The sequence below is a fragment of the Tamandua tetradactyla genome, chromosome 8 (genome assembly GCF_023851605.1).
Source record: "Tamandua tetradactyla isolate mTamTet1 chromosome 8, mTamTet1.pri, whole genome shotgun sequence".
NCBI lineage: Eukaryota > Metazoa > Chordata > Mammalia > Pilosa > Myrmecophagidae > Tamandua > Tamandua tetradactyla.
Window position 1 is genome coordinate 77,899,107 of NC_135334.1, and position 62,257 is coordinate 77,961,363.

At 35.8% G+C, this 62,257-nt stretch overlaps 4 protein-coding genes across 4 annotated transcripts in view; all 4 read right to left on the bottom strand.

Annotated features, from left to right (window-relative positions):
• LOC143645186 (olfactory receptor 51B4-like) overlaps nucleotides 1-35 on the bottom strand; it is a 933-nt gene extending 898 nt beyond the window's left edge. Inside the window, exon 1 of the mRNA XM_077114756.1 lies at nucleotides 1-35. This exon is cut by the window's left edge and continues 898 nt beyond it. Within this exon, the coding sequence (XP_076970871.1) occupies nucleotides 1-35 (35 nt within the window).
• A 27,039-nt stretch (nucleotides 36-27,074) lies between these two features.
• Nucleotides 27,075-28,013, bottom strand: LOC143643558 (olfactory receptor 51B2-like). The gene has a single exon (XM_077112171.1). It carries the CDS (start codon nucleotides 28,011-28,013, stop codon nucleotides 27,075-27,077), a length of 939 nt encoding a protein of 312 aa, XP_076968286.1.
• Nucleotides 28,014-36,075: 8,062 nt separating this feature from the next.
• Nucleotides 36,076-37,008, bottom strand: LOC143643559 (olfactory receptor 51B2-like). Its single transcript, XM_077112172.1, has one exon. The coding sequence runs from the start codon at nucleotides 37,006-37,008 to the stop codon at nucleotides 36,076-36,078; it is 933 nt and encodes a 310-aa protein (XP_076968287.1).
• Nucleotides 37,009-49,822: 12,814 nt separating this feature from the next.
• LOC143645187 (olfactory receptor 51B5-like) lies at nucleotides 49,823-50,761 on the bottom strand. The gene has a single exon (XM_077114758.1). It carries the CDS (start codon nucleotides 50,759-50,761, stop codon nucleotides 49,823-49,825), a length of 939 nt encoding a protein of 312 aa, XP_076970873.1.
• Between the last annotated feature and the right edge of the window lie 11,496 nt (nucleotides 50,762-62,257).

The following is a 62,257-nucleotide window of genomic DNA, read 5'->3' on the forward strand; positions in this document are numbered from 1 at the left end:
AACAAGAAGGGAGCAGCACTGTTGTTGGACGGCATGGTAGGTTTTGCACATGGAGAAGATCAGGGGTTATGAGCTCCAAATATGCAATATTCTTTCTCTCATCTTCCTGTAGCATATCATTGGACCATTTTGCACCACAAAACTTAAAAAAAATTCTGTGGCTTGTAGCAGTTGTAATTAGTTATAAGCCTGTGGAATAAAAAAATAAGAATCACGGTAATAGCAACAATTTACTGTGGCACCCAATTTTCATTCTTTCAATCAAACATCTTATTTCTGTGCTTCTAGCTTTTGATTCTAGTACAATTATCACTCCTTTGGCTTCACTTTGCTCATTTATTCTCCCTCATAGTAACTTTCTCATATACAATATATAAAATATGACTCTTGCCATGTTTCTCTTCAATTTAGGCAGTTAGGATTTTAGCTCTTGAAATGAATTGAAAAATTGTCACACAGAATAATCACTAAGGAAAATGCTTAATTTATAGAGATCAAAAGGGGATGTTTGAGAAATATCTGTTATTAATATTGCCATCTTAATGGACTGTAAGTAATCAGGGAACTACTATGAATATCTACAGCAATCTGAACAAGTGGTCAGAGCTGGAAGCTAGTCTTATAAATGTTGATTACCCAGTGGGTTTGGGACTCAAAAATTTTCAGTGCTGCAAAAGATCTGAAACCTGTCATAGCAAATGCAAACTTTAAAACATAAAAAGAAACATGGGTTGGAAGCTCCTAAAGGAAACTTCCTAAGGAAAACAGACTCTTAGAATGGCAGTGTCTACAGAAACCAATTCCTATACAGGACCATAATTTGTTTTTAAAAGGCAGTTATCTAAAGGACAGATGTAATATCAGAAAATAGTTATTGAAACTTTACAGAGTCAGATCCAGGGAGACGATAAGGACTTAGAGGGAAAAAGGTGATGCTACATTGCTAGTGCAGACTAGCAATTGCAACTGTTAAACTTAATGAATCTAGAAAGTCCTTGCCCAGAAAAATAAAGAATGGAATTCTAAGGGGAATTTTATGATATGACTTATTCATGGTTACATCATTTTATATTCGGATTAGTTTTGCTTGCATATATCCAAGAAACATGGTAGCAAAATGATCACATTAATAATTAAAGAAAACTGCAATGGAAATAATAGCGTTTTTTTTCAAATTCAGTTGAATGTGTATGTGCCAAATATCTTTTAAAATATTATTTCCTATTATAAATATTACTACTGGATTCTCTGTAGAGGAAGTCAAAATGAATGTGGTGCTGTCAATCTTTGCTTCATATCCATTTCATAAAGATTAATGAGAACTATAATAACTTTCTGAGAATTTTAGCACATGTTAACATCTCTACTAATAAACAGTGTTTGGTGGGGGTGGGAGATGAATAGAGTGGAGGTGAATGTAAACTTCCACCAGTACAGAGGCCATAAACCATGACAAAGATGTCAGTCTCAGCACTATGGTAGCTTTTTTTCCAAATGTAATTTTATTGAGATATATTCATGTACCAAGAAATCCATCCAAAGTATACAATTAGTGGTTCACAGTATCATCACATGGTTATGCATTCATCACCATGATCAATCTTAGAATATCTTCATTACTCCAAAAATAAAAAGAAAAAGAAAAAAGAATGCCCCATACATCCCATTCCCCTTATACCCCCTCCCTTATTGACCCTTAGTATAGCATTTTACCCAGCTTAAAGACATATAATAAAGATAATTTAGCAGTATGGTATTTTCAAAGATAGAGATATAGGTCAGTGAAACAGAATAAAATATCCAGAAGCAGATCCATCAAACATGGGCAACTGACTTTTCTTTTTCACTATATAGTTATACAATCATGATCAAAGACCAGGGCTGCTGGATTACAGCTCAACAATTTCTGGCATTTCTTTCTAGCTATTCTAATACACTAGAAACTAAAAAGAAATATCTATATAATGAGTCAGTAGTCATCATAATCATTTGTTAAATCCAAATTTCTCCATCACAGCTCCTCCTTCTCATTTAAGCATTCTCTCAATCTTCAGGGATATCTGGGAAATGACCATTTTAACTTCCTTATGTTGGAAAGGAGTGTTGACCATATGGGATAGAGGTATAAAACTGGTTGATGTTCTTGGAGGGCCTGGAATCTCTGAGTTTCGGTGCTTATCTGGCATAGGAACAATCTGGAGGCCTTAAGTTTCTGAAAAAATCAACTTTCTAACTAAAACATTTATAGAGTCTTAGATAGTCTTAGATAGAGCCCAGAATATTCTTTAGGGTTTTCAGGAATGCCTTTGGTTGGGGCTTGGCACACTTCAGCAGTTTGCAAAGCAGATACTTTTTTGATGTGGGTACTGATAAAATTGACAACTGACTTGATCCACTGAACTATGACCTAGATGTTGCTTGGTTTGGTAACACTCACAAATCCATACATATCACTCATGCATATATATATAATTTTTACCTGTCTCATCCCCTCAACATTGTAACATTTCCTTACTGATAAGATATAAGGAAAGAGGAGATAGAGAAGGGATAAATGCCTGATATTTTGTAAGGGACAGGAGTTAGCCATCTACCTAGACCAGCTACTTAGACCCACTGTCAGTCAAAGAATAGATCAGAGAGAGGAAGCAGGAGAGGAACAGAACATACTTAAACTATATGATGTTGTAAAAGCCTGAACCATTGGTTTCAGATTTGGGGCTGAGCAAAGTTTTGTACAAAAGCTGTGTGGCAATCCCTTTGGAAAATGCCTATTCAAATTTATTAATATATTAAATTTTTATTGATCCAAGGTAGAAGAATGTCCTACTCATTTTCTGTAAAACATAGCAACAGTCACACTAGCATTTAACTGTGGCAAATTTAGTGGTTCCAAAATATGTCCACCCAAAATATGCTGGGGAAAATTGCTACCCGGTTTATGGGAGTCTGCTAATATGTGTTATATGACATCAGTAAGAGTGGTAACTTTGATGGAATTTCTCATCACCATTAGGCAAGCCTAGAAGCTTGCCCTAATACATGCAGAAATGATTAAACCTCACTATGTTTCCTTACTCCATTTTTGAGGATCTTCTTTGGACTGATTCCCCAAAAGTAGCTGGTTCTGTATTCTCAATGATCTCTGAGAATCACACAGATACATCATTCAGGGTTCCTTCAACTTGTCATGCTTATTAGAAGCCAGAAAACTATTCCAGAAACCATTTATAAATGATATAAGAAGTTGAAAAGATAACAGAACATTATGATCATGTTGTAAAAATTGAAATATATTCTCTTTAATTCTGAATAATCCACAAGCACACTGTAAAAGTCAGTGTCTCTTGATTTTATCTCATCCATTATCCAAGACCGGGTGCTCCTTTTGAAGAAATCAGTAAAAATCTATGAAAGATAGCTAACCATGGGAAATCATAGACTGGAGCTAGTGATCTGGAAGATCTCAATTTCCAAAGGATTGTTTAAATTTTACCTTAGGTTTTAGTTAATATGATAGAGTGGATGTGCAGACAAGTGACATGAATATAAGGAAAAGAAAAAAATCATTTTAGGATGGAGAGAAAGCGGATCTCAGAATAAATGTAAAATAATACATAATAATAGAGAGAAATAGAGCAGAATAGCAAAGGGAAACTGTAATTACAAAGAAAAACAGTAGAAAATAAATGCTATTGAAGTAAATAGTGCTGTCATTTAATAGTGAAATAATAGTGAATATGAAATAGCCAAGTAAGATAAAAATGGAAAATATCTATTGTTTTTAGTAACTGGTTGATCTTGACAATCTCATTAGATATGTGAAAGTAGATGTCCAATAGTTGTGAAATGAATAGTGAATAAATGATGAGATAGTTAAGATAGGGAGATAAGAAAATATACAATATACTATTTACATACTTTGGATAAGGAAACTGAGCCTTAGCAAGTTTAAGTCACTTGACCTGTGTCACACAGCTAATATGTAACATACAGAATTCAAACTGAGGTTCATCTGATCTAAAGCCCAAGCTCATTTTCTCAACCAGTATCTATTTAATATTAATGATGGGCCTCCTGCCAAAATTTGCTTTTTCACATATTATCACCCCTTATAAATTCTTTTCAAAAATAAAAAAGCCTGCTTTCTCAGCATTTACCCAACAAATGAATGAATAAATCAGATAGAAGAATTGCTCTTCAAACATCCCTGCAATATTTGAATCCCTTGCCTTTCTTACCTGCACTATAGCCTGCTCTTTGCGTTTCTTGAACATGGCTGTGAGGATTGGTTTGCTATTATATCTTCAACACCCATTCAGAGTCCTGAGTAAAGGTATATATGTTAAAGAAAAGCAACTCCCAACGGAGTTATTTAGCTCAATTCCATTTAGGCTATTTGGGAATTCCAATTCATCCCCTTTTCCTTTCCCAACTAGAAAAGATCTGGGCCACTGAAATTGGTCTCTATGGCCTCCACCCCTTCTCCAGATGGAGACTATCTGGAGAAAATCAGTGCCTTTAACATCTGATGAGGTGTGTCCTACATGAATAGTCTCCAAGTGTTCCATGGGTTATAGAATGGGGGAACAAACAGTTACTTTTTCTTCCTAAATTTGGGGAATAGTATTTTATTCCCCCCTTTTGAAGCTGTTCCGATATTATAGATTCTCATAAAACTATAGTATTTTAGGAATAAGGATCTTGAAGGGGTTTTCCAATTCAACTCATTATGAAAATCCTTGAGTCACTACCTAAAGATTTCACCCTGTTGATTGTATATAAGACTTCTGTTTATTGTTTTCATTGGTTGGAAACTCACTAATCTATGAGATAATCCAACTACTATCTGACAATTTTATTTTTGCTGTCTCTGTAAAAGGAAATTATTCTCTTGTTTTATTTTTTTATTGAGGTAAAATATTCATAAAATCATCTTAAATATTTTATGTTTATAATAAATGACATTAAGTACATTTACAATGTTGTGTAACTTTCACCACTACTTCCATAATCTATTTCCATTATCCCAAACAGACACATGCCTATTAAGCAACAACTCCCTATCTCTCCCTACAGAACAATATTGAATAGCAGTGGTGAAAACAGGTATCTTTTTCTTATTCCTGATCTTAGGGAAAGATTTCAGCCTTTCAGCATTGAATATGTTAGCTGTGGGTTTTTATATGTAGTTTCATCCCTCCTTTCTAGTGTTTTCAATGTTGTGTTCTCAATGTTGTTTTTCAAGAAAATATGTTAGATTTTGTCAAATGTATTTTATGCAACTATCTTCTTTCTACTTATGTGGTATATTATGTTTATTGATTTTTGTATATTGAACCACACTTACATACATTCCTGGAATAAATCCCATTTGGTAATGGTGTATATTTTTTTTAACGTAAGTTGGATTCAGTTTCCTAGTATTTTGTTAAAGATTTTTGTATCTATATTCATAAAAAAATTAGCCTGTAATATTTATTTCTTGTCAGGTCTTTATTAGGCTTTGGTATCAAAGCAATAATATATCAAGGTTCTCATATGATGAATTAAGAAGGATTCCCTCCTTTTTGGTTTTTTGGAAGAGTTTGAGAAGGAATGATGCTGACTCTTATTTAAACATTGATAGGATTCACCTTTGAAGCACCTGGTCTTGGACATTTCTTTAGTGCAAGGTTTTGTTTTATTGATTTAATCTTTGCACTTGTTACAGTTTGTTGAGGAATTCTATTTCTTCTTGAATCAGTTTAAGTAGTTTTTGTGTTTTTAAGTATTGTCCCATTTCATTTAGATAATCTCATTTGTTGTTATACAATTGTTCACAGCATTTGCTAAGCCTTTTTATTTCTGTAGTTACCATTTTCATATCTGATTATAGTTATTTGTGTCTTTTCTCATTTTCTCTTTGTCAGTCTAGCTAAAGGTTTGTCAATTTTATTGTTTTTTTTAATAACCAACTCTTAGTTTTGTTGAGCCTGTCAATTGTTTTTCTATTCTCTATTGCATTTACCTTTGCTCTCATCTTTATTATTTCCTTCATTCTGCTAACTTTGCCCTTCTTCTCGTTCTTCCAAGTATGAGGTTAGGTCTCCGATTTGAGATCCCTCTCTTTTAACATGGTGATCAGAGGTTCAAATTCATCTCTCAGCAATGCCTTTGCTGTATCCCATAAATTTTGACCTGTTGTGGTTTTGATAATCCATTGGTTGTTTGACAGTGAGCTGTTTATTTTCTACATATTTTTAAATTTTCAAATTTTCTTTCTGTTATTGATTTCTAGCCTCATCCCATTGTAGTTAGAGAAGTTCCTCTGTTTGGTTTCAATATTTTTAAATGTATTGAGACTTCTCTTGTGCTCTAATAAATGGTATATCCTAAAGAATGATCTACATGCACTTGAAAAGACTGTGTATTCTATGTTTTTGGGTGAAGGTTTTTATATATGTCTGTTAGATCTAGTTGGCTTATGTGTTGTTCAAAACCTCTCTTTTCTTGTTGATCATATCTCTGGATGTTCTACCCACTATTAAAAGTTGTGTATTGAAGTACCCAACTATTATTGTGACACTGTCTATTTTTCCCATCAGTTCTGTCAATTACTACTTCATATACTTTGGGTACTGTTGTTATGGAAATATGCTTATCATTGTTATATAATCTTGCTAAACTGACCCTTTAATCAATATATAATGGCCTTTTATAACTTACAACATTTTTTGTATAAAGTCTATTCTACCTGAAATTATTATATTCACCTCAACTCTTTTGGTTACAGTTTGCATGGAATAAGTTTTTCCAACATTTCACTTCAATTTTCTCATGTCTTTTTTTTTTTTTTTATCTAAGATAGGTATCTCATAAATATCATATAGTTGGGTCATGTTTCTTTATCCATTTTGTCAGTCTCTGCCCTCCTATTAGAGAGCTTAATCTACTTACATTTGAAGTAATTCTTAGTAAGCCAAAACTTAACTTCTGCTTTTTGCTAATTGTTTTCTTCTGTGTTATACCATTTTTTTTGTCCCTCATTTCCTCCATTACTCACTTATTTTTGTTGAGATGATTTTTTTAGATGATCTTTTGTAAAGAGACATTTTGAATTACTTCTCAATTCCTTTGTGTAGATTTTTTAGACATTTTCTTTGGGTTTATCCTAAATTATCATAAATACATTTAACATCCTAAATATATTATAATTTAGTTTGTATCAAGAGCAGATTGCACAAATCTGTTTCTCTATCCCTGTCCTTCCCTTTTATTTTGTTCTTGTTTTAAATCACATTTTCTTGTGTGCCCAGTAATAGAAGTTGATGAATTTCTATGCATTTGAATTTAATGTTATATAAGATGTAAAAGACAGCATTACATATGAATAACGCAATAATACTGACTTTTATATTTACCCATAAAGTTACCTATACCATAGGTCTTTATTTATTTATGCAACTTCAAGTTTCTTTCAACATGAAGCATTTCTTGTAATGCAGGTCTAACTTTTATTTACCAATTAAATAAATGAACTCATTTTTTAAAAGCATTTTTTAGAAATGTTATTCTGGGCTCACAGTTTTTTCTTTCTTTCAGCATTTTAAATATGTCATTGCCTTGCCTTCTGGCCTCCATGGTTTCTGGTGAAAAATTGAATATTAACCTTATTAAGGACCACTGTATGTGATGTGTTGCTCTCTTAGCATTTTCAATATTTTTTTTTTGTCTTTGGCATTTTTGCTGAAGTTTGATTGTAATGTGTCCCTGTGGAGATAACTTTGAGTACATACTGCTTGAAGTGTTTTCAGATACTTATATTTATGTATTTGTACTTTTCATCATATTGAGAAAATTCAGCCATTATTTTTCAAATATTTGTCTGCTTCTTTCTCTTGCTCTTCTCCATCTGGGACTTCTATGATGCATACTTGGTATGCTTGATGGTATCTAAGAAGTTCTTCAGGTTCTGTTCATTTTTTCATTCTAATACTTTCTGTACCTCAGACTGGACAATATTAATTGTCATATCTTCAAGTTAGCTGTTGTCTTCTGCCTGCTCCAATCTGACCTATAATGTATCTATTAATTTTTCATTTCAGTTCTTGTACTTTTCAGCTCCAAAATTTCCAGTTGTTTCTTCTTTACAAATTTTTATCTCATTAGTGGAATTCTCATTTTGTTCAGAAATTGTTTTCCTGATTTCCTTTAGTTTTGTCTTTTTCCATGTTTTCTTTTATTTCATTGATATTTAAGAGTATTCGTTAATACTTAGAGTAAGTGGACTTATCTTGGGATCATTTTCATTACATTTCTTTTTTCCAATGACTTGGCTAAACTTTCTTCTCTCTTTTTATGTTTGTAAATTCTTGCTGAGAACTGGACATGTTGAGTACTATGCTTTCTTCACTCTGGAAATCTTGTGCTCCCACACCACAGTTGGCCAAACCAAGAAAAAGGGAGGATGGGGTGGGAAGGAAGAAAGAAAGAAAAATACAAACAAAACACCCTTTCATACACATTAGTTGTACTGCCTTTCTAAGTATCTTGGTAGATGCTAGTGAGAAGCTAGAGGCTTCTGCTATTGAGACTGAAACCCAAGCTAGCATGTGTACTGGTCCCTCAGCACAAGAGAGATCATGAACCACAAAAAAAGAGAATGAAAGAAAATCAGCCCCCCTCCCTCCCAAAAAAGTACATTGACTTTTTATGTCCCATTGGATTCTGGTGGAAGGATGGAAGCTAGCATACATGCTTGTCATTCAAGGATCCCCAGACCAACCTCAATTTCTAAACCAAACTTTTGGAGGATGAAATTTTCTCTGCCTGTCTTAGCACCAGCTACCTAGTTCCAGAATCTGGGTTATGTTTCCACAGCCACAGCATAGACTGATGATTGGGGGATAGTTGATAGTTTATTCTCATCTTTACTTACAAAAAAAATGAACCATCAGCTGTTTGTCCCTTTCATTCAGCACTCCTGTAGTTGTTCTAAATGTACAATTTGATTCCAATCTAGTCCATTCCAATCTCTTTTTCCGGCTTATTTATTTTTCAGGTGAATGGAGTGACCTGTAAAACATCTTATTTCACTATTTTTATTCTACACTGTCTTATGTTTATATTGAGATCTAAATCTCCTTTCTTGAAATACCTAACCCTTATTTCTAGATCTGGTATACAGAATCAAACTGATCAGATCTAAGTAATTACATTTATATAGTGTGTTTATGTGAATAAAGATATCAACATTGATTCTAAAATTTATTTCTTCACACCTATGCCTCCATTTGTTTTTCAATTGTGTATCACACAATCATTCCCAGCCCTTATTAATTTCCTAGGACTCTATTTCTAATTGTACATATTAACTTTCTCAGAAAGTCCTATTCTGGAAATCTCCTCCACTGGCCTTCTATTTAAACTAAGTTTGTGTAAGTCCATGAATTCTTATCCAAAAGCTATATCTCAAGCCACATTCAAATTCAGAGCTTTTCAATTTTTAAAAAAGTAATAAAATGCATGTACTTATAATTTATGATGCCCTTATCTAGTAGCACCCTGTAATATTCATTCTAAATGATGCATTTTGAATAGTTTTTTGGATTTCAGGATTGTAAGTAAGGGGCTATAAAGTTATATTCACTTTTATAATAATTTTATTATACTGTTAATTCACACTCACTCATAGTAAAACTAAACCTCTGAAAAATTTTAAAAAGAGTTGTACTTTCAGTGTCTATCAGAGCTTAGTACATAGTTCATGCTCAATAAATAATTGTTTAGTGAATGGTTGTCAAATCATATAATCAAGCAGTTGGTTTGTGGTCAAATTTTAAAACTTTTTATTTATTTGTAATAAAGTTAATACTTTTAGATTCAGCCCCCTTTGTAACTTGTCATAATCATATTCTTTTCTTCTCTTTGTTGTTTACCATTTATACATCTCCACCCTTTATGCCAATCATATTATAGAGAGAAATACATATAATGACAAGGGTAAAAAAAAAATGTAGCTGCCTTTGTTTGGTTAATTAGTTATTCTAAAAGTAAATTTTTTCTATCACCTATCATGCAACTGATATTTTACCATCCAAACTAGAAAACATCAAAGTTGCTTTGAAAAATGCTTTATTGATGTCTAAATACACTATCTGCCTATTCCTATGCTCTACCCAGAGGAACTGTGCCAAATATTACATTTATTTTCATCCTTTCCATGTTTTCAGCTATATTATCATAAAGGTAGAGTCAGAAAAACAATAATTGAAATCACTAAATAGAGCCTCATAGGAAATTAAGCCTAAGAGCCCAGAAAGAAAACTGAGAAAAAGATATTTCAATATGCTGAGGGTGTTAAAAGGAAACTGCCTTCTCTTTGGAGAATAAGATGCAAAGAGGAATGATAGTAAGTCTGGTCTAATGAGGTGATGGAAGGTGGAATTACTAACCCAGTGTTCCTGGTGATGGCATGGCATCTGGAAAAGGTCTGTGTATTTGTATTGGAAGAGTTGATGATTTAGAGCACTTAGACTCTGGGTTCCTGCTTAGTAAGGATTTGTGTCAACTAAACACAATGTTAAGGAATTTTTTTCCTGGAGTGGTTTTGTAAAGGTTCATCTTTGCCATCTAGAAGAGCATGCTCAATCTTCAAGCTAAAGTTTGGTACAATTTCACCAGTAAATCCACTTCCTATTATAGATTCTTTCCTTCATATTAGAAACAATCCTGTTTATTCTATAGTGAGGAGCCCTGATGTTCTTCTTTAAGGACACTCAAATATTGTCATGTTCTCAGCTCACCCACTGCATGGCTAACAAGCATGCACAGTTTACATCTCCCTTTCCTCTTGTACATAAGATGTAGACAATTAAATAAACTTTAACTTCAAGGTCAATGCCATGCAATTTGGGGCTTCTTCACTTAGCATGGAGAGCTATTATAGTTTTTGACCTTGAAGGGCCCTTTCCACTCCTTCAAGGCAGCCCATACCTAAAAATAAGCCAGAGGGAAGAGAAAAAAAAAATAACATCATAACTTGGGATCACCACAGGAGTAACATATCTCTCACATCTTCTCTTCTTCAAACGTAACTTGCAAAGTCAATTTTCTTGCACCAAATTTCAGCAAATAAAGTTGAAATTACCTGAAGTGGGCTTTTCTGTTAAGACACATTAGCATTAGAGACCCTCTGGGCTCATTATGAGAGGATGAAGGGAGCCATTAGGAGTTAATGAGATTTTAGGATTTTGGATTATATTCAGAATCTGTTTTGGTTTGCTAAAGCTGACAGAATGCAATATACAAGAAATAAGTTGGCTTTTACAATGAGCTTACTAAATCATAAATTAAAGTTTTCAGACCATGAAATGTCCAACTCAAGACATTAACAGAATGATACCTGGACTCTGAAGACAGGATGCTGGCATCTGAGACTCCTCTGTCATATAGTAAAACACATGGTGATATATGCTGCTCCTTGTCTCCTGGGTTTCATTGCTTTGAGTTTCTGGTTCCAGTGACTTCCTCTCTGACCTTCTATAGCTCACTTTTAACTTCTCTAGGGTGTTTTTTTATTAACTTTTCTTAAATTTATCTCTTTTAAAGGATTCCAGGGCAGTGCAATGGTGGCTTAGTGGCAGAATTCTCTCCTGCCATTCTGGAGACCCAGGCTCAATTCCCACAAACTGCCCATGCCAAAAAAAAAAAAAAAAAAGGGATTCCAGTCATGGGATGGATCACATGTCAATTGAAAGAACCTAATCAAAAGGTCCCACCCATAACAGGTCAGGACCCATAGTAATGGAGTAAAAGAACATGATCTTATTTGGGGTACATAGTAAGTAGCCTTAAACAGTATCCAAGGTTTCAGCAGTGTAATTTGAGCATTTTGTTATCCTCATAAAATTTGTCATTAAATATGCTACTTTCATAATTTAATGAGTCTGAAAAGTTTCAGTAATAATCATACAGAAAATTTACCCCAAGCTTTATTTCTTAAAAGTTTCATGTATTTGATCACATTTCTCTTCTTAGTTTTCAGTCTTCTCATAGAACACTGTACAAAGGAAGGAAGAACAAATATTTGGTGCATAGAAACTCCCAGTTCTAATCTTTCTCCTGAAAATATGTGTATAAAATGTGAATATCTTACATTTCTATTTTTTTGAATGATTATATTTGCTTTTTGCTGTATAATTCTGATACTGTAGTCTCAGGTCTCAGGTCATGTGAAAAGTTTATGTAAGTCATCTTAAATCTACATCTATAACCTACCTTCTTCCAGGAAGTACATCTAGTTTTCTCCTTCAAGGGGTCAGTTTGGACAAGAAAATATCTACAGTGGGGATGGGTGGAGACATAAATTTTGATAGTATCAAGTATATTGTAATAAAGGCAACAAAAAGATACTAAAATTTTTGTCAAATTCTTTGTTTGTGAGTGATTTAAGACTTTGTTAGGAAGGCATTAAATGCAAATTATGTGCTCAGAGAGTCACTAACTCAGGCCAGGAAATTACTTAAAAGAATATCTGGATACACTGATATAAAAATAATTCAAAATCCAACATCCTTTACTGATAAATACACTTCAAAAGATAGGAATCAAAGGAAACATCTTCAATATAAAGGGCACATATGAAAAACCCATAGCCAGCATCATTCTCAGTGGTGAGAGACTGTGAGCATTCCTCCTAAGTTTGGGAATGAGACAAGGATGCCCTCTGTCACCACTACTATTCAACATTGTACTAGAAGTTCTAGCTAGAACAATCAGGCAAGAAACAGAAATAAAAGTCATCCAAATCAAAAAGGAACAAATAAAAATTTTATTTGTCAATGGCAGGATACTATACTTGAAAAATCCTGAGAAATCTATGACAAATTTGCTGAGCTAATAAACAAATTCAGCAAAGTGGCAGGATATAAGATTTATGTGCAAGAATCGATAATGATTCTATACACAAGCAATGACCTGAGGAGACAAATAAGGAAAAAATCCATCCAAAATAGCCTCCAAAAGAATTAAGTACCTAGGAATAAACTTAAACAAGGATGTAAAGGTCCTATACACAGAAAACTACATAACATTGCTAAAAAATCAAAGAACTAAATAGGTAGAAAGACATTCCTGCTCATGGATAGAAAGGTTAAATGTAGTTAAGATGCCAATTCTACTGAAATTGATCCACAGATTAAATTCAATACCAATCAAAATTTCAATGATCTACTTTGAAGACTTGGAAACGCTAGTTATCAAATTCATTTGGAAAAGAAAGAGACCATGAGTCTAAAAGTATCCTAAAACAGAAGAACGAAGTGGGAGAATTAACACTTCCTGATTTTAAAGGTTATTATAAAGCCACAGTGGTTAAAATAACAGGATACTAGCACAGAGATAGAAGTATTGTCCAGTGAAATTGAATTAAGAGTGTTGAAATAGACCACCAAATCTATGGGGGCCTGACTTTTGACAAGGCCCCCAAATCACTAAACTGGAACAGAATAGTCTTTTTAATAAATGGGCATGGAAGAACTGGATATCAATAGCTAAAAAAAAAAAAAAAAATGAAAGAAGATACTTACTTTATTCCCTAAATAAAAACAAAACAAAACAAAAACCTCAGAACAGATCAAAGACCTAAATATCAGAGCCAGTGCCATAAAGTATAGGGAAACATCTAGAAGATTAGTAATAGGCAGTGTCCTCCTAAATGTTACACCCAAAACACAAGCAATGAAGAAAAAAAATAGATAAATGGGAACTTCTCAAAATCAAATGCTTTTGGCCTCAAAAGACTTCATCAAAAAGGTGAAGAGGCAGCCAACTCAATGAAAGTAAGTACTTGAAAATCATGTGTTAGATAAAGTTTTAATATCCTATGTACATAAATCATACAATTCAACAATAAAAAACTAACAGCCCAATTATAAAATGGGATAAAGATATCAATAGACATTTTTTCAAAGAGCAAATACAGATGGCTCAACACATGAAGAGATGCTCACTTCGTTAGCCATAAGGGAAATGTAGATCAAGACTACAATGAGATACCACCTCACACATATAAGAATGGCTGCTATTAAACAAATAGGACACTACAAATTTTGGAGAGGTTGTAGAAAAATTGGGACACTTATACACTGCTGGTGGGAATACATAGCTATTGTGGAAGACAGCTTATTGGTTCCTTAGAAAAGTAATATTGAAAACTAACTAGAAAACTAAAAACTAAAACTCAATACAACTACCCAGAATATACCCAGAAGAGCTGAAAGCAGTGATACAAACAGACATTTGTAAACTGATATTCATACCTGCATTATTCACAATTGCGAAAAGATGGAAACAATCTGGCCATCAACAGATGAGTGGATAAACCAAATGTGGTATATACATATGATGGGATATTATGCAGCAGTAAGATAAAATGACATGACAAGATGGATGAACCTTGAGGGTATAATTATGAGTGAAATAAACCAGACAAAACAGGATAGATATTGTATGATTCCACTTCTCTGATCTTAGTAAACATAAACTCAGAGGTTTATAATATAGGATATAGGGGACCTAAAGATGCACAGAAGTTTGAGGTGGGTGAATGGTTAGCTAATGAGGCTGAACTTACATGTAAGGAAATGGCTAGAAGGGAAGCCAGATCATTAGTGGGTCTGTAAGTAATATTGTCATACTAAAGGTGAACATGATTGAAAGGGATTGTATAGAGCCATATATCCCACCAATTAACACTACAAATATAAATAAATTCTTGCACAAACAGCTTCAAAGGTATGAATATTGTACCAAGAGTAAATAATATCAGGGTATGAGGGAAAACAATTATTGCTTGCTAAGGACTATGCTTAACAGGAAGACAGAAACAGTACCTCAACAGTGCCAGGAGTAAATATTTTGAGGGGGATGATAAGAGTTAAGGGTAGGTGTGGATTCATATTTGCTGAAGGTGTGTTTATCAGTTATTTTACTCTTAGGAGCAATGGATATTGTCTAAAATGGAGAGTGTTGATGATTATACAACTAAGTGAGGATAATATGAGGCAGGGACTGTTGATCTTGGACATTGTACATGATGCCCAATGGGTGGAGGTGTCTGAAGGATGCACTGACTAAGACGTTGAATGGTGAACTGTTGTGTATACAACAGTTTACTCAATATTGTGCTGCTACAGAAAGGAGCGAAGATATGGGGCATGAAACGATATGAATGAATGTGGGTGGGGGGGGCATTATGTGATGTATGATAAGCCAGAAACAAAAGAGCAAATGTTGTATGGTTGCATTTAGAAAATATAGGAAAATTAGGCCTAGATTGTGAGTTCTCATAGCAGTCACATTTAGTCCAGAGCTGTAATTGTTGTTTCTAGATTTTGAGAAGCTGTGCTATATATGCGTAATCTAATTTCCCTGTAACTTTGGGTACTTGTGTGACACCTAAGACTCAGAGTAGGAGTTCTGCAAGTCTGAAAGACAGCATTGCCAAGTACAACAACTGTTAGAGAAATTGAATAAGAGATAAAGCTTCAATTAGAGATAACAACAAAGCTGATTGGATTGGGAATCAGGTAAATCAGAGTACAGGGATAAGGAGGACATTGTCTGTATTTTAGAACTTCACCTACTCTAGGAGACCAAAGGAAGAGAAGTTAGTTTGGCCCAAAACGTATATTTTCTATGGCACATAAACTAACTCAACCTGTCTGGGTAGATCATTTAAACAACCCAAATGCTTGGAGTCCAGAATGGGAATGAGGACTTTTAATTTTATTTGCTTTAATGTAATGCCTGGGTATATCCAGAGTATGTCAAGCAGATAATCAAAAAGTATTAACAAGGTCTCTTGAGGGATGGGAGGAACAATATGTAACTATTAAACTGTACCACCAGGGAAAACTCTGATACTGTATCAAACATTAGGGACTCCTAAGCAAATAGGCCAAGCCCTTGATCTTGAGGCTTGCTCTTGTGAAGCTCGTTTTTGTAGTGGAGAAACTAAGCCTATCTAAAATTATGCCTAAGAATTACTTCCAGAAGACCTCTTTTATTGCTTAGATACGGCCTCCCTCTCTCTCTCTAAGCCCAACTTTGCAAAGAAAATCATTATCCTCCTCCCTACATGGCACATGACATCCAGATGTGAAAGCCTCCATGGCAATGTGGGACATGATTCTCAGGGATGAATCTGGCCATGGCACCATGGGATTCACAATGACTTCCTGACTAAAAGGTGGGAAATAAGTGTAACAAAATAAGGTATCAGTGGCTGAGAATGTTCAAATAGAGTCAAGAGGCTGTTTTAGAGGCTACTGTTATGCAAGCTTCAGCTAGGTATTGATACTTATCATGGTTTATGAAACCCTAACCAAAACCATTTCTGCCAATCCTAAAGAACACCTTGGGCTCTATATTAGATTCTACAAATGTTCCACCTCATACCCTGCTCCCTGCTGTTCAACCGTCCCGCAAACACAAGGCCTTAGACTACTGAAAGAAACCAACTCCCAAAGTAAATCAATCAAGATATTTACATGCCACAAAGACAGCAGAAGATCACTAGGCATATCACAATGCAGGCAGATATAGCCCTTCCTAATGACCAAATTAAAACACCAGAGGAGACACAGACATTGGAACAACTAATCAAAAGACAGCAGAATATCACTAGGCATATCACAATGCAGGCAGATATAGCCCTTCCTAATGACAAAATTAAAACACCAGAGGAGGCACAGACATTGGAACAACTAATCAAAGATGTTCATACAATTCTACTTAATAAAGTAAGTGAAATAGCAAATGACATAAAGGAAATCAAAAAGACAGTAGAAGAACACAAAGAGGAATTTGAAGGAATAAATAGAAAAATAGTTGAAATTACAGAGATTAAAGGCTCTGTTGACCAAATAAAAAACATACTAGAGGCGCACAACACCAGATTTGAAGAGACAGAAGAAAGAACAAGTGATATAGAGGACAGGATAATTGACTTCAAAGACTCAAAACAGCAAATTGCAAAAAAGATGGGTAAAAAAGGAATGCAAATGCAGGAAAATGATAGACAAAATAAAGCACACAAAATATAAGAATCACTGGTGTCCAAGAAGGAGAAGAAAGGAGTAAAGGGCTAGGAAGAGCAGTTGAGGATACAATGGGGGGAAATTTCCAACCCTCATAAAGGACATAAGTATACAAGTTAAAGAATCCAAACGAACTCCAAACAGAATAAATCCAAATAGGCCTTTCCCGAGGCACATACTAATCAGTCTGTCAAACGTTGAAGAGAAGCAGAAAATTCTGAAAGTGGCAAGACAAAAACAATCTACTACATACAAGGGAAATCAAATAAACTGAGTTCAGACTACTCAACTAGTACCCTGGAGGTGAGAAGGCAGTGGTATAATGTATTAAAGACCCTGAAAGAGAAAGACTTCCAGGCAAGAATTCTGTACCTAGCCAAATTGGCCTTCAAAATTGAGGGAGAGAATAAAGTTTTCACAGACAAAGAAGTTCTGAAAGAATTTGTCAGCAAGAGACTGGCCTCATAAGAAACACTAAAAGGAATTCTGCCAACTGAAAAAAAAAAAAAAAAAGACAGGAGAGGGAGATCTGGAGGAGAGCACAGAATTGAAGAGTACCAGTAAGGGTAATTTAAAGAATACAAAGAGAAAGAGGGAAAATAATATATAGATCTGACAAATAAATAAAAAAAATATAAGATGATGGAATCAAGAAATGCCTTTTCAGTAACAACTTTGAATGTTAATGCACTAAACTTAATAATTAAAAGAAATTGGCAGAATGGATTAAGAAACATAAGTCAGCTATATGCTATTAACAAGAGACTCATCTTAGACACAAGGGTGCAAATAGATGGAAAGTGAAAGGATGGAAAAAAGATTTTCTAAGCAAGTTGTAATCAAAAGAAAGCAGGAGTAGCAATACTCATAATGGACAAAATAGACTTTAAAAGTAAAGACATCATAAGAGACAAAGAAGGACACTATGTACTAATTGAAGGGTCAATTCACCAAGAAGATTACAATCATAAATGTTGATGCTCCCAATCAAGGAGCTCCAAAGTACACAAGACAGATATTGGAAAACTGAAGGGAGTGATAGATGTTTCAACAATAATAGTAGGAGACTTCAATACACCACTCTCCTCTCTAGATAGACCAACCAGACAGAAGATCAACAATGAAACAGGGAAGTTAAATTACTTGATAAATGAGCTAGACCTAACAGACATATATGGATCATTGCACTCCAAAGCACAAGGTTATACATTCTTCTCTATTGCTTATGGAACACTCTTGAGGACTGATCATACGCTGAGGCACAAAGCAGGACTTTATAAATTTTAAAATATTGAAATTATTCAAAGCATTTTCTCTGATCATAATGGGATGAAGACAGATTTCAATAACTACCAAAGAATGAGAACATTCACAAATATATGGAGATTAAATAACACACTCTTAAGCAACCAGTGGGTCAAAGAAGAAATTGCTAAAGAAATCAGTAGCTATCTGCAGAAGAATGAAAATGAGAATACAACTTATCAGAATTTATGGAATGCAGCAAAGGCTGTGCTGAGAGGGAAATTTATTGCCATAAATCCCTATATTAACAAACAAGAAAGACAAGGCAGGCCACAGTGGCTCAGAAGGCAGAGTTCTCACCTGTCATGCTGAGACCTGGGTTCATTTCCCAGTGTCTGCCCACGCAAAAAAAAAAAAAAAAAAAAAAAAAAAATACGGGAAAAAAACCAGTAAAGAGCAAAAATTGAGGACTTAAACGCAAACCTGGAGGAACTTGAGAAAGAACAGCAAACCAACTCCAAAGCAAATAGGAGAAAAGAAATAACAAAGATTAAAGCAGAGATAAATGAATGGGTGAACAAGAGAACAATAGAAAAAATCAATAAAACCAAAAGTTGGTTCTTTGAGAAAAATCAATAAAATTGATGGGTCACTAGCAAGACTGACAAAGAAAAAAAAGAGAGGATGCAAGTAAACAAAACCAGAAATAAGAAGGGGTGCATTACCACAGGTCCTGAAGAAAGAAATCATAAAAGTAAACTATGAACAACTACGTACCAACAAACTAGATAGCTTAGATGAAATGGACAAATTCCTGGAGACATACAAACAAGCTACACTGACTCAGGAAGAAATGGAAGATCTCAACAAACCATTCACTAGTAAAGAGATTCAATCAGTCATCAAAAATCTTCCTACACGGAAAAACCCAGGGCCAAATGGCTTCACAGTGGAATTTCATTAAGGATTCCAGAAAGAAATAACACAAATCCTGCTCAAACTTTTCCAAAAAATGAGGAAAAAGTAACTCTGCCTAACTCATTTTGTGAAGCTAATATCATTTTAATACCAAAACCGGGTAAAGATGCTATAGGAAAGGAAAACTACTGGCCAATCTCCCTAACGAACACAGATGCAAAGATTCTCAATAAAATATTAGCACATTGAATCTAACAGCACATTAAAAGAATTACACACCATGACCAAATGGGGTTTATACCAGGAATGCAAGGATGATTCAACACAAGAAAATCAATTAATGTAATACAGCGCATTATCAAATTGAAAGGGAAAATTCACATGGTGTATTAGGGTTCTCTAGCGAAGCAGAATCAATAGGGAACACTTGCAATTATGAAATTTATAAAAGTGTCTCATGTGTCTATGGAAATGCAGAGTCCAAAATCCACAGGACAGACTGTGAAGCCTACAACTCCGATGGAGGGTCTGGATGCACTCCACAGGAGACGCTCACTGGCCAAGCAGGAAGAGAGCCTTTCTCTTCTGAATCTTCCTTAAAAGGCTTCCAGTGATTAGACTGAGCATGACTCACTGCAGAAGACACTTCCCTTGGCTGATTACAAATGGAATCGGCTGTGGATGCAGATGACATCATGATCTAATTTGCATTCACAGCTTGGCTAACTGTTTTGTGCAAGAGGCTCAGCTTTAGTCCTTAGCTTTCAACACGCCTTTCTCGCTGAGCTTAAATATTTCTAGCTATTGATTTAAAGTGAAACATTTATGACCATTCTTTCATTTGAATACTTAGAGACCATGGTAAGGTTATTAACTGGCCAGATTTCAATATTGTTCTGTCTGCAGAATAGAGAAGCCAGAGGAGAGGGAGAGATATGGGAAAGGCCAGTTAGTGAGCAGTCAGAACAGTCACAACATACACTGAATAAGTTCATAGATAAGTCTTACATGAGTGCAGTTCATGGCACCCCACAAAATTACAATAGTAATGTTAAAAAATCACTGATCATAGATCACCATAGCAAATATAATAATAATGAAAATTTTTGAAATATTATAAGAAATGCCAAACTGACACAGAGACATGAAGTGAGCACATGCTGTTGGAAAACTGGTGCTGAGAGATTGGCTTGATGCAATGTTGCCACAAATCTTCAATTTGTAAAAAAAAATGCAGTATCTATAATTCATAATAAAGTGAAGCACAAAAAAACTAGATATGTCTGCAATAATGTACTGCATTTTGTAACAAAGTATCTTTATTAGTTAAGGATAATTCAGTGCAAGTGAAATTACTAAAATAAAGGGAATAAAATGATTGTTTTAGCCTTTTAAAATGCATTAGGCTGTTCTTTATGTCAGAGCTTGTACTCTACACATGTTATCTGGGAAAGTTTGGACAAGGGCACATGCTATAATAGTCAGATTACTGTTTTATATATTACCAGGTGATATGACAATCAGAATTGGTTAGGTACTGTATTAGTCAGGGTTCTATAGAGAAACAGAACCAACAAGAGATATCTGTAAATATGAGATTTATAAAGGGGTCTCATATAACCATGGGTATGGAAGAATCCGAAATCTGTAGGGCAAATTGTGAAGCTAGCAGTTCCAATAAAGGGTCTGGATGAACTCCACAGTAGAGAATCATTGACCTAGTAGGGGTACTCCTCCTTTTGGAGCTAAAATCTGTAAACAAGCAGTTTAAGGTTTCAGGGACGGGAAGAAAAATTTTTCTAGTGGATCACTAGGGTTTATAGTGAGTGGTGCAACTCCCATTTCCACCCCTTGATTCCTGGACCTGTGAATCCTGGCTAAAGGAGAAACAGCACCATACAGTAGATGCTGATTTAGAGCATACATAGGCTCCTGGAGAACACTGTCCCAACCCTACAAGTTATTGTCATCTAGTTGACATCATAATTGGACTTCAGGCTCTTCCGCAGTTCTATCAGCCCAGCTGCCTCTGGATGATGGAGAATATAAGACCAGAGAATTCCATGAGCATGTGCCCATTCCTATACTTCATTTGCTGTATAGTGGGCTCCTTGATCAGAAGCAAAGGTGTGTGGAATACCATGAGAATGAATAAGGCATTCCATAAGTCCACAGATGGGAGTTTTAGCAGAAGCATTGTCTGCAGGAAAGGCAAACCCATATCCAAAGCATGTGTCTATTCCATTTAGAACAAATCTCTGCCCCTTCCATGATGGGAGTGGTCCAATGTAATCAAACTGCCACCATGTTGCAGGCTGATCACTTCGGGGAATAGTGCCATATATTGAGGATTGAGTGGGTCTCAGCTGTGGGCATACTGGGCACTTAACTGTGGGTGTAGCCATGTTAGTGTTGGTGAGTGGAAAGCCTATTTTTCTGAGCCCATGCATAACCTGCATCCCTGTCACTATGACCACTTTGATCATGAGCCCATTGGACAATGATAGCAGTGGCTAAAGAAAGAGGATGACTTGGATCCACAGGATGGGTCATCTTATTCACTTGATTATTAAAATTTTTCTCTGCTGAAATCACCCTCTGGTGATCATTCACATGGGACACAAATAACTTCATGCTTTTTTCCCACTCAGAATGGTCTATGCACATACCTCTTCCCCACACATCTTTGTCACCAATTTTCCAATCATGATCCTTCCAAATCCCAGACTATCCAGCCAAACCATTAGCAATAACCCTTGAGTCAGTATACAAATGCATCTGTAGCTGGTTCTCCTTCCAAGAAAAATGAACAACCAGATGCACTGCTTGAAGTTCTGCCCACTGGGAGAATTTCCCCTTATGAATGTCCTTTAAGGGCATCTCAGAAAGGGCTTATAGTGCTATAGCTGTCCACTTCCAGAAAGTCCCTGCATATCATGCAGAAGCATCTGTAAACCAGGCCCAAGTTTTCCCTTCCTCTGTCAACTGAGTATAAGGAACTCCCCAAGCGACCATAGCTCTGGGCTGGGAAAGAGAAGGTAATTTGGCAGGAGTAGGGACCATGGGCATTTGGGACACATCCTCATATAATTTACTTGTGCCTTCAGGACCTGCTCAAACCCTATCTAGTACTGACAATTTCTATTTTATGATGGAGTGCTGCTGTGCATACCCAATCTTATGGCTTGGTGAGTCAGGCAATACCCAGCTCATGATAGGCAACTCAGGTCTCATGGTAACTTGGTGGCCCATGGTTAGGCATTCAGTCTCTAGTAAGGCCCAGTAGTAGGCTAAAAGCTGCTTTCTAAAAGGAGAATAGTTATCTTCAGTGGATGGTAAGGTTTTGCTCCAAAATCCTAAGGGTCTGTATTGTGATTCTCTTACAGGATCCTGCCAAAGGGTCCAAATAGCATCCCTATTTGCCATTGTCACTTCCAGCACCATTGTGTCTTCTGGATCATATGACCCAAGCAGCAGAGCAACTTGCACGGCAGCCTGGACTTGTCACAGAGCCTTCTTTTGTTATGGCTGTCACTCAAAACCAGCAATTTTTTTGGTCACTCAGTAAATGGACTGGATTAGCACACCCAAATGAGGAAAATATATTTGGTCTAGAGACCAACTAGAATTTGTGCCTCTTTTGGTCTTAGGAAGGCCAAATGCAACAGCTTATCCTTCACCTTAGGAATGATATTTCAACATGCTCCACATCAACTGGACACCTAGAAATTTAATTGAGGTGGAAGGCCACTATATTTTTATTGGATTTATCTCCTATCCCCTAACACCAAATGCCTTACCAATAAGCCTACTTGCTACTACTTGCTCACTAGGTCGAATAAGCATGATATCATCAATATAATAGATCAGTGTGATGTCCTGTGGAAAGGAAAATGATCAAGTTCCCTTCAGATAAGATTGTGGTATAGAGTTGGAGAGTTGATACACCCCTGAAGCAGAACAGTGAAGGTATATGCAAACTGCTTCTCATGGTCCTTGCTGAGAGCTATTGACAAAAAAGCATTTGCCAGATCAATAGCTGTGTATCAGGTACCAGGTGATGGGTTGGTTTGCACAAACAATGTTACCATATCTGGAATAGCAACTGCAATAGGAGTCACCACCTGGTTAAATTTATTATAACCCACTGTCATCCTCCAAGACCCATCAGTTTTCTACACAGGCAAAATGAGAGAGTTGAATGGGGATATGGTAGGAATCACCACCCCTGCATCCTTTAAGTCCTTAAGAGTGGCACTAATCTCTGCAACCCCTCCAGGAATACAATATTGCTTCTGATTCACTATGTTACTAGGTAGGGGCAGTTATAGTGACTTCCACTTGGCCTTTCCTGCCATAGTAACACTCACTCCATGAATTAGAGAACCAAAGTAGGTGTTCTGCCAGTTGTTCAATATGTCGATTTGAATTATGCATTCTGGAACTGGGGAAATGACCACAGAATGGGTCTGGGGACCCACTGGACACACTGTGAGATGGACCTGAGCTAAAACCCCATTGATCACCTGATTTCCATAAGCTTTTCCTCTGACTGCTAGACAAGAGTGATATGTTTGGTATCCTAGAATTAGTGTCACTTCTGAATCAGCATCTAATAATCTCCATATTATTTGACTATTTCCTTTTCCCCAATGCACAGTAACCCTGGTAAAAGGCCTTAAGTCTCCTTGGCAAAGCCTGGAAGGAAGGTTAACAGTGTTAATTTTGGGCAGTGTAAAAGGGTCCTTCCCCAAGGGTACCTGGCTCTCCCTTCATTGAAGGAATTCCGGATATGTGTTCTAGTTTGCTAGCTGCTAGAATGCAATATACCAGAAATGGAAGGGCTTTTAAAAGGGGGAATTTAATAAGTTGCTAGTTTACAGTTCTAAGGCAAAGAAAATGTCCCAATTAAACACGTCTATAGCAATGTCCAATCTAAGGCATCCAGGGAAAGATACCTTGGTTTAAGAAGACCAATGAAATTCAGGGTTTCTCTCTCAAGTGGAAGGGCACATGGTGAACACAGTCAGAGTTTCTCTCTCATCTGGAAAGGTACATGGCAAACACGTCAGGGTTCTTCTCTCATCTGGAAAGGCACATGGCAAACACAGCATCATCTGCTAGCTTCTTCTCCTGGCTTCTTGTTTCATGAAGCTCCCCGGGAGGTATTTTCCTTCTTCATCTCCAAAGGTTGCTGGCTTGTGGACTCTGCTTCTCGTGGCTATGTTGTTTTGCTCTGTTCTCTCCGAATCACTTTCATTCTCCAAAATGTTTCCTCTTTTATAGGACTCCAGAAACTTATCAAGACCCACCCAAATGGGTGGAAACATGTCATCACGTAATCCAGTTTAGCAACCACCCTTGATTAAATCACATCTCCAGGGAGATGAGCTGATTATAGTTTCAAACATACAGTATTGAATAGGGATATTCTGCCTTTATGAAATGAGGTTTAGATTAAAAAATGGCTTTTCTAGGGGACATACATCCTTCCAGACCAGCACAACATGCAAAGTCTCAAAATTTTCATTTTACTCAACAAATTAAGTAGTTCTTTTTGAGCATCTAATAAGTGCCAGACATATATAATAAGAGATACTAAGGGGTCAACCACCTCTTGTATAACCTGCATAAACAGGTAATTGGTAGGTTAAACCCAATATTGTCCTTCCCTGAATGAACAAACATCAGTTTTATAGTTAATATCAGTAAAAAATAGCAATGCCTGAATAAATTAGCTAGAAGTTGTATATGAAAAATAAATTCACAATTACTTCATAATGTACCATTATTCTATTAATCTTGTACAGTAACAAACACATCATAGAGTATTGTCAAAATATCTCCATACCCACATTCAATTTACCCCCCCTTCAAGGTCATTTGAGCACACTCCCTGCTTTAATTAGGCAGTCTCCTAAACCTGGACTCTCTCTTCTTTCTCTTAGTTTATTTTGACACTTTCAAAACAAGATGTTGTCTTTGTCCATGAAGACTTTTCTTCTTAGCACATATAATATACATTGGACATTTCTTTCTATGAACTCATAGATTTGTGTTTCTAGAGATAAACTTAGGGATGAATTCTTTTTTTCATGTATGTCTTAATTTTATTGCTCATCTATCCATACACTGGATAAAGGAAGTGCCAATCACATGGTTTTTTCAATCACACAGTGACACAATAAAAGCTATATGGTTATAAAATTATTATCAAAGATCAAGGCTACTGGATTGCAGCTCAACAACTAATGCTCTTAAAAGAACATAATCCAGAAATTTAAGGTTATCTTTATTCCTCTGAAATTTTTCTTTCATATAGTTTTCTAAAGCATTTGCAATTCCTATTCATTTTAGGAATATATATCCTAAATATATTCCTAAATACATCTCACATCTATCTGCTATGTTCATCACTACTTTCTTATTTTAGCTAGTAGTATCTCTTTCTGGACTATACCAATATTCTTTTCTTACTTTCACTGTTCATCTCTTGCCTCACTCATGTATATTTTATATACAGAAAGTGAAATTACAATTTGTAAACATCAATGAAATTATGTCACTTCCTTTTTTAAAACTGTTCAAAATCTTCCCTGAGTCTTTGTACGGATACTCAAACTGTTCCCATGGGCACAGGATGTGGTGTGATTTGGACTCCTCTTCCAACTTTAGCCTCTCCTTAGAGCAATCACCCTCTCTGTGTCAACCTTTTTCATGAAAAGTTCCATTATCAATCCCACATGACATCTCCATGGAAACTACTTTCTGTTTAGAATATTCTTAGCTCTATTTTACTAGTCAACTTCTAATCTAATCAGATCAAAGCTAAATCACTATTAGTGATGGTGTTTTTATCACTAATGACAGCAGTTATTTAAAATTTTGATTTATTTAATTTTTGATTCCCAGTGATTTGCAGTCTACATAACACACTGGTTTATGTCTATTTTCTTACAGTAATATCACTTTTGCCTAGCATATTTCCTGCTAGGAGTGCTTAAAAATTCAGCCAAATAATTGAGTGAAAATTCATGCTACTACCACAAAATCAAGCATAATAAGATTGATTTAAATTCCTTATCTTCTTTCAAATAAACTATTCTAACACAAGATTTACAAAAATAATGTATACAATAAAGGAACTATATAAATAAACCTGAAATTGGGGAGGCCTTTATCAGTATGGCTCTGATAAATCAACAGATAAAGTATATAATATATGAAACAAGATAAATCAATGGATAACATATATAATATGTGAAATTATTTTTACACACATTTTAAAATTCTGTATTAAAAGACCAATTAAAAACTGGGAATTTTTGCAAAATAAATGACACACTAGAGCTCACATATAATGAGATATTCAAAATATGAATATGTTGACAGGAAAATGAGCAAGATATATATCCAACAAGTCATAAGTGAGACCTGTAAATGTCTATAACAATGCAAAGTCTGAATTATAATTCAAATTATAACTTCACTTTCTGTATATAAAATATATATGAGTGAGGGAAAGTTTGATTAATGCAGCAATAAAAAAATAAACTGAATGTACAAAAACTGCACCAGACTGCATTTCATTTTCCAGATATATCAGCACTTAGAGAACAAAGGATGAAAAGAATCAAATCAACCCATGAATTGTACTGTGGAAACTCCATGAACTCAAGGAATGTCTTCTTTAATGAATTCATAAATGGCATTGCATCATTTGGAGAAACAAAGACAGCCATAGGAAGTTTCGATACATTTTGAAATTCCATTTAGAGAAACCTCATATTCCCACCACCTTCCATGGGCCATCAACCATATCAGAGTTTAATTACCAAATCTGCACTGAGAAATAATACGGAAGAAGCAATATTGAATTTGTTTGGTCTTGATGCTATAAATGATAGGATTCATTAGAGGAGGGAAGAGGAAATAGGCATAGCTCATGATAACATGGACCATTTGTGGTATATTCTTCCCAAACCGGTGGATGAATGACAGACCAATTACAGTGACATAGAAGATGAGGACACAACTGATGTGGGAGATACAGGTATTGGAGGCCTTGGCTCTCTCTTCACCAGAGGAGATACCCACAACAGTTTGAAGAACTATCATATAGGAAAAAAGGATGATCAAAGAGTCTAGAAACAAAGTTAAAAAAATTAGAACCACAGGGTAGAGTCTATTGAAAGTTATATCTGCACAAGCCAGTTTCATGACATCTTGGTGAAGGCAGAAAGCGTGGGAGAGAATTTGAGAGTGACAATATGGAAATGAAAAAAGACGCAAGATTACAGGCATGATGGATATAAAGCCCCTCATAAATGCCCCCACCCCTAAGGTTACCACTCGAGCATTGGTGAGAATAGAAGTGTATCTCAAGGGGTTGCAGATGGCAAGAAAACGGTCATAGGCCATGCCAAGCAAAATACCTGATTCCACAATGGAAAGGGAGTGGATGACATATGCCTGTATGAAGCAGGCCCCATGGCTTATTTCCCTGTGATTCAACCATAAGACACCCATTACAGTAGGCATTGTGGTCAGGGTCACCATGAGGTCTGTCCCTGCCAGCATAGCCAGGAAATAATACATGGGTTCATGGAGAGTATGGTCATGCTTGATGAGGCAGAGGAGAATGCCATTGCCAAGAAGCACAGAAATGTAGACTGCAGAGAAGGGTACAGTGATCCAATAATGGGTTGCCTCCAGACCTGGGAAGCCAGTCAGCAAAAAGGAGGCAGCACTGATATTAGGCCACATAATGGACTCACAGGTAGAGAGCAGCTTTCTGGAATCTGTGAACCTAGGAATCCAGCTTTTTCAATGCAAAGATATCACTTAAGTCTTGATAACAATCTTCATACCTGGGGTAATTAGTGGGTATAAGCTTGAATCTGCAACTATTTACCTGCCAAAGTAGAGTAGAGATTTGCAAATTGTACTAGAAATAAAGGATGGTGGTCCTTTCCTAATTAGAGAAAAATAATTTAATGCTTCTCAAACTAAAAAAAAAAAATCATTATTATTTTTTTAATTTTTCTTACAACATCAGACCCCACTACTGGGCTTATGCTAAAGATATTTATAGCAAGTCATAAAAACAACAGAAAGATACATAAATATAAGTGGATAATTACCTTGGTTAGATGCTTTCTTGTGATTGCTGATTTCTTTGGGTACATTCATTTTGATTTTGATTTTATACTTCGCAATCACGGTAAAAACATTTTCATTTGAAAAACTTTTCTTGTTTCCTTAGGGAAATTGAATTTCAGTATTTTGTGAAATACAATAAACATCATCATCATTTCCAACTCTTATGCCCACCACGTTACTGCTTTTTTGAGCCTGCCGACTGGATTGTAGCCCACAGACCAGCCTCATATAAGAAGCATGAGAATTTGTTAGATATGCAAACTTAGACTTCACTTCTGCCCTGCTGAATTTAAATGTACATTTTAACACAATCTCCAGCTGATTCATGTGCAGAGTAACACTAGAGGGGCTCTATTTAAGCATTTCGTATCTGCCTTTTTTGGAGAGAGAAGCTTTTTAATTCTTTCACGTGGTTTCCTCCTTCCATCCAAATGCCCCCACAAACATTATTTTTTCACTCCACCTTTGCCATTCATTGATTATCTTTCTTACCTCTTGTCTGTTTCAAAATGATTTGACAGAATTGAATTCTCAGACTTTTCCTCTATGTCTCCTCTTCTCTCTCCTGCTCTCCAACACTTAACTCCTGATAAGCTGCTGCAGCTATGTGACTGGACAAATTATAGTGTTCCCCCAGGCTAAGGATGTCAGTCACCTCCATTATTTCCACTTACTTGGGTGCCCTAATCCAAAATAAAAACTTCTATTTACCTGTCTGCTGCAATCTTATTTAACTGTAAATTCAGAAGTATGAATGCGGGTCACCAGCACTGATTTGTCTCTCCTTCTTGAGATGCCCTAAGTTTTAGAAATACATGTGAATCAAAATGAACCACAAAAAATATAACTCTAGTGTGAGGAAATGCTCTAAGTTACATCTGTATGAGCGTGGCACTCACTGACATAGAACACTCTGAGATGGGGAGCCCTTTAATACTGAAGGACATTTAAATCTAGTGAGGACGTTTAAACAATCCTGTTTATCTCACAAATGCTGTCCCACTCCCAAAAGCTTCTTTAGATTCAAAAACACTGGAAAGCAACCTATAATAGGAAGATACAGGCAGTTTGAGGAGGTAAATAAGTAATGGTACCTATTCCGAAGGACAAAAATAGCAGAAAGACATAAGGTCCTAGATCTATTTAAAAAGGAAATTCAGATTTATAAACTAGAAATCTAAACTGCAAAGCTCATAATATCAGAAACTTTATCAGCTTCTGCTGACATTAATTAGGTTACTTAAGCTAAGAATTAATGAAGTTCTTTCAGAGATTGATAATGAAAACCTTCCAGACAAGAAAGTGCGCTTTTGCAGGTTTCATGATCAGACAAATGTTTGAGAAATACGGGGGCTCCATTTTCCTCCACAACCTGGTTGGGATCAGAAAAATAACAAGACAAAGAGAAGGCTATGATAGTTCTAAAAATGTGAAAAGGGCACATCCAGGACCTTTTAGAATAAAGGATAAACACAAGCAAAGACTTACCCAAGACTAAGAGGCGACCCCATTATTTATCCAGAAACAGGTATGTGGGGCTTCTAGAACCAAAAGGTATTGTCATGAAACTAGGGCCATTAAACTTTCCTCAGAGCAAGGACCATACTACATACATCCCTACCCCTAACCCAGCCTACATTACATAGCAAAGATTCCATAAATAGGACATGACTATGTATGAAACTTTTTTATTGACAGGTATTCATAAAATTATTTCAGGAGCACAAGGACCTGTTTGTTTGGATGAAAGTGGGACAGTGGTGGTCCTGAAATTGATAGGCAGGTTCCAACTCAGAGCACATAGTTTTTTAGTGGCTTCCTATATGTTGGGAGTTCCTAACGTACCTATTTCTGATGAACCTCTTCAAGGGATGCCCATACAAGGAGGTGTAAACAGGCTCTAGAAGCACCATTCCTCAATTGTCATCTGGGACTAGTGGAAAGATTATTCTTTTGAAAAAGCACAGATATTACTGAGCACATGCTGCATGACTGTCAGTGCATTTATTGCTGGTAAATCATTTAATAAGCACAATCTTGTCCTGAAGAAGCTCACATTATAGACTAATAATTTATCATTGAACTTGGTGACTCATTCTAGGCATCCTATTAACCTGATTTTCAGATGACATTTTTCTAGTTGATAAGATTCCTAGATTGCATTAACAACCACCTTCCATCCACCCACCCACCCACACATACCAATCCATGAAAACTGCCCAATGTACACCATCTGAAAGCATATCATGCCTCTTAATGGTTATGCAGGAATGAAGGGACAAAGGGGACTTGGGTGTATAAGGAAAGACTGGATAGAGAAGAAGCTATTTGGACCTCAAGAGAAAATACCAAATCCATCATGGAGTCCAAATAAATGAATGAAGAAGACAGAGTTACACCTCCTCTGCCTTATTTGCTCTTCTATATATAATCCATTCCCCTTGAATGAGATGGGAATAGACTCCATAGGTACCAGGGTAAAGGAACATGCCCAAGGTTTTAGATTTTTTTTCCTAGTAAGTAACATTGCTAACAACCTATGTCCTTTCCAAGAGACAAATTATGAAAGAAAATATATGTATACACACACACATAGAGTTTCAAGGTCTGTGTTAAAAAATTCTTTTAAAAAATCCTATGAATTTTTAGGATTTTCCCCAAAAAAATGGGCAAAAGGACTCAATGTCACGTTTGGTTCAGAGTGTTCACACTTATCCTGATGTCTATTCATGGACTTCAGACTAGAAACTCCAAACATAGCCTTGAACACAGTTGTTGAAAAGAAAAAACTCATCTGTGTTCTATGTGTTGGCTGCCTCAGTCAGGATGTTTCTTGTGCAGGTATCTGGAAAACCCACCCACCTGCTTCCCTTGACTGCATCCAGTGTAAGAAAACAGAGATATTACTCCTTATTTCTGTTACTGGTACTCACCCAATCCACAGTCTCATTGATAGAATAGGGACCAGTTCCAGCCCTATTTGACAACTACGTTAAGATGCTTCCTTCTCAGAACCTGCTGAGGAGATCCCATTAGAGAACTCATATATGTGTAAATCATTTCCCCAGGGTTTTAGCTTTCTAGCCACTCAGAAGACTCCTTAATCTCTCCAATTTCTCTCCTCTTTCTGGACAGAACAGGGACATTTTGCTAATGTTTTCCAGACTTTCAGATGTTTATCCAGTGATGGGAAAGAGAAAAAAAAAAAAAAAAATACCAGCAGGGGTGGAAATGCCAGGGCATGATTAGGTGATTCTCAACATACTTGGTATCAGGATTTAGGAAATTCATGCATGTCCTCCCATATCAATGGTAAATCAGGTGCTTTCAGGGGTCTTATATACTTATGAACTAGAGTTGAATTTTTGTCTTTCTTGTTTCATGGAGGAAATCAGTTCAGATCCAAAAGAACATCAATGAATCTGTTAACAGTCGTGTGAATGATTACATTTCATTTTTTGTCTTAAAATTACTGTGTTTATTTTCAGGTCATTGCCCATTTTGTGCCAGGTTCAGGGTGTGGGACATGGCCTATTTATTTACAGAATGTGAAAACATAATGGAAACTAGAAAGACATTTGCCATGAAAGCGGGAGCCCATAGAAAGTATTTCTGAGAACTGAACAAGGAGAAAGGTATAGGTGGGTTAGTGTAGTAGTTGCATAAACTGTCTGATAGTAGCTTCCCAACAGAGGGAAAGCATCCACAGGTCTTGGGACAAGGGAAAATGTGACAAATACAAATAAAAAAGAATTTTAATATTGTTAGAGCAGCAAAACATGCAGGAGAGCCTGGCAAAAAATGACCCTATGGTAGCATCTTCTGATTATGCCGGGGCTTACTCCTTTCATGTGAGGAGTCTTGACTTCAACTGAAAGACAATATGTGTGAAATCAGGGGAACTAGCAATTGTTAGACAATTATTGTTACAAGATTATTTTGGCTGTAATATGAGGGAAAAAATTGAAAGGGGGAAAAAGTAGTGGACAGAGTTTCAGGATACAATAATCTTGGTGAGATACAGTGTTGGCATAGCTGTGATTACGTATTGTCAGTAGGGTTGGATAGAAGTGCCCGAATGAGAGAGTCTATGATTTAGAAAGAATAGAACTTGTGGCTAATTGAATGTGGTAGATTCAATACACAGACAGCAGTATTTCTGATTTTATTTGAGTGGAGGGTATCCACTTACTAACATAGGGGTCACATGAAGATAGACTTTATTTATTTATCAACAGTTATTTATTGATTGACTGTTTTGTACTGGGCATTGTTTTACATGCTGGATTTAGAAAAAGGGGAGGGAAATTGATTCACTTTAGACATTCCATGGCTGAATATTTAGGTAGAGATATTTCTTAGAGAGCCTTGAATTTGGAAAGCAAGTATGAGTAGAAAAGACTCGAAAATGATTAGCAATCTGAATTCAATCCAATTTGATTCTATCAGATTAGAAAATTTGTATCACATTATTAGAATTTATTTTTAAGACCCTGGACTCTGGAGCCAGCCTGCCAGAATGTGAATCTTCAGATTCTTGTAGATTCTGTATCTTTACTCACTCAGCACTTCCACATCTAGAAAATTGAGGGTGACAGGCAATGTTAAAAACCTTGTTGCGATTAAACAAATATTCCTAAGAATTATGGTAAGGATTAAATTAGTTAATTTATCTAAGTGTTTATCAAAAGTTTATTTTGTATTGTATTCTCAAAAAGGTACAGAATAGTACAATGTCTAGGATGGATTGACAATGAGCAAGAAATATAGGATTCATAGGCTTGTGAGTTCCAAAAATCCAAACAATAATATCTGTCTGGGATTTGAAGGTAAATGAAGATCTAAGGGATCAGGAATAAAAGAGTCAATGAATTGGAGATCCCAGTGTTGTAGGAAAAGCTATATTGGGAATAACTGAGTGAGAAAGCAGAAGGAGTATAATAATTTTCATAGGCTGATTGAAACTCTTTAATATTATACACTGTATGTTTCACTATATGAAAAAAAACATAATATGGTTAACAGTTCATCACTTGTTGAGTATTCTTCCCTGCTAACTCTGAGTGTTGACGGGTCAAAATATTCAGTTCTTTGTCTTTGTCAATGATGATAGTAATATAATAAATATTATATACTAGTGTAAATAGCAATGTATTCACTCTCAAATTCTTACAAAACTCTAACAATTGCAAAAAAAAATTGCCATTCCTAAGTGATAGATTATGTAACTAATACATAATTAAATCTCAGTAATTAAGTGGCTTTTTCAAGATCACAAAAATTACATGTTAAGGAGGCAGAAGAGAGCTGCTTTCTTCTTCAGTTGTTGCATTCCTTTTACCACACTATGACAATTTTTTTTTTTTACAAATGATCTAAGAAAAATTTGGCCTAAATAAATTTATTGTATGAAAAGGTATGAAATAGATTACAGTTTTAGTCTTTTAGAATGTGGTAAGATTTTCTTTATGTCATAGTACATAGTTATCCAGGAAGATATTTACTATAAATATTAGAATGCCATTTTATATATAAGATGATGATATGCTTGTTAGCATTAATTGATAACTATACGTGGTAGTTAGATTCAGTTGTCAACTTGGCCAGGTGAAGGCAGCTAGTTCTGTTGCTGTGAACATGAACCAATGGTACGTGAACCTCATTTGTTGCTGATTACATCTGCAGTCGGCTAGGAGGCGTGCCTGCTGCAATGAATGATGTTTGACTTAATTGGCTGGTGCTTAAATAAGACAGTACAATGTAGCACAGCCAAAGCAGCTCAGCATACCTCATCTCAGCACTTGCAGCTCAGCCCAGGCCTTTGGAGATGCAGTAAGAAATCACCCCAGGGAAAGTTGTTGGAACCCAGAGGCCTGGGGAGAAGGCCAGCAGAGATTACCCTCTGTCTTCCCATGTAAGAAAGAACCTCAGTTGAAAGTTAGCTACCTTTCCTCTGAAGAACTAATGAAATAAATCCCCTTTTATTAAAAGCAAATCTGTCTGTGGTGTGTTGCCTTCCAGCAGCTGGCAAACTAGAACACTATGCTTCAATTAATATCTTCTTACATTTATCAACCATTTTGCCTTATATATTTTGATGATAAAATAAAGACAATGCCTGTTACCTTCACTTTACATATTTTTAAATTATTTTAATTATCTTGTTCATTGATTTTCTTTGAATTAATTTCAAGATATAACATTTATGATAGACATGTTATATTATATTGTACTACTTAATATTTAAATATATCTTTTTTTCCCTTGCTTTTAGGTTCTTGTTTTGCAGCCTGTGCTTTATTTCTAAACTGAGTGTATTACATGCCAGTCTGTTCATTCTCTTCCCTTTTACAAAACCAGTGGTAAATAAATACTAGTTAAAATGAGAAGAAAAGCTAATTGAACTAAGAATGAAAGCAAACAATTACTGAAGAGCTAAATCAATGATTTTCAAAGGTTATTTTGTCAAATAGCCATTTTCAATGGAGGAACAAATTCCCCTGCAAGATAATCTGTTAGTTACAGGAAACCTCTCCAGGGATCCCAATAACAAATGGAGCATGAAACCTCCCCTCCAGTAAAATCAAGGATTACTTGTTGGTTGAGTACATTGGCAATCTATTCGTCAATTCATTTATATAATTTTGCTTAATGTGCATAATTTTCCCTAACCCTACTTATACCTTGATAAACTAGTAAAATATATTTTATCCTATCTTATTTCTGATGTGGATATTCTGGTTATGTTGTCCCTGAAAAGGAAAAAAAAAAATACATGGGATGGTTTATGTAAATGTTCCTTAAATATCTTCTTTTGTTTCAAAATCCTACAATTGTAATATTTCTTGAAGACCGTTTATTTTACAATCAGGACCCCAAGTCTAGACAAACACAAAATGTAGCCTCTGCCCACATATTATAAGAATGTCTCAGTGCCTGATATAACTTTTTAAATTAAACATGTGTAGAAGATATGAATTGCAGGACATGGAACATAAACTCCGGTATGCAAGAAATGGAACTTTACTTTATTATAGGTGTTTTGAATATCTCATCCCGTCATGGCATACACTGGATCACATCAACTCAGAGCCTTCTAACTGTTCTTTTGGTGGGCATCTTGCTTACTGGTGTCTGCTGAAATATGAATTCTGGTTTGGTCTTTGGTTGCTTTGGTAGCAAAGCCTCTTTGGGTCTGAATAGCTTATGCTTATCTACTTCTGATCCACTCTAGGGCTATGGGACACTTGGGGCAGTCCAAGATCCTGCTTCATCCCTGAGACTATCAGGCACTCAGGAGTTATTGAAATATTTCCCAAACAGTACTTGGGAACTCTAGCAAACTGTCTCTTTCTCCTCTGTTTCTATAGGCTCTGCAACCATTTCATGCATCATTGACCTCAGGTATCTGTAAAGACCATTGACTCTTCCAACATAGAAGATGACAGAATAAAGTGCACGTTCGGATGTAAACAGAACAACAGAGGTTAAATCAATATACTTGAGGATGGAGTGTGGGGAAGCTGAGAATCTGAACACTAGATCTGTCTTTTAAATGACATGAATGTAATTTCTTGTGATTCTGAGCCACATCAACATTGTAAAGTCCATCTTTTCCAGGAAATCTATTCTGTAATAGGGAGACCTCTGAATTTGTAGATTAGGCTCAAATTTTATGAAAAGAAAGAAAATGGTAAATACTCTTCTGGATTTTCTTGGTTTTAACACTATAGATGATTGGATTCATAAATGGGGGAAAGAGAAAGTAGACATAGCTCATGATAACATGAACTACATGCGGCACATACTTCCCAAATCGATGAATAAAGGTCAGCCCAGTCACAGTGACATAAAAAACCAGAACACAGCTAATATGAGAGACACAGGTATTTAGGGCCTTGGCCTGCTCCTTACCTGAGGCAATTCCCATAACAGTCTTAAGGATTAGGATATAAGAGATAAAGATAAGCGCAGAGTCCAAGAAACCAGTTAAAGAAACCAGGGCTATAGGATAGAGTCTATTGAAGGTAATGTCCGCACAGGCCAGTTTGATCACATCCTGGTGCAAGCAGAAGGTGTGAGAAAGGATAGGGGACTTGCAATAAGGGAACCTGGAGAGTGTGATGATTATGGGTACAATGAGTATAAATCCCCTCATTACAACCCCCACGCCTATCTTCACCACTTTAGCATTGGTGAGAATAGAGGAATATCTCAAGGGATTGCTGATGGCAATAAAACGGTCATAGGCCATAACAAGTAAGATTCCAGACTCCATGACAGAGAGTGAGTGGATCAGATAGGCCTGGAAGAAGCAGGCTTCATGGCTGATTTCCCTATGATCCAGCCACAGGACACCAAGTACAGTGGGCATGGTTGTCAAAGTCATGCCAAGGTCTGTGGCTGCCAGTATAGCCAGAAAGTAGTACATGGGCTCATGGAGAGTGTAGTCTTCGCTGATAAGGAAGAGAAGGGTGCCATTACCGAAGAGTATGGAGACATAAATGACAAAGAAGGAGATGGATATCCAAGGATGAAATATCTCCAGGCCTGGGAAGCCTGTCAGTAGGAATGGGGCAGCACTGATATTGCACCACATGGTGGACTTCTGAGAAGAAACAAAAAGCTTTCTTCAGATCAGCACTACCTGTTAGAAGTATAACTAGAGTCAAATTTGTGATTTACAATTTTCTGTTAGCCACATTAACAAGAGTAAACACAAAAGAGAAAAAACTAATTTCAATAATATATTTTATTTATTCCATTATGTCTTAAGTATTATTATTTAAAATGTAATCTATATAAAATTATTAATGATAAATTTTACTTTCTTTTTGTTGTACCAGTTCTTCAAAATTTGACGTGTAGTTTGCACTTGCAGTACTTCTCAACTTAGACTAACCAGAGGCTATGGCATTAGATAGCACAGCTCTAGACTATGAAAATTAGTTCTGCCACATCATTTAAACAAGAAGAAATCACAGATCCTCTGTATAGACTTGTTCACACCTTACACGCCCTCTTCATTATACATGATTTTCTCAGTCCAATCATCCAGTTACAATATTTCTAATTCCCTGCTGCTGTAGATCAGAATGTTCTGCTAAAGTTTCCCAAATATTGATTCAATCTCAACTAAAATCTAAGACCCTTGTCTTACATTGGTTTTAATTTCTCTTACATTTTTTTCTCCAGCATTAGCCCTGTCGTTTCTTCTCTCTACTGTAAACATATTCTATAATGAATAAACAGAGTTGATTCTTTCATTTTGGATCCATATTGTACTAATAATAAACTAATATTTAGAGATTTTATGTATGTTATCATGTCAATATTGCCACATTTCCGCAAGATAAATCTCTATAGAACTTCAATGGCTTACGAGAATAAACACTCTTTCTCCATTCGTCTGAGTGGGTTAACTAATCTAGGCTGGCCTTTGGCAGGAAGCTCCTGTGATTTCTGCCCTATTTGTTTACACATTGAAGGGGTCACAGGGTTCATCCCCATCCTATTATTTTCCTACTTCTTCTTTATCATAGCCATCACACTTTTCTTGGATGTCTTGCAATCCTAATACTCAACTTACCCTCTTCCCCCAGCTTCATCACCCAAGCGTCAGCATAAGTTTTAACAGATTAATTTTGCTTTTTTTATCCTACTGCCAGCCTCATAGACCTAATGGCTTTGATTTACTTCTGATTGAAACAAGGTTTGCCTCCCAGTATAATACTACATTGCCTACCTTGCTGAATGCCATATTAACTCATCTGTCCTCCTGGAAACAGGGACAGATTTTGACACACTGATCATTTAATCATTCATGAAAATTTGATTATTTTTATCATTGACACATTAATGCTGGTATGCTTATTATATTATTAACTGGCTGACATGCTGGTGACTATACTGATCAGTTTAAGTACAACAGTTTCCTAATATTATTTACTGATACTGTAATTGGCTAATGTGTAAGCTGGCTAATTCATGCACTGCCATGTCCCAAACAAAAATTTTCAGTTAGGACTCACCAATAATGCACCACCTACCTACATATGTGCTCACCATAAGGCCCTTCAGATTCCTATTCTTTCCCAGTGCTGTGCATGATTAATCATTCCTGACTTCATCTTATCCAGTGGAGTCTCAGACACTGATCATTCCCAAGTCTTAAAGAAACAGCTACACTTAAAAGCAGCTGTAAGATTAGACATCAGGGTATGGTCACACACACAGTTTGTCCTGTAACTGGGAATTGATCAAATCATTGAGGAAAACAGGATAAAGAGGAGGAAAGAGTGGATAAAAAGGAAACAGGGAAATATGAGAGAAAGAAAAATGGGCATAGAGAATGGCACCAAGAAGAGGAGAGGATGTAACACAGAGATCAGTGTACAACATTGCATCTGCACCTTGTACATTTTCTTCCAAAGTTAGGCTCATCTTCCTTCTTCTCCTTTCTCTTTCAAAGAATATTCTTAATGTGGGAAAAGGTATTTTCTGCTAATCTATGCCCTAACATTTCCAGTGGAACATTCTTAAAATACCAGAAAGTCTAGGTAGCAACCTGGATCTCTTGCTTATTCTTATAACCCTGCATCATATAAATCCACTGCTCGTCTCTAAGAGTCAGTATTGACCATGAGTTGAACATTTATGCTGTAATCTGTTACATGGGGCAGATAGTTCACTTCAGTTTTCTGTTTAACAAACTGTATCATCTACATGGAGGAAGAGCAGACCAAGAAGAGCAAACACCTTCAGTTTCCTCTCAATTGTCTCTAGTCCATTCACCCGCAGTCACTAGAGTCTTACCTGGGGTTTCAGGAATTAAGGGTAGAAGTAATTGCTAGGCCCTGATGTAGAACCTGGTGCAAATGCTATATCTGAAGACTGTTAACAGGGTTAATTGTGAGATTATTTGTATAATAAAATGATTCCCCAGGGTTCTGCTGCTGGATGCTTGGACTTCTGGGATTTATTTTCTCAAACTCCTGCTTTCTCTGGGGAAGAGACCTATAGAACCACACTTCCTATGCAGAGGGAAAGAACTGTAGTCTCATCCTTAACCCCGAAATGGAGATCAAGCTGTCAAACTGCCTTTGTCCTTTCTGATCTCCACCTCAAAAGAAAAGATATCACTACTTTTGATTTTATCCTACCTGAATCTAGGGACACATAAACTCATAAAAACTTAGATGAAGCTTAAGTTACACTTACTTTTGCAAATGAAATAAATCCTTTATTATTGTACTTGGTACCTGCATGGGTGATATTTTCTGACAAATGAGTGCTGTTGCTGATAACTTCTTTTAAAGAGTAAGCGTTTTATCTGTCTCTTGGCAAGTCTTACCAGGGGTACTAGTTCTTTCTTCTGGAATGATACAATTTAAGTAAAATTTTCTGTTACTGTAAGTGGAGTGTAAGTGTAAGTGGAGAAGGAAAGGCCCTGGTAGGAGAAGTATCTTTTCCATCCCTGATTTTCTCCTATAATTTTACTCAGGAAGAAAGAACTTCTGTTGTATTCTAACTAGAGGTAAAGATCTGAATAATTCTCTTTTTTTTTTACCTCAATCTTGTCTCTTGGAGCCTAGCTCAACTACTGTGAGGCTTTATAATTAATTTAACTAATTTTTTAAATAATTATTTTAAATTCTTTATCAGCTCATTAAAATGAGAATGGGTGTAGTGTGGTCAGCCATGCAGCTTGCATCTTGACTTGTAACTTTTTAGTTTCATTAAGGTCCTCCTTAATGAACTCTTCTTGCTCATGAAACTCATTCAGACTTGAGTCTGAATGCCCTTGTTCCTGGCAACTCTTTCTTATTAAGTACAGATTTGGGGGTTATTTGATTTGGGAGAACCAGATTTTGAGCTTTAAATGAGACAATTAACTAATTTTGGGCTGCCTCCCTGATTCATCAGTAGGTAGATTTACCCTCTTACTGACACCTAAACAGCTCCGCCTGCTCTTGAGGAAACACCACTGCCTCTTGAACATAGATAAAATATAATACTGGAATTTTGGTTTCATTCTGGCTGGAGTATCATGAAAATTATGCCTGATATTAAGGTGGCAGATGCAAGTTAGCTCAGAGAATGAATGCAACTTAATGGGTATAATCCTGTATGTAAAATTCACGAACACTTCCCATACAGTTAATAGTTGGACATACCTGTGAAAAGAAAGGATTACTTGAACAGAGTAGTAGTTTACTTTTCCTGTGTGGGGAAAAATATATTTCATTAATATTTTATTCAATAGTTTGTCTTTGTTTCCTAATGAATTTTTTTATTAAGTTAAGATTTAAAATAATTAGTAAGAACATGAAAACCAAAGGTACAAATCAAAAAAGAAATAGAAGAAGGAAAATGTATTAAAAATTCTGGTTAAGGTAAACTAATAATTTGGAATAAAATAATACTAATGCATGATTCTAAGTAGAATGTCATGACAATAGTCATTCAGAACAACCAAAAACCTGGACCATATGTAGAAATCATCTGCCTGAAGGTGTTGGAGAGCTGTTATGGCTAAAAGAACTGAATGGAGCCAATAAAGTCCCTCAAAGTGCTAAATTTTGTAGATTTTACCTGAAGGATATTTTCCACTTTTTAGTGGGGCACAAGGCCAAGAGCTTCAGCTTCATGATCAGGAATGGAAGCTTCTGGGAAACAGAAAGCAAACAGAACTTTGGAAAGAGATTTTATGGACCTCAATAACAAAGATGATTTTTACTTCAGACTTCAGAAAGTCTGGGGTTGAATAGGGCACAGACTGAGAAACTAAATAGAAAGTAGGGAAGAGTTTTAGGCAGTCTTGCAAGAAAAATATTAGAGTTTAGGATCCATGAAGGGAAGGGGTCCTGGAGATTTCTCCATACTTTAAAAATCAAGGAGTGGCAATGGCCAACTGGAAAATGAGTGAGGCTTACTATGGCTGCAAATCAGTCTTAGCTAAGAAAAGTTTCTGTTTGGACAATTCTATTCACCAAGCAGAATGAATGGTGATCACTTTCTCAAAAAAGATAAACAGTATCTGGAGATTTAACAACTTTCAAATATACAAACTCAATAAGGAGAACACAAGACTTAATGACTAAAAACCACAAGTAGAAAGGCACTAGAAATGGATCCACAAGCAATTTAAATATTGGAGCTAGCTGATGAAGAATTTAAAATAATTATTAATTATATGTTCTAAAGGACTCAAAAAGAATCAGCTTCTTTAAGAAAATTATTAGACAACATAAACAAATTAGACTACCGAGAAGTTCTATTTATCAAAAGACACCATTTAGATGATAAAAATTTAAGCCACAGAATGTGAGAAAACATTTACAGTATACATATACAGGAAGAGATTCATGTCCACAGTCCATAAGAACTCATATATATCAGTAACAAAAACAAAGACGACCTTCCTAAATGAGCAAAGAATTTGCACAGGTACTTCACAAAAGAGAATATACAAATGGCTAATAAATACATGAAAAAGTGTTCATTTTTATTAGTCATCAAAATAAAATGCATAATAAAATCACACTGTGGTGGTAATGCATATCTGCCAGAATGTATAAAATGAAAAAAAAATATTCTAAGTGCTAGAAATGATATGTAACAATTAGTATACACATATCCTGTTGATAGAGAAATCAGTGCAACCACCTCGCAAAACTGTTTGGAGAATATACTAAGTCCTGACAAAGGCATACTATATGACTTAGCAACTTCACTCTTAGGTATAAATACAAGAGAAATGCATACATACATTCACCAGATGACATATATGGTGAGGTTCATAACAGTACTACTTATACTAACCAAAAACAAATGTTCATCAAAAAGAGAATATACCCATAAATTATAAATTACTTTATTCATGAAGTAATTGCATATATTCATAAAGTAATGAGAACAAATTGCAACACTATACAACCATGTATAAATCTCACAAAGTATTAAGCAAAAGAAGACTGTATCAGCAGACAAACATGATACTATTTATATGAAGTAAAACACTTAATTGCTGTTAGAAGTTAGAGTGGTGTTTCCACTTGAGAAGTGAGTGGTGACTGTGAGAGGATTTCTGGAGTTCTGGTAATGCTGTTATTTACTGGTATATTCAATTTGTAAATATCAATTCAACTAAATACCAACTTTTGTACATTTTTATGCATCTTTTAGATACAAATTTATAGAAAAACAGTATTAATATTTACTGAGTGTTTTTTACATGACAATCACCATTAGAGCAACTATTTAACTTTGATTAATTTTGAAATTTTGTCCATACATCTTTCTGGTTCAGTATTTCATCTAGTGTAAATTACCTTTTAATCCCTCACATTTCACATTTAGATTAAACAGTTATTCTTTAACATTTCATTATTTGTTATAAATGGCAAAGAAATGAACTCTTCTATTAAAAAAACATTAAAAAGAAAGCATTGTCAAACACATTTGCCTTATACTGTATCAAAGCATAAAAATCATTAATATCTAAAGAGACAAAAGTGGCATATATTTCTTTTCAATCATCAGTAATGACTAATCAATATAATATAAATTATATATAAATATTTTCATTCATGCAGCTGTTGTTTTAAATTTTTTTTTTCAGATTAAATCCCAGGAATGAGATCAGTGGGTCACTGTGTGCTAACATTTTGTGTTTTTTGGGAAACATTGTCAGATGCCTTTTAATTGAGAGCTAAATATTCATATAATTAATTATTTCATCCAAATGGAGTATGGGGGTGGGCAATTTTTTTTATTTTTAATGGATCTTAAATTTAGTTCCATACTGACTATCTACCAAAACCTTATTCTATTATTTGGAAAACCTTTACTATTTGTTCTGTAATACCTGGTAAATAATGTTTTAAATGTTATTATGTAGTAAGGCCTATTTCCTAAGTTTGTTAGCTGTTCCATTGCGCCATAGTTCTGATTTTTTTTCTACTTCCATAGTTTTAAAATATCCATGATTTTTCCCATATCATAGCTCTTTTCTCCCTGGATTTTTTTCCCCAATAAACTGTGAAGTTATCTGTGATATTCCAATCCTGTTTACTTCTGTGTTAAATCTGTAAACCCTCTATCAAAGAACTGCTATTTTTTCAATAATTAGTCTCTCTACATTCACTTGACCAGGAGACTAGAGTTTTCTTTACATATAAGTATCGAGAGTAATAAATTTATTTGTATGTATTTTATATTATTTCAGGTATTTTGAATGGAATCTGTTACCCCATTACATCTCTAGACTGTTGTTTCTAGTATTTAGTATAACTATTAATATGTAAATATTTAAAATTTTAATATGTTCTTTTCATAACTATCAGTTTTAACATATTTTGCTACGTTTTCATATATAAAAATGTATTGCCTCTAAATAACTTAAATGTTTAATCCTATTCAATATTCATTACTTTTAATTACTTGAATGGTTTTTTGAGTTATAAGCATTTGATGGATTGCATTAAATGTCAATTAGGCTTTCATTTAGATTGTTGTTTAGTCTTCCTCTTTAAACCTTTTGAGGTAGTATTTGGGCTGTGGGGGGGTGGTGGAAGGAGGTACCTGGTTTAGGAATCGAACCCGGGTCTCCCATATGGCAGGTGAGAATTATACCACTGAACTACACTTACATCACCCCACTGATGTAGTATTTTTAGCAATGATTTTTTTCATATCGTACTCTTATTAACTGCACCTAGGTAAATCCCTAGTGGTGCATAACTTCGGAGTCTCTAATCTCTCACTCCTACCTTTAGTTTTTTCCTTAGTAAAAGCAAAGTTTTATGAACATTCTATAATATGTTAGATTTTACAGGTATTGTACTGAGTGGACTAATCATAGAACAAGACATTTCTTTGTGGCTTAAAGTCTGCTCTCTCTGCCATCAGAGTGGTCTTTCCTGGTTACAAGTCTTAAGGCAAAAAAAAAAAAAAAGCCATAATAGAAAATTGCCTTGAAATAAGAGGGGAACAATATTTTTTTTAAAATACTGTGAATAAATATTCTACAATATTAACAATTATTTCTTTGTGTGGTAGGACCACAGATTTTTGTTAAATTGTTAAGTCCATTTTAAGAAATGCTCAATTGTAGAAGTAAATATGCAAATGAATACATATGTAATAAATTAAACATTTAAATAACATGCAAATAATGGGACTCAATAAGAAGCATACCACTAGCCCTATCTCAGTTAATTTCATATGATACTCCAGTGTCCTTGCAATAAATTTCCTGCACTCCTTAAATTAGTAAAGGTTGTCTTCCCAAAGAGACTGTCACATAATGCTGAGACCGTGGAAGGACTGCAGAATCACATCGAAAGCCACCTGTGGGGGTTTTAAATCTAAATGAGGAAAAAAGCTCTTTTAACCTGCACCTGCATAATGGCACCTATGTCCTTCCTTAGAGATATTTAGACACAATGTAACTCCCCCTTGCAGCAGCATACTAACTCCATGGTTCGTGTGTCTAGACTTGTCACTGCTGCAGAGAGTAAGAGAAAATTTAGAGATCGATGAGGCCTTTTGCAAACACTGCATAACCTTCATGCTTAAGGAGAAATGGCCCCGAATACATTTAAACCCAGTTGCATTTTCCACATGCTTACTCCATAAACACAGCAATATTACCTTTGGGGACCATATGGAGGTCCACCCATCTATATATTCTGCTCCATTAAAGGTCTGATTGCCTTCCTTGATTCACTGCATATGGTTTACTGAGGAAGTGCCGTTCTGGAAAAACCTCAAAAGAGGGAGGAAATCAAAATAAGGAAGGGGAAAGGGCCTAGCAAGAATGTGGTGGCAGGTAAAGGGGAGCCTTGGCCTGAGTGGGATGAGTGCCTTAGAACCTAAACCCCATCACAGAGATGTCTTCACCTCAGGCAAGGGGGCTGGTCTTTTGTACTCCTTTTCCCAATCACTCCTTTGAAGAAGGCTGCAATAACCTCCAGAGTGAACCAGACCTTTAGGGAAACGAGAATTCTCTGGAGATTAGGAGCAATTGCCAGCCTTTCTTAGCCAGCTCTCACAGCAGCTGGGGTTGGGGCTCAGACAGGATGCTGCAGGACATCAAAAGTGTCTGCCACTTCCATAAGGTTCCTTTCATGGCTCTGACATTCCCATCTCATACAATGAAAGCCTTACCATAATGCAGCATTCCCTCCAGTGTCATACACTCAGTGTTTGTCTCCTGGGTCACAGAGCTCAGTCTTCATAAGACTAGGCATCCACATAATGAGAGATAACAGACTTTTTAAGTGGGAAGATATTTTTCCCTGGACTTACCATTGCTTGGCTTTAGTTCTGAACTCTGGTGCCATGCAGCATATAGTCTAATCTCTGACTCATATTATATGTGACATATATGAAGGCAACATTCAGGTAGTCTAAGCTTGCTTCACTAAGGATTTAGGGAGACTTTTATCCTAGGGTAGATTGCTATTTGTCAAGTAAGCTGGTTAACCTATACCAGCTTTCTTTTCTCTATGGAGTTTAATTCTAATATCTGTCAGCCTTCAGCACTCCACCCTAGTGTATGTAAATCAAAATCTTTAAAATGTTTCCTCAGTAGAGCCCAGCTCATCTTATACATTTTTGTGGTGCTTCTTTAATAATTCCTACCGCAATGTTGGCATGGTAAGAAATACTAAACACAGAAGTCTAGGGACACGAACCAAATTTCCTACAAAAGTGGATTCTGTCTTTGAGTTTATTCATGATAATAATTGTGTTTGTTTGAGGATTTAAACTATAAAACTAAAACGAATTGATATTCTTTAATTGGATATAGAAATTCATTTAATTTCTTATCACTCAGAGTGTCTAATTTAACATTCATAATAGCTAATAATTATGTTTTAATACATCACCTTTTATTTACCCTATGAGTCATTTTCGTCTCCAGAGAAGGCACCTAGAAAGTATATGTTAATAAACCGAATGAAACTCATGTGCTCTCACCTAGCATGCATTTGTTTTGTATTTGAAGTAGGAGTGGTCCACTGACCCATCAAGTCATACTATTGTTTATCAATATGTCTCTAAATGTCTTGCTTTTTTCCTGATCATTTTAAGACTAGTTTCTATCTTCCATTCATGGAATGTGTACATAGCCTTCAATTTCCTAATACTCATTCAATATACTTAGGCCATATTATTCCTTCTAACACATGCCATATCATTGTAATATTTTTAGAAGAGAGAAGTTGGTACTTGGAAAAGACTATTTAAAAGTATCTAGTCTTATATACCTTGGGTCTCCTGTAACTACATGCTTATTAATCTCAATTGTTTAACAGTGAATTTTTTTTTTTTTTTTTTTTTTGGCATGGGCAGGCACCGGGAATCAAACCTGGGTCTCTAGTATGCCACGGATCACTGTTCACTGGTGAACTTTTAAGTCATAAAGTCCTCCACACAAATTTCTTTTCTAAGCTACCCCAGACTTCACCAGCTTGCACTGTATGAGCAGCATTCACTGGTGTGCGTGTCCGGTGACCCACTCTGAAGTCTGTGTTGCTTCTGTATAGAAAATGTGTCAGTAGTCTTTTTCCTCAGAGGTAGTGTAGCAAATAGGCTGTCAATGTTACCTGGCATTGTACCACAGGAAGACTTGAATGAGAGCCATAAGAAACTCTAAATGGTGTGATGATAGTAAGATTAATCCCAGGTAATGATGCACTTATGTTGATTGATAACATGGATTTTTGAGAGGAAGAAATATGTCTATGGTCGATGAATTTTGGTCATTTGTAATTCTTTTGTGTAGATAACAACAGACAATTATTTAATCTCTCTACAGTTGTATGGTTTCTTTCCCTACAGCTTCTTCTCAGTGAAAGTATTTCCTCAATTACCTTCAAATCAGAAAGGAGTTTCATAAACAGAGATGATCACTCCATAAACCATTAATTAATCGACAAATCAGACTTCCTTTCTGCTATTTTTTAGCTCCCATTTTCTGTGTTTAAGGGAAAAAATAGACAGTCCTTCTAACTAATATCCAGTATTTTGCAGTTTTTAAATATTAATTGGAAAATATTCACACATCAGTAATTGAGGTAGTGTAACTAGAAGTGCTTTTTAGGCTATAAATGGCTGAAATTCAATTGAAGTAGTTTAAATGTAACAAAATGAATTTTAAAAGGAGGCATTTAGTGGAATCAAAGGGGAAGTTGCAATGCACTTCTTTTAAGCCTCAGTAAAACCTAGAACAAGGAACTTGAAATTTCTTAGGAGGAGTGGGGATCTTTTCTTCTATATACTTTGCTTGAAATGCTTATTATAGTCTGAGGTCTGTGAAAACCATGACAGCCAGCATTGAAACTGTTTCACCTTACTATTTCTACCATAATGAAAGCACACCCCATTTTCATTTCAAAGATCCTGAAGAAGATTCTGACTGCTTGGCTTAGCAGCGTGGGGGCTTGGAGGTATAATTGTAAATATCACATCCTATTGGAACCATATTTTGGAAGTAGAAAGAGGAGAAATTCTCAGAAGGTGGTAGGTGCCATTTCAGCCAGCATAGTGGAGTACAGGGCAGAAAATAGAGTCCACTAAGGATAAATGATTTCAATGTAGTTCAGCTTCCACTGACCTTAAAGTGAGAAGATATGGATTTGAATCACTTATAAATGTTATAAACATGCATGAGATATTTAACTTTTCTGATCTTTAAATTCTACATCAATAAAGTAGTGATGTTAATATCTACCTCATAGAACAATTATGATGGAGGTAAGTTGAGGATATAAAAGAAGTTAAGGAACATGTGTTAGTTTCATGAACAGTTGGAAGGAAGACATTACCTACCTTCACACACACACTCACAATTTAATATTCAGGCTGTGTTACTTGGATGTCACTGAGTGGCAGTGATTTAGAAAGTAGTAAAACCTATACATTGACTGCTTTTATATAAGCTCAGTCCTATCACAATTAAGTTTTTTGATAAAATGTGGAAAAAATGAGAGTTGCAGATTTTCTTAGATTGTTTCCTATAATTAAAACCTGAGACAGTGATTCAAATGCATGTAATTTATTAGTTAATGGTCCAAGAGAGAGCGAGTAAGGAAAAACAGAGTAGTCAGGAGAAGGAGTTAAACAAAGCCTCAGCTGGAATTTAGCTTCATAAGGCAAAGGCAGCTGGTCTTTGTCTACAGCCTTTCCTGGAAAGCAGGAGGCATAATCTGAGTAAGACAATACTACTATGTTGGGGACAACAACCTGAAAAAGCAGCTGGGAGTGATGAGCAGTCAACACTCCCAGGTGTAGGGATAGGTGCACAGTTCTGTAAAGGGATCTGAGCAAAATGCCAAAAGCATCAACAATATCTTCTACATAGTTCCTTTTCCTGCTTCTCCCAAAGTTTTCTCTGCTCTTATTGAGATGTAATGAAGACAACCTCCACCCTTTGAGGATATTTGAACTTGAATTAGGATTCCCTTCTTAGCTCACCAGAAAATTTTGCTCACATAATAATAATAATACTTTAGCCCTTGGAACATTCCCAGTTACATAATGCCATAGGGCTATATATACAGAAAGAAACAATTCTTCAAAAAATGTATAGAAACATTTTTTCCCCATGTCTTATTCATAGCACAAAGAGACAAAGGATACTCTCTCATCCATTAAGTCAGCCTATTAGCCACTGCTAGATGCTCTGGAGAGGGCACCAGAATCAGAGCCAAGGGCTGGGGTAGTAGGATAGGAAGGAAGGCAAGGATGGAAGGAGGTACTGAGCATGCATAAATATTTCCCTTTGTTTGTCCATGGTTTTTCTTCTCATCAGCAGGTTTTCTTGTTACTGGTTCATAAGTATGTACTGCCTTGGGAAATAAATATGATCATAGTTCTTGAGATGAAGTAATGATCACTTGATGGAGAGAGGAAAAACCAATGAGATGGTTGGGAGAATATTTTATTGATCTCATCATTGAACAGGGAAGAACTCATACCTTTCCTCATAGTTTGTGTGAACATCTGGGATAGTTCATGAGACAAGGACATTAGGTTGGCTATAAATGGACTAAACTTTACTCCATTTCATCCAAACAGGCTCCTAATTTTATATTATGACTCTTTTCCTACATGTGACCTTTCTCATCCCAAAGACGTAACTATGGACACAAAAAATATTCTTATTACAGCTGTTCTTTGACAAGCAGAAAGAGATTCAATAACAATGAATACAAAATAACACACAAACTGCATTAGACCAAAGACCTAGGATTAAACATATACTTTAGAGCAATGTATAGTACTTCTTCTACAGCTGTTTTACTAACGTGACTTTGCATGGGTGGTAGATATGGATTCCTCTGCGCCCCAATAAAAATCAGAGTTCTCACATTCTGTTCAAGGACGATGGTGACCAAAGATCAAACTCTAACTATACGGGCAGTAAAAAGGCGAAGAAAGCCACTCTGAATCTGCTTAGTCTTGACACTATAGATAATAGGATTCATTAACGGAGGGAAAAGAAAATAGACATAGCTCATAATAAGGTGCACAATATGTGGAACATGCTTCCCAAACCGATGAATCAGAGATAATCCGATAACTGTGACATAGAAAACCAAGACACAGCAGATATGGGAGACACAGGTGTTGAAGGCCTTGGCTCTATCCTCTCTTGATGCAATGCTCAGGACACTCTTGAGTATTAACACGTAGGAGACAAGGATAATCAGAGAATCCAGCACAAATATAAGGACCACAAGCACAACTGGATATAAGCGATTGAAGGTGGTATCTGCACAGGCCAGTTTGATGACATCCTGGTGAAGGCAGAATGAATGGGAAAGGATATGGGAATGGCAATAGGGAAAAAAATAGAGGGGCATGATTGGGGGAACAACAGATACAAATCCCCTCATCAGAACTCCCAGCCCAATCTTTATCACTCGAGTATTGGTAAGGACAGAAGTGTATCTAAGGGGATCGCGAATGGCAATAAAACGGTCATAGGCCATGGCAAGCAGAACACCAGACTCTACAAAAGAAAGTGAGTGTATAAAATAAGCTTGAGAAAAGCAGGCCGCATTTCTAACTTCCCTTTGATCCAACCAGAGGACTCTCAGAACTGTAGGCATCGTGGTCAGGGTCAGCCCTAGGTCTGTAGCTGCCAGCATGGCCAGGAAGTAATACATGGGCTCATGAAGATTGTGGTCTTCCTTAATGAGGAGGAGAAGAGTGCCATTGCCAAAAAGGACAAAGATGTAGGCAAAAAAGAAAGGTGTGGAAATCCAACGGTGAGCTGCCTCCAAGCCTGGAAAACCAGTCAGTAGGAAGGAATTGGAACTGCTGTTTGACCACATGTTGTTATTTTTTTTCCAGAAGAAAATGTCTTTCTCTCTGTGCAGAGATGCAATTCTACTTCCAGGGTACCACTCCAGCTATATCATCTCAGAATTCTTTCTTAAAGATAATTACATCATATAAGCCATTTTTTTCTCACAACTATTTTAGGATAACCTGTATCTTTTATGTTCTTAATTGTATATTCTAGGGCCCTTACCTACTTGATCAAATCTTTGGAGTTTCATCTGGGCATCTGCATTTCAACAATCCCCCCAGGAATTTTTTTATGCCTACTGTACGTTAGAAACCATTTCCATCAACTATTCAGATTACACAGATGGGTCCATACTCTGGAGCAGATTATAAGGAACTCAACCATAACCGTAGTCCAATCTACTATTCAGAGCTGCAATTGTCAAAGGAAGAGCGATTCCTACACCATACCATCCTGCATCTGAATGATTTCTCTGAATTCTCAATAAAAGTCTCAAAAAAAGAGAAAAAAGCTTGAAAAAAGAAGCTGTGCCATCACCATTGTTGCTGAAGTGCAGACAGACCTGAGGAAGAGACACTTAACCCCCAGCTTAATCCATGAATTAGTGGTTGTGGAAAAAAAATGTTTACATCAAGTGGTTATTAGCCTCTTCTATAACAACAGCCCACACAATTTTTAACCTAGGTGATCAAAGATATTTGGATTAGAAGAAATGCTTAGACCAGCCGAGGACATTAATCGTAATGTTTCTCCTTCAATTTGAGAAGTTTATCTTCCCAGTTATCAACATACAGTCCCATTTTTTTCCTATTTTCCTTTCTATAGCTTCACTGAAGTCACTACCCAGTACTTAATATCCTCTCTTCCTTCAAATTCTCCCTTTGCATTTAAACAACCATTTCATGATGTTTTTCCTCATATCACCAACCATAGACATCTAGTTCTGTCTCTTCCAATACTGAGCGAGAGCTCCAAATTGCTCTCTGCTTAATCAGAAAGTGGTCTGTTAGGAGAGGAAAGAGATGTGTCTTTTAAGAAAGTGTTGAAGTTAGGGATTTTGACATCATTTCCATCAGTAGACAATGGGTTCCTTATGCATAGAAAGTATGTTTAATTTGCCTTTCTTAATAACTAGAAAAATATCTAGCATGTGACATGTGTTCATTAATTCATTCAATATTCATTATTAACTCTCATCATGCCACCGGGCAGGCCTTTTAAGCAATATAATTAAATGGTTAACAAGACAAGGTCTCTGATCTTATAAACCATAACTTAAGTTGGAAAATAAGACATTACCATATGAATATAAATGTGAACGTAAAGTTAAGGATGCACTGTTTTTGGAGATTGATTGAAATCAGATTGAATACACAGTAGTATAGCAGTTTGGGTGATCTGGGAGGTAATATTCGAGCTGATACCTGAAAAACAAAGAGAGGCTGTTGATATGAAGCTGTAGAAGAAGGATGTTTTATTCAGAGGGGAAAACCACGATGACTGGAGTTTGGCAAGCAAATAAAAGAAGGAAAATAGGTAATGTCAGAGACCCATAGCAGTGGTTCGGTCTCATCAGGCCTTAAAGGCCACAACAAAATTTTTGTTTTCTTTTATTTTATCTAGTTTTTATTATAAATGTGATGAGAAGACATTAAGATTTAAGAAGTTTCCATTGAGGAGGAAGCAATGGCATATTTGGATTTGCATTTCAAAATTATCCCCTTGGGCTGCTAAGTATAGAATGAATTGTAGTAATGCAGGAGAGAACAAAGGAGACTAATTTAAAAACTATTGAAATAATCCAAACGAAAAGTGATGGTGATCTTGGGTAGGAGATACACAGCAGAAATGAAGATGTTACGAAGATAAGGATATCTTTCTGAGATAGTATTAGCAAGATTTGCTGATATATTGGAAATGGGAGTGAAAGAAAATAAATTGAGTTTCACCCCCATTTTGGCTTAAGCAAAAATTTCAAGGTAGGAGGATGGTGAAGTCATTGCTATAATAGAAAGTCTGAGGGAGGAACAGATTTAATGGTGAGAAAATAAAGAGTCATCAATAAATATGGCTAAATTAGAGCAAATAAAAGTCCTGCTTTTCTCCTTCCACATATAAGAACAGTTTCTTCAAGCTTTCTATCTCAAGCTAAAAATATAGTTTCATTCAAATGTGCCCCCTTTGAAGGGCCAGTGTAAACCAGACTTTAAAATACCCCCAAAGAAAAGCATCCTCTTAGCTCTTAGCTGTCCAAGTGGGATCTAACTGCAATAATTTCCATCAGTGAAGAGGCACTAGACAATTGGGCATCAGGAGATGATTCAACCCTATTTTTTGACACTAAGTGATGCAGAATGAAAGAATCACTTCTTAGTTTCTATACTTTGTTCCCAGGTGTGGGAGGCATAAGTCAGCACATGGTGTCTATTAAAAACATAATGAGTGAAGTTTATTCTTCAACAATAATCTAGCATAGCCTCTGTGTACTTTTCCCAGGCACTGCCAACCTCAGGCTGAGATCTATGCACCCATCCAGAACCAGAGACTATAGAAAATCTCACCTTGTTCTTCCCCCCTCTCTCTGTAGACAGCTTGCAGAGGTTATAGTAACCTCTTCCTGTGTCCACTGCATGATTCCCCACACTCACCTAAACCATAGCTTGGTTGTTCTGGTGAGGGTACAGCCCTCGGTTCCTGCCTGAGAATTCAGATCAGATGGCTCCTTTTCAAAATCTGCTAAGAGACCCAGTCAGTGAGGTTATTAGTATAGAAAGCCTCTCCCCAGAGTGCTCCCTTTTCCAGCCATGGGGACCTTTATAAATATTTTCTTTCTCATAACTCCTCCTAAAAAGGAGTTGAAACACCTGGTTAATCTCTCCAGAGTATTAGAGCATTTTCTTCAAAAAGATATGAGGTTACTAGATCATCAGGTAACAGGCTCAGGGGAAAACTTCCGGCCTCAGCAGACCCTGGTTTCACCTGTGGGAGGCCATTTATCCCCCACATCTACTTTCAAAGGTCAGATCAGTCTTAGTTGCTGTCAGGAGCAAGTTATGTATTTTCTCAGCCTCAGTATTTTCACTTCTAATTTTATTTTCTGCTTTTTTATTTCAGATAGAGTTTGAGAGTGGAAAGCTAAATGGACTATAGTCAATATGATAAGAAACAAACAAATAAACAGGCAGGCTTTCCCAAGACCTAACATGAATCCATAATCTGCAATTCACACTGACTATCCCCTCACTGTTTTCATCTTGCTGGCATTGTGCCATTTCTATAGAGATGCCGAGAACACACTTGTAACACAGTACTGCAACAAGGCACACCCTGTAGTTTTAGTCTTAGGGATCCTAATACCTTTGGCTTTCCCTGCAACCCTCATAAGACACATCCTGCCTATTCCTTGCTTTAGGGGAAAAGAAACCTATAGTACCTGAAGAACAAATTCCTGAAGAAATGCTTCAGTTGTCATGCTTTGTTATGATTAAGATGACATTTAATGCAAATCAGAAAACCAGTCAATTCCTGCTGAAATTAAGTGTTTATTAGATATGTGAACATGGAACATTTACTTTAATCTCTTGAATAGTAATGGTAAAATGTAATTACTGGTGAAAAATATCAAAGAAGACCTAAATAGAGAGACACTGTGTTCACGGATTAGAAGATTCAATATACTAAAAATGGAGCTGTTGAGGGAAAAAACAGTGAACTCAAAGACAAGACAAGTGAGATGACTCAGGATGAGGAGTAGAAAGAAAAAAGAATGTTAAAAAATGAAAATAGATCTCTGGGGCACTATCAAGCATACCAATATACATATTAGGTGAGTCTCAAAGGAGAAAAAAGAGAGAAAGGGGCAGAAGGAATATTAAAGAAATAATGACAAAATAAACTTCCTAAACTTAGCAAAAGTTGTAAACATGTACATCCAAGAATCCAGGAGAACACTAAACAGGATAAACTCCATCATATATTGACAAACATTGAATGCATACGACAAAGAGAGAGTTCTGAAAGCTGCAAGAGAAAAGCAACTTTTTATGTCTGGGAATTCCTGCTTAGATTAATTGCAAATTTCTCACCAGACATCATGGAAGCAAGAAGGAAATAGTATGGAATATTTAAATTGTAAAACAACAATTGCCAAACTAGAATTGTATACCTGAAAAGACTTTCTTTCCACAAGAAGAAAAAAATGAGGGAGAGATTCAGACATTCCAAGAAAAACAAAGCTTGAGAGAGTTCACTACCACTAGACCTGCCTTACAGGCAATGTTAAAGAGAGTTCTTCAAACTTAAAGGAAAAGACACCAGATAGTGGTTCAAAGAAGTATAAGTAAAAAAAAAGACATCTAGCAAAGATAAGCACTTGGGTAATATAAATGCCAGAAATATTGTTTTATACTTTTTGTATGTAATGCACCTTTTACTCTTACAGGAGCTAAAATGCAAATACATAAAGATTAATTATAAATCAATGATGTAGGACATATAATATATGAAGACATGATTTATAACAAGTGCAAAAGAAAAGGTAGGGGTTGGAGGTATATAGGGATAGTATGTTGTATTGAAGTCAAATTGGTATCAAATTAATTAGGACTGTCACATATTTAGGGTATTAAATTAAACCCTATGATAACCAGAAGGAAAATATATAAAAAAATATATCTAGAAGGATATAAGAAGGGACTTAATATCTATATTACAAAAAAAGCAAATAAATATGAAGGTAGACATTAATGGAAGAATTAAGGGGACAAAAGGTGTAAGACTTACGATGACTAAATAGCATATGGCAGAAGAAAGTCTTGCATTATCAGTAGTGATTTTAAATGTAAATGGATTAAATGCTCTAGCCAAAAGGTGAAGATTGGCAGAATGTATAAAAAACCATGAACCAACTAAATGCTGTCTACAAGAGACTCACCTTAAACTCAAAGACTTTAAGTAGCTTGAAAGTGAGAGTGTTTTATATATAATATATACCATGCAAGTAAAACCAAAAGAGAGATGGTGTAGCTATATTACTATTGGATAAAATAGATTTAAAGTCAAAAACAGTTACAAGAGACAAAAATGGTGATTATATATTCTATAAAGAAGTCAATTTAATATGAAAATTTAACAATTATAATTACATATGCACCTAACATCAGAGTCCCAAAGTATGAAGCAAATACTGACAAATTTGAAGAGAGAAATAAATAGTTCTAAATTAAGTAGGAGACTTTAATATACCACTTCAATAATGGATAGAACACATACACAGAAGATTAATGAGGAAATAAAGCCTAGAACAATATTCTAAACCAACTAGACCTAGCAGACATATATAGAACACTTCACCCAACAACAAAAGAATACACATTATGCTCAAGTACAAATAAATCATTCTCCAAGATGGATCATATGCTATATGACAAAACAAGTCCCAATAAATTCAAAAATATTAAAATCATAAAATGTTTCTTCTCTGAACCACAATATAATGAAGCTAGAAATCAATAACAGATGGAGACATGGAAACTTTGCAAACGTGGAAATTTGACAGTGTATTCTTAAACACCAATGGGTTAAAGAGGAAATCACAAGAGAAATTAGGAAATATCAAGAATGAATGAAAATGAAAATGAAATATACTAGAACTGATAGAATGTGGCAAAGGCAGCACTAAGACTGAAATTTATAGCTTTCAAAGCTTCTATTATGAAAGAAGAAACATTTTATATCTGACACATAACCTAAAAACTGGAAGAACTAGAGAAAAAGAGCAAACTAAACACAAAGTGAACAGAAGGAGGGAAATAACAAAGACAGGAGCAGAGATAAATGAAATAAAGAATAAAAATCAATAGAGAAAATCAATAAAACCAAAAACTGGTTCTTTGAAAAGACCAATAAAATTGACAAACATTAAGCTAGACTGAAAAAGGAAAAAGAGAGAAGACACAAATGACTAAAAGCAGAAATTAAAAGGGGGGCATTACTTAAAATCCCACTAAAATAAAAACTACAATGAGAGTATACTATAAACAACAGTACACAAACAAATTAGATCATTAGATGAAATGGTAAATTACTAGAAACACAAAAACTAGAAGCACACTGACTCAAGAAGAAATATAAAATTTCATCAAATCAATAACTAGTAAAGATATTAATTGAAAAACCTCCTGAAAAAGAAACACCCAGGGCCAGATGGCTAAACATGGGAAATTTACCAAACACTCCAAGAAGATTTACCATAAATCTTGTTCAAACTCTTCCAAAAAAATTGAAGAGGAAAGAACATTCCTTAATCTATTCTATGAGAACAGCATCACCCTCTTATCAAAGCCAATAAAGATATCACAAGAAAAGAAAACTACAGAACAATATCTTTCATAAGTATAGATGCAAAAATCCTGAACCTAGCAAACTGAATGCATCAGGATATTAAAAGAATTGGATGCCATGATCAAGTGGGATTTACCCCTGATATGCAAGGGTGGTTTACTCAATTAATGTAATACACTATAAAAATGAATGAAGGAAAAGAAGAAATTGTTATCATGTCAACTGACATGGGGAAGACATCTGACAAACACTTAGAAAATTAGGAATAGAAGGAAACTTCATCAACATGATAAAAAGCACATGTGAAAAAACAGAATCTAACATCATACTTAATGGTGATCTCTTAGATCAGGAACAAGACAAGGATGCCCACTATCACCACTGTCATTCAACATTTTACTAGAGGTTTTAGCCAGAGCAGCTAGGCAAGGAAAAGAAAGAAAAGGCATCCAAATTGGAAAGAAAGATGCCATGATTCTATATACAGAAAATCCTGATAAATCCACAATATACTCTCAGAGCTAATAAACGAATTATGCAAAGTGACTGCATACAAGATCAACAACCAAAAATTGGTAGTGTTTCTATACACTAGAAATGAACAACCAGAAGAAGAAATAAATTAAAAATCCATTTATTATAACAAGAAAAATAACTAAATAGGTGGGAATAAATCTAGCCCATTGTAAAGGACATGTATGCAGAAAACTACAAGGTATTGCTAAAATAAATCAAAGAAGACCTAAATAAATGGAAGGACACTCTATGTAAATGGGCTGGGTGTGGGAGCCAGGGTTAATGGAAAACCTGCGGAATTTATTGGGAGCAACTGGCTTCAGAGTGGCACCGGCAGTAAACTGTGGAGACTGTTATCTGCTTACTTGGAGGACAGTCTGAGAGGGAGAGGATGTTTGTTTTTTCTTAAACTCCAAGGTCTTGTTAGCTATCTCTTGTATGTAGGGAATAATATATTGAAAAGTAGGCACTCTGTTTTATCACGAAATGTATGCATGCTTTTAGTCACGTAAACCCTGCAGTATATAAGCAGGAACTAGTTAAGAACAACGTTGTCTGTTGTCTTTACTGTTAAAGCTTCAGACCCCCTGATCCCTTTCTCTCTCTCGTTTTTACTTTAACACTCCTTAGGGTCATAACAGTGGCCAACAACTGGGAAATTAAATATTGCTAAAATGTCAATTTACCCAAAGAAATCTAAAGATTCAATGCAATCCCAATAAGAATTCAAACAACCTTCTTTTCAGAAATGGAAAAGCCAATCATCAATATCCTATGGAAAAGCACAGGACCTTGAAAAGTCAAAAGCATACTGAAAAAAAAAAAGAGCAGAGCTGGAGACTCAAAATTCTCAATCTCAAAATGTGTTGCAAAACCACAGTAATCAAAAGAGCATAGTAGAGGCATAAGGATAGGCATATAGACCAATGGAATCTGATTGAGAGCTCAGAATTCAATCCTCATATTTATGGGTAACTGATTTTTTACAAGATAGCAAAGACCACTGAATTGAGAAAAAAATAGCTCTTCAAAAAATGGTGATGGGAAAACTGGATTAAATCTGCAAAAATAATGAAGGTAGATCCCTACCTCATACCATATACAAAATCAACTCAAAATAGATCAAAGACCTAAATATAACAGCCAGATAAAATTCCTAGAAGGAAACATAGGAAAGCATCTTCAGGTGTTTTCACACTAATATTTATATTGACATTACTCACAATTGTCCATCAACTGAAGAGTTTATTCAGCTGTAAAGAGGAATGAAGTTTTAATACATGCACAACATGAATGAACTTTGAAGACATTATGTTGAATGAAATAATCTAGACACGAAAGGACAATTATTGTTTGAGCTCACTGATATGGAATAGCTAGAGTAAGCAAACTCATATAGTCAGAATGTGGAATACAGTTTACCAGGAGATGGGGTTAGGGTAGGGAATAGGTAATAAGAATTAAATTTTACAGAGTTTCTCTTTGGGACAATGGAAACATTTTAATAACGGATTGTGATGTTGGTAGCACTGTGAATGCTGTGAATGTAATTAGCAGCACTGAATCATATATTCAAATGTGGTTAAAAGGGGAATTATATATTTGAACATGGTTAAAAGGGTTAAAAGTTTATATATATGTTACTAGAATAGATTAGAACTGTGCAATACAAATAGTGAATCCTAAGTTAAACCATGGACTATATTAATAATACAATTATAAAAATGTGCTTTTGCCAATTGTAACAAATGTTCCACACCAATGCAAGGTGCTTATATTAGGGTGGTATAAGGGAACCCTGTAATTAGATGCAATAGAGCACTGCCAACTATAATTTTAATATCGAGAGCCACTCTGGAATCAGAAACGAATGCAAATTAATCAAGGGCACAAAACCTACCTGGACATGAAACTGATTCTTGATTCCTACCATACACCATAAACAAAATTGTATTTTAAAGCTAATGCAAACAGTGAAACAAAGCTATTGCAAGAAACATATGAACTTATATTCAGTGGTCTTGGGCAGGCAAAGTTTTCTTAAATAAAAAACTACAAACAAGAATCATAAATAAAACTACTTAAGATTAGCAACTTATTTTTGTGAAAATTCACTGAGAATAAAAATGCAAGCTATTAATTAGATTTACTTCTAATATATGCATATGTTAGGACACACCTATCCATAATTTATCTAACACCTGGAAATGAATAAGAAAAAGTCATCCCAGGGTGGTGCGATGGTGGCCCTGTGGCAGAATTTTTGCCTGCCATGCTGGAGACCCGGGTTCAATTCCCAATGCCTGCACATGCAAAAAAAGAAATCACCCAGTTTTTTAGTGGGCAAAAGACTGGAACACACACTTAACAAAGGAATCAAGCAATCATTAATTATCTGAAAATATTCACAACATTATTAGCCATCAGATAAAAACAAATTAAAATCAAGATATAATACCACTACATACTTACTAAAACCTGTAAATACGTGGTGTTGTTAAGAACATGAACCAACTGAGTTTCTCATCGGCTGTTAGTGAAATATAAAATAATATAATCAATTAAAAATTTTAAGAAGCTGTTTTATATATGTATAACATGATATTTAGAGATAAGAATGAACCTGATCAGGTTGAGATTAAGTTAATTCAGAATACAGGGGTAAAGAAAACATTGTCCATATTTTAGAACCTTATCTACTCCTTGAGACCAAAGGAAGAAAGATTTATTTTGTCCAGAAACTAAATTTTCTGTAGCACATAAAATAACTCTACCTGTCTGGATAGCTCATTTAAACAATTCAAACACAGGGAGCCAAGAATAACAATGAGGGCCTTTAATCCTGTATAGCTTAATGTAATGACTGAATATATCCCAGAATATGTTAAACATATAATCAGAAAGTATTGACAAAGTCCCTTGAGGGATGGGAGAAAAAATAAAGAACTATTAAACTTTACCACCAAGGAAACCCCTGATACTATGTCAAACATTAGGAACACCCAAATCAATAGGCCAACCCCTTGATCTTGAGGCTTGTGCTTGTGAAACTCATTTTCATAGTGGAGAAGCTAAGTCTACCTGAAATTTTGCCTAAGAGTTACTTCCAGAGGACCTCTTTTTTTGTCCAGATGCAGCCTCTCTCTCTCTCTGGGCACAATTCTGCAAGTGAAACCATTGCCTTCCCCCCTATGTGGGACATGATATGGGGTGAAAGTCACCGTGGCAGTGTGGGAGATGAATCCCAGGGATGAGTCTGGCCCTGGCACTTTGGGATCAACAATGTCATCCTGACCAAAAGGGAGAGAAGAAGTGTAACAAATAAGGTATCAGTGGCTGAGAGAATTCAAATAGAATTGAGAGGCAACTCTGGAGGTCACTTTTACACAAGCTTCAGTTAGACATTACTACCTACCATGGTTTGCCAACCCCCAACCAAAACATTCCTGCCAATCCTAAGGAGCACCTGGGGCATTATATAAATTCTGCAAAGGTTCCATGAACTAGTGCAATTTTCCAGAAACCTACAACCTCCAGATGGGTCCCTGGACCAGACAGGTCCTGAAATGCAGAGGTGCCAGCATCTCCAGAACACGAATTAGTTCTATCCCTCTATCCCATATTATCAGCAGCCCCTTCCAACTGAGAAACAGACTGGGCATAGCCCAGGTGCCCCTAATGAGCGGGAGAAAGTTCAGAGGTGATAGTGGAGTTATACAGAGAAGGTAGGGTTTAACAAATGAGTGTGATTGCTGAATCATTGTATTGATATTTCTTTTAGTCCTCAGTATCTTAGAGCAGCTTGATGTAAAAACCTAAAATTATGGAATTGTAACCAGTACCAAACTCTGAAATTTGTTCTACAACTAATTGTTGTGATGTGCTTTGAAATTTATTGCTTTTTGTACATGTTATTTTCAACAAAAAAAAGGAAAAAAAGTCAATTGTGACAATAAAAAATAAAAATAAAACAAAAAATGAGAGAAAATAAAAACAAACAACAAAAACAACAGAAATAATATAATAACTTTAGCAGCTGCCAGACAGTATCTACTAAAATCATATATTTGTGCAAGGAATTGTATTTCTAGGAATAGGCCCAACAGAAATTCAAGGCCATGTACACAAAAACAATCAAATAACATGTACCAGAATAATCAAAACAGCACTGTATGTAAGTACCCCAAGTTAGAATTGTTAGCAATCAAGATAGAAAGGTAAATAGGGGTGTATTTATTTGCTAAAAGCTGCCAGAATGCAACATACCAGAAATACAATCACTTTTAAAAAGGGAATTTACTAAGTTATAGATTTGCAGGTCTAAGACCATAAAAATATCCGAAGTAAGGTCTGTCACATGGGAAGGCATGCAGATGGCATCTGCTCATCCTTATTCCTTGTTCCCTTGCTTCCAGCTTCTGATGTCAGCAGTTTCCTCTCTAAGTATCTGTGGACCTTCATTTAGCTCCTCTAGACACAACTCTGGGTTCTGGCTTGCTTAGCATCCATGGGAAAGCACATGGTGACACCTGCTGGGCTCTGTATCTCCAAATGTCCTTGTCTAGGGTACTGCTGTCTATCAGCACTCCAAGCATCCCCAAGTGTCTGAGTCTCTGTCAGCTCTAAAGCAACTGTGTTTTCTCCAAAATACCTCTCCTTT

Excerpts from the sequence above, each read along its gene's own strand:
- LOC143643558 (XM_077112171.1), bottom strand. The coding sequence starts at position 28,013 with ATGTGGCCTAATATCAGTGCTGCCTCCTTTTTGCTGACTGGCTTCCCA.
- LOC143643559 (XM_077112172.1), bottom strand. The coding sequence starts at position 37,008 with ATGTGGTGCAATATCAGTGCTGCCCCATTCCTACTGACAGGCTTCCCA.
- LOC143645187 (XM_077114758.1), bottom strand. The coding sequence starts at position 50,761 with ATGTGGTCAAACAGCAGTTCCAATTCCTTCCTACTGACTGGTTTTCCA.